The sequence below is a fragment of the Schistocerca serialis genome, chromosome 6, assembly GCF_023864345.2.
Source record: "Schistocerca serialis cubense isolate TAMUIC-IGC-003099 chromosome 6, iqSchSeri2.2, whole genome shotgun sequence".
Taxonomy (NCBI): Eukaryota; Metazoa; Arthropoda; class Insecta; order Orthoptera; family Acrididae; genus Schistocerca; species Schistocerca serialis.
In genome coordinates, this window is record NC_064643.1 from 139,314,343 (window position 1) to 139,386,431 (window position 72,089).

The following is a 72,089-nucleotide window of genomic DNA, read 5'->3' on the forward strand; positions in this document are numbered from 1 at the left end:
ATTTTTCCCTCGTTCAGTTATCATTACTTGATCATTTGATATGTTTTGCACAAAGTGTAATGACAAAATCCCTCGGTAAGTAGACGATAGTGATAGTGACCTACAATTGTGGGCATCAATTTGGTGACAGATCTAGAAAAATGGAACGCCTACTTAACAGAGTTTTGGTCCATCTTTTTTAGCACCAAAGACAGTGTCGCAGTTATGCGTTTCATGGACCCGATGAACACCTGATAGGCTGGAATGGGCTGGAATACATAATTTTTGCTGGCCTTTGTGGCCGAGCGGTTCAAGGCGCTACAGTCCGGAACCGCGCTGCTGCTACGGTCGCAGGTTCGAATCCTGTCTAGGGCATTGATGTGTGTGATATTCTTAGGTTAGTTAGGTTTAAGTAGTTGTAAGTCGATGGGACTGACGACCTCAGATGTTAAGTCCCGTAGTACTCAGAGCCATTTGTGTGGTGTCACCGCCAGACACCACACTTGCTAGGTGGCAGCCTTTAAATCGGCCGCGGTCCGGTAGTATAAGCCGGGCCCGCATGTCGCCACTATCAGTGATTGCAGACCGAGCGCCGCCACACGGCAGGTCTAGAGATACTTCCTAGCACTCGCCCCAGTTGTACAACTGACTTTGCTAGCGGTGGTTCACTGACAAAATACTATCTCATTTGCCGGGACGATAGTTTAGCATAGCCTTCAGCTACGTCGTTTGCTACGACCTAGCAAGGCGCCATATTCAGTTACTATTGATATTGCGAATCATGTACCGTCAAGAGCGACGTTCATCATTAATGGATTAAAGTTAAGTATTCCACCAGCTGCGTCCGTTTTTCTAAATTCTAATTTCCTTGTCCTGTTCCAGACCTCACGCCAGCCTGCGTGAGCTAAAACGCGTGCCTTTCGGCCTCCTCTAGTAACACGGTGTTGGCTCTCCTGCCAACCACAACAATTTGAACAATTTCTGAACATAATTTGGCACCGTTAATCCATTCTTCGTCATTCTTCATTGAAACAGGTTCAGATGAAGACGTCTCCTACTCAGTACGACGGATGAACCCTAGGTCAGAGTGCAAACACACAATGTGAAGGTGTTGATGACGATTTAAGGCCATCCACCAGTCCTTTAGCACCATAGCCTACCGTAATATCTTCAATCAATGGCCATGATAAAATAATATCAACAGAGCAGTGTAGCAATGGTCTGCAAGGAACACATAGGAGCTACGTGACAGGGCATGCACATTGTAGAATGATCGCACTAGGCGATATAAACGTTCTGGATGTTGTGGCTACAATACTTTATCACCAATGAAAAGCGTGCAGCATGTTGCAAAATAGATAGTTCTTTCTAGATACGACTGTGAAGTGTCAATTCATACAACGAGAACGTTTGTTTGGTAAGTCTCTTGCTGACCACTGCTACGAACGCTCATGATAGCGAAGGTCATTTGTTATTACTTACACTAAACTCCACATGCAAGCTTATGATTGCTGGCATATTGCGTATCCAGACGAACCATTCCTACAGCTGTTTTCAAATAAAATCAGCCGAGCACCAGTGCTAAGGTCTGGATGACACGCACATTTAAGCGCTGTATAACCACTTGAGATTTTCTTTACAAACCAGACAGAGCTACAAAACAGGGAATACAAAATGTAGTTCCTTATAAGAAAGCTTGTGTTCAGCAGTATGAGGGTTCTGAATAGTATGGTCACATTAATTTACCACCAATGTCAAGTTAGCTACATATTTTGCTAGGTACCACTGTGAAGTGTCATCATAAGAAAGAATACCTGTAAGAGTTACAATCACTCTCAATCAAAATGCTTTAATTTGTAAGAAAGAAATCCCACTCCTAGTTTTAAACTACTGTTGTTACAAATTACACAGCACTTTGCATGGATGTTAAGGATTGTCAGTTGATCAAACATGTTAGAACAGGTTCTTAAAAGTCTCTAGTTGTTTTGGTATTAAATGTTTATACTTTCCTTGTACACTGAGGATGCAGAGCTGACATACAGTAATATTCCAGATGCATTCAGATTAGACGGATTTGACGGCTTAGAGATGAGCATTAACAGCGTTTGAGAGCTGATCTCAACAATATGCTGCTGATACTGCTCAAACGTCAGAAACACAACAAAACACTAGCCCACTCCTATCTCTTTCTCGCAATGCCAGACACATAGAGAAATAAGTGCATTAAACTCTCAAAGCAACATAGCACAAGTGGGATTGAACACAGAACAGAATTGCTATACTGGACTGTGAATGACCCACATATCAATATATATAACCGACATACATAGATATCAAACGTTTCGGCCGGCCGGAGTGTCCGATCGGTTCTAGGCGCTACAGTCTGGAACCGCGCGACCGCTACGGTTGCAGGTTCGAATCCTTCCTCGGGCATGAATGTGTGTCATGTCCTTAGGTTAGTTAGGTTTAAGTAGTTCTGAGTTCTAGAGCATTGATCACCTCAGCTGTTAAGTCCCATAGTGCTCTGAGCCATTGGATTTTTTTTGTTTGTTTGTCAGACCCATTAGCTGAAGCAATCCTTGTCTCTCAGGTAACTAATTCATAATTGGTGTTAGTTTGATCTTTCTCTTTCCATTACGTAAAAAATGTCGCAGCTGGTTTAAATGTCTGTAATTTTTGTAATGCGACAATTTCGCAATTATTGGAGTCTTCATATAAAGTATAGTCTTCTAGCCAATCAACAGAGATTACATTCTCAAAAATGGCTTCATTTAGCATAAAACTGACATCTTTCGTTCCTAGTACAGTTTAAAATATTTTGTCGTGTTAGCATTGCACCTTTCGTGACTCGTAACCGCAGATGGTTTCTGACAAGCAATCCCATTTCTGCCTAGCGTAATATATGTGCCATGGAACAGCCTGTCATAGTTTTCTCTAGTTGGCAACAATGCCTGCGTTTGGGGTGGTTATTGTTGTATGACTTTCAGATAAGGAGGCTTTGTTGTTCATTTTTAGGTAGGTTTCAGTAAGTTGCAAGCATTATGTGGTCAGTGACTGGTGCTTCAAGTACGGAAGACTTTTCTGAGTGAGATTATGTCTTGGAATAAGAAGTATCATTTTTTATCGCAAATTACAATACAATTTGTTTAAATTATGGTAGATTATAATGTTAAAAGTACTGAAATTTATGTTAATGGTTATCTACAAAATGCAATTATTATTCTTGCGTCTCGAAATACAGTTTTAATTTTGTGTTGCATGTATGTCAAGCTCGGCAAAACACTGAAAATAACGATTCGTTCTCTTTAGAGGTCTATCTCTCCATGAGATCCTGGCTATTCTTGAAGGGGTGGAAGAAGATGCAACAGATATATTTATTGAACCTCCTGAAGCTAATGTGGATTCGGATGAAGATTTTGGGGAAGAAGATGGGGGAGGAAACGTCGATAATCTTGGACCAAGGCAACTCCAGGCTGGTGCAGAAGTGGTTTTAGCAACTAAAAACTGGTTAGGTAGTGAACCTGAGATTAATTTCTTTCTTGAAGATAAACCAGATGAAGAGGAAAAGTCACAGATCTTAAAAACTGTAATCAGAGATTGGAAAAAAGATGATGTGCGTAGTATCAGTTGTGTATTTCCTGAGAGTGATTCGTAAATGCAGAAACTTGTCTCCAGTTCAGTGCTTCGAATTATTTTGGAACGACGAAGTAATTGAATTTCTTCTCACTGAATCGACAAATTATGCTTTGTTCAAGAACTGCTCGGATCCAAAAATAACATATGAAGAGATAAAAGGTTTTCTAGGAATTCTAATTCTTTCTGGCTATAATCCTTTACCTTGGTAGAAGATACTACTGGGATTCTGGATTGGACATGAAAAATGAAATGATCCACAGCACGATGAGGAGGAACAGGTTTGAAACAATTATGAGATTCATTCACTCGTGAGACAACACAAAAATAGATGCTAATGGTAGAATGTGGAAACTTCGTCCATTAATAAATATGCTAAGAAAAAAGTTTGCTCTCCACTTTCAGCCTGAGCAAGAGCATGATAAAGCATTTTGGGAGACATGGATGTAAACAGTTTCTGAAAGGTAAGCTAATTAGGTTTGGGTACAAAGCATGGTGTCTAAACACAACCATCGGTTATCTAGTGGACTTTCAAATATACCAAGGAGCTGATCCACAGAGGAATGAAAAATATGAGAAAGCATTTGGAAAATGTGCTGCTCCCTTGATTCAAATGATCGATTCTCTTCCTGAAATTAACAAACATCTTCCCAACAGGTTTTATATTGACAACCTGTTTACATCACAAACATTGTTGATTTACCTGAAGCAACGAGGTTTTGGTGCAGCTGGGACTATTCGTGAAAATCGTCTACCTAAAGAGTGTCATCTCATACTCTCTAACACTATGTCCAAAAGGAATAAGAGAGGAGATTTTGATTACAAGAGCGGCAAGGAAAGTGGAATAATCGTTGCCAGATGGCTAGATAATTCTACAGTAACAATTGCTTCCACAGGTCATGGTATCAGTCCAGTCAGCACCGTTGCCCGATACTCTGGACAAGAGAAGAAAAAAATACTTCTACCTCGACCTAATGTAATTGGGGAATACAACAAAAATATGGGAGAAACTGACCGAATGGATGAAAATGTAGCGTTGTATAGAGTAAGTGTCAGAGGAAAGAAATGGTGGTGGCCCATTTTTACTTGGCTTCTAGATATCTTTATACATAGAAAGAATGGTATAAATATGCCTCAGCTGCACTTCCGGCGCTACATTGTGAAATGTTACCTGACGTCCAATGCTGCAGTACCAAGAGGTCCTGGACGCTCTGCAAGTAATTCAAGCAAAGGCAGAGTGCTGCATGATATTAGATATGATGAAACAAATCATCTGGTAGTCATGGTGCCACAGAAAATAAGACACTGTGCGGCGGAAAACTGCAAAGGAACCCCAAGAACAATGTGCTGCAAATGTGATGTTGGTTTCTGCATAGAATGTTTTGTGCCATGTCACAGAAAGTGAGTACTGTCACCTGGACTTGATGTAAATCACAAACAGTGCATTATTTTACTTGCTGTCATACGTTCTGCCTAAAATGTATGTTCTGCCTAGCGTGACATATGTTACGCCCTTTTTTGTTTCAATTATTGATAAGTTTTTGTTTTGATTGTTGTATTGCTTTTCTTTGATGACAATAAAAACTTAATATCTAATTTGTAGAAATCAGAGGAAAAAAATAATGCAGGCAGAAATGGGTTATGAAGATAAAAACTTGTTTGTAAACGTATGTTACTGGTTCAATTGATGGAGAAGATTTTTGGAGGAATTTTTTCAAGGTAATAAATGCATGAGCAAGAATGAAATGTTTGTTTGTCAGCCGGCCGGGGTGGCCGAGCGATTCTAGGCGCTTCAGTCTGGAACCGCGTGACCGCCACGGACGCAGGTTCCAATCCTGCCTCGAGCATGGATGTGTGTGATGTCCTCAGGTTAGTTAGGTTTAAGTAGTTCTAGAGGATTGATGACCTCAGCTGTTAAGTCCCATAATGCTCGGAACCATCTGATTTTTGTTTGTTTGTCAGACCTATTAGCTGAAGGAATCTTTGTCTCTGGGATAACTAATAACATTCATGATTGGTGTTAGTTTTATCTTTCTCTTTCCATTTCGTAACAAATGTCGCAGCTGGCTGAAATGTCTGTAATTTTTGTAATGAGACAATTTCGCAATTATTAGAGACTTCATATATAGTACAGTCTTTTAGCCAATCAACAGAGATTAATTTCTCAAAAATGGCTTCATTTGACATAGAACTGACATATTTCATTCTTAGTACAGTTTAAAATGTTTTGTCGTGTCGGCATTGCACCTTTCGTGACTCGTAACCACAGATGGCTTCTGACAAGCATACACGAATTTTGCAGTCAGTGGTTTATTTTTCTTTATCTGCCGCATCTGCTGATTTATGTTTGCTTCCGAGGACGTCACTGTGCCAGACACCAGACACAAAACAACGTGCTGAGTGTAACGTAAGCTACTTTTATTTCAGAGCAGATTTCACCTTGCATTCTTGTGAGCAGGCGGTGCTTAGTCAGAATTATCAGCTGCTTTGGTAAACAAGCTGACTAACCTACAGCGAATAGCGTAAGTAATCTCAAATAGTTATTTTCTCCTGAGTAGAGCAGTATTTTGTTTCTGTTGATATTTCAAGTCCGAGATTGCACTTCATGCAAGGCAGATTTCATAATGGACTTCAGTACTGAGTTTCAAGTAAAAGTTTTCACTTAGCATACAATAAGGTTCATTTGGCACTTAATTAGCTTCATTTTCATTATTTCAAATTCGGCTTTCATTAAGATAAAAGTTTTGTTTCACCACACTGTTTGCAAGAGCAATACACGGTCAGCCAACAGTCACTATTGCTCAGCAGTTTAATACGATATCTAAAGCACACGTTAGACGAGGAGGAAGCTGCTTTATAGAAAGCTTACACGTGGATCATTTTGTTACAGCTTTACTGTAAGAAATGGTATCTTTTGCATCACCTGTTAAGTGTGTCTATTATTCCCAGACATTGCAACAAATGAACTAATAAGTTTCATCTCATGTAAAAATGTGCTATGTTCTTTGATATAGCAGTAAGTGGACTGTGAAGTTGTGGCCCCTCGTGTCAACAACTGTTCTTCTAAATACATATGTATCCTTAATTTTGAGCTACAGTTCTTCTACATGCTTCTGCTCAAAGGTAAATGTTTCTGGTTCCTCCTTAAGGACCGACTACGTCTTCATATAGATGACTGAATATGTAAATCGTTCTAGCTGTCATTTGTACTTTAAAAACCGCAAGTGAATAATTTATTCAATATATTTGAAGTTATGATGAAACAAAACATCTTTAATGAACATTGCAGTTATCAGTGTTGAATTCTGACGTAACATGAGACCATTACACCCTGAAAACACTACTTTCAAGTCGGTAAGTCACGGGTTTTCAAACATTACCACTACGTTGATCTGCTGACTTGAGGATATGCCTACAATGACGCATTTTCTGTGTCACTTGTATTCAGCCTGTACGTTGGAAAGGAAACCACCACTTAGCTGCCCTGTACGATGTTAGTGGCTCAAAGCGTGATGAAGACGTTAGTAATAATGGTAAAATAAAGTCTGTAAACACTTCTTTAAGCTGCTCTATTGCTGCTCCAGTAGGTCAGATACAATGTGCAATGCTGATGGTGTGATACTAAGTGCATATGTTGGGCATATTGGAAACTCTGCCTGGGAACAGTTCTGTGTGCTGCTACAATATATCAGGCGCTCCATCATGGGGACTGTCTGCTCGCTGACTTGAATTTTGCAGCTGCTCGGACACACCAGGCATTGCATCAGCTACGTCAGAGAGCTGTTGGACTGAAGCAGAAATAAATGAAAATCGTGAAAACATATACACACAATGAAAAACATGGTAGTGGCAATAATAAACACACACACACAGAGAGAGAGAGAGAGAGAGAGAGAGAGAGAGAGAGAGAGAGAGAGAGAGCCATAGTTCAGTCCTTCAATCGACTATATAAGTTACTTTTTTCTGTCTGATAAAGTTTCACGACGGTGAACCTTTCACTATTGTATACTGATCATACAGGGTGTTTCAAAAATGACCGGTATATTTGAAACGGCAATACAAACTTTCGAAATTACAGTAGTTACAATTTTCAACAACAGATGGCGCTGCAAGTGATGTGAAAGATATAGACGACAACGCAGTCTGTGGGTGCGCCATTCTGTACGTCGTCTTTCTGCTGTAAGCGTGTGCTGTTCACAACGTGCAAGTGTGCTGTGGACAACATGGTTTATTCCTTAGAACAGAGGATTTTCCTGGTGTTGGAATTCCACCGCCTAGAACACAGTGTTGTTGCAACAAGACGAAGTTTTCAACGGAGGTTTAATGTAACCAAAGGACCGAAAAGCGATACAATAAAGCATCTGTTTGAAAAATTTCAACGGACTGGGAACGTGACGGATGAACGTGCTGGAAAGGTAGGGCGACCGTGTATGGCAACCGCAGAGGGCAACGCGCAGCTAGTGCAGCAGGTGATCCAACAGCGGCCTCGGGTTTCCGTTCGCCGTGTTGCAGCTGCGGTCCAAATGACGCCAACGTCCACGTATCGTCTCATGCGCCAGAGTTTACACCTCTATCCATACAAAATTCAAACGTGGCAACCCCTCAGCGTCACTACCACTGATGCACGAGAGACATTCGCTAATGATATAGTGCGCAGGATTGATGACGGCGATATGCATGTGGGCAGCATTTGGTTTACTGACGAAGCTTATTTTTACCTGGACGGCTTCGTCAATAAACAGAACTGGCGCATATGGGGAACTGAAAAGCCCCATGTTGCAGTCCCATCGTCCCTGCATCCTCAAAAAGTATTGGTCTGGGCCGCCATTTCTTCCAAAGGAATCATTGGCCCATTTTTCAGATCCGAAACGATTACTGCATCACGCTATCTGGACATTCTTCGTGAATTTGTGGCGGTACAAACTGCCTTAGACGACACTGCGAACCCCTCGTGGTTTATGCAAGATGGTGCCCGGCCACATCGCTCGGCCGACGTCTTTAATTTCCTGAATGAATGTTTCGATGATCGTGTGATTGCTTTGGGCTATCCGAAACATACAGGAGGCGGCGTGGATTGGCCTCCCTATTCGCCAGACATGAACCCCTGTGACTTCTTTCTGTGGGGACACTTGAAAGACCAGGTGTACCGTCAGAATACAGAAACAATTGAACAGCTGAAGCAGTACATCTCATCTGCATGTGAAGCCATTCCGCCAGACACGTTGTCAAAGGTTTCGGGTAATTTCATTCAGAGACTACGCCATATTATTGCTACGCATGGTGGATATGTGGAAAATATCGTACTATAGAGTTTCCCAGACCACAGCGCCATCTGTTGTTGACAATTGTAACTACTGTAATTTCGAAAGTTTGTCTGCCTGAAAATGTACTGTTGTACCAAGCATATTGCAACAAACGGTGTATTTCTATCGCTGCTCGTTTAGTTTGTATTGCCGTTTCAAATATGCCGGTCATTTTTGAAACACCCTGTATCTGTTGAGTTCACGTGATGGCAGATGATGATTGATTTGGGGAGGGAGGGATGGTAGACAACCATTTCATATGGGATACTCAAAGTCGAAATTTCGTTCGAAATATTTCAAAGTGGCCATCATAAAATCAGACTACTCACAATATTGAATAACTCGAAGTTGGACGATTTTCAGTATTATTTCACTAAAATTGACCATATTTCACGGGGCTACAGCCTAGTATGCTAATGGAAATTCTCCAAAACCAAATACATAGTGGTTTCAATTCATATCCCCTGTCAACTGGTATAATGACCTGCAGAAAGACCTCCTGCACAAGGGCCCACGTTCTATGGATCATATATGCAGTAGTCGAAAAATGATTTAGGAATCTTATGGACACTTGTGGAAGCTTGCTAATAGATCTCCCACTGCCCCGTCAGTTGATTACGAACATGTTTCACATACTTCTCACATGTTCAGATTCCTGGTTTCCATTTAGAAATTCGCTGGAAATGTTAGATGTGTTACTTACAACTCACGTGATGAATCATCCACAAATCATTAAAAAATACAATGATGTCCTGGACATCAAATCTCTTTCTGTTTATAGGAATGATGATTTTAGTCTGAACATTTTGTCTACATTGATACCAAATTTCCGTCACACTGAGGCATACCTAAAGAGTTGGTGTTAGTTAAAGTATAATACTTTCACCCATCGAAGGAGTCTGTGGTCGCTGTGGTACAGCTAGTTGAGAATCTTCTGATATTACTGCTGCTACTACAGCTATTTGGAAACCTGTTGCAATCTATAGTATGAATGCACTGCTACTACCTTACTGAATTCGCCATGGGTCCTATTGTAGAGTATGCAGAGTGAATGTATTACTAAAACAGCCATTGCTAATCTTCCGTGTTAACCACATAAACCACATATCTTTAAGTATTATGGTAGCTCATTTTCCCACACAATTTTCCCGGTAACTGATTGTGGTATAAGTCTCAACCATGCTATAGTGGTTTGAGGACCACTCGTATTTATCTACTGGCCATAAAATTCATGCATCTAGAACGCTACTGGATGTAGTCCTATACCTCTAATTTATGGGAGCTGCACGTAAACATACTATGCCAAATACCTCGGGCGGAAACTGCTGTAGTACTGATTCGTCCGCATGCTCGATATGCCAGCAATCGTAAACTACCATGTGGAACATAGTGTAAATTGTAACAGCAGACCGCTCTATCGCGGCCATCCGCAATTTTGGCCAGCAAAAGGAATCACACTTACTGTCATCAGAAATGATCTGAAATTAATGTGAAAATGTCGTTCATGTGTTTTGCCAAGTGGGACATTCAAAGTCTATTATAACAATCAATGTCCCTGTCTTCCAGCATAACGTACATCTGTGGTACAAGGCCGATCGTCCTACTTTTGCTAGCGAGTGTAATGCACACATTTCTGTAACCATGTGCTTGACGCTTATTGTGAAAGAGAGATTGGGGTAAGCTAATGTTATGTTCTACTGATGTCTTAGCCATAAAATTCCTCTGACCTGAATGTATCTGTGACATCATCTATGCATCCTCAGTTTACGAGAAGTGTATAAACATGTAATGTCACATTTCTCTGGAAATCTGGAAGAACCCCGTTGAGGCATGTTTGAGCTATAGACAATGCTAAACATCCATGTAGAATGCAGTATAAGTTGCGATTACAACATATATTGCTGTCGGCATTCACTTCAAGACAATGAGTTTTTTCCATACAATTTGAATGTGAATGTTAAGCCTACAGGTAATCTTTTTTACGATGACGCCTCGCAGTTTTATCTACAAAGAACATTAAACAAACTTGGCATTGGTAGTAAATTATTGTAGCCATAACATTCAGAACCATAACTCAGATGATTTCATTTTATAACCGCTGTGGAAATGATTTGCGTGCGTGCTCGATCTGCAGACGATCAAAAGCCTGCAGGTACAAATCGTAACAGCAGACACTTGCTTGATAAGTAGCATTGAGCAAAAAAAGCCTTACCGCACAAAACGATCTTTCTGAATAAAATTTCGCGTCAAAAAGTTATCTAGAAAGAACTGTGTATTTTCTAACATGAAGCAAGCTTGACATTGTAACCAGATCACCCAGAGCTTTTATACCGGCAAGTGAGAGCATTCTCGTATGGAATTTCGTTGAGCTTTCTTTGTCACTGGCTTCCACTATATTGTACGAAAAACGTCTGGTGGGTATACAGCGCTTAATGGTGCGTATTCAACAGACCAGTACGGTAGTGCGTCTTTTATGTTACTCTAACGTATGGACCTAAGCACTGTTGGATTGCGTCAAATCATCATCAACAAGTTCGCCTTGTTTGTTTGCTGCTCTTACCTTGTGTGTATACGTCGGATTGAGCAAGAAACATTTTCATCTGAATATATTTCACTCAAGAAAGGCGAAGAATAATTGGCTGAGGGGGGAAAACGAATGTATGCTCCCTTACGATTTCTGATTTCTCATGTCTTTGACGTCCTTACATGCGTCGGGGGCACAGACTAATCGATGGTGGAAGCATCTGCATGTATCATCTCCTCCCAAACACAGTCCATCAACAAGCAACTCTACATCTACATCTACATCCATACCTCGCAAGCCACCTGACGGTGTGTGGCGGAGGGTACCTTGAGTACCTCTATCGGTTCTCCCTTCTATTCCAGTCCAGTATTGCTCGTGGAAAGAAGGATTGTCGGTATGCCTCTTTGTGGGCTCTAATCTCTCTGATTTTATCCTCATGGTCACTTCGCGAGATATACGTGGGAGGGAGCAATATACTGCTTGACTCCTCAGTGAAGGTATGTTCTCGAAGCTTCAACAAATGCCCGTACCGAGCTACTGAGAGTCTCTCCTGCAGAGTCTTCCACTGGAGTTTATCTATCATCTCCGTAACGCTTTCGCGATTACTAAATGATCCTGTAACGAAGCGCGCTGCTCTCCGTTGGATCTTTTCTATCTCTTCTATCAACCCTATCTGGTACGGATCCCACACTGCTGAGCAGTATTCAGGCAGTGGGAGAACAAGCGTACTGTAACCTACTTCCTTTGTTTTCGGATTCCATTTCTTAGGATTCTTCCAATGAATCTCAGTCTGGCATCTGCTTTACCGACGATCAACTTTATATGATCATTCCATTTTAAATCACTCCTAATGCGTACTCCCAGATAATTTATGGAATTAACTGCTTCCAGTTGCTGACCTGCTATATTGTAGGTAAATGATAAAGGATCTTTCCTTCTATGTATTCGCAGCACATTACACTTGTCTACATTGAGATTCAGTTGCCATTCCCTGCACCATGCGTCAATTCGCTGCAGATCCTCCTGCATTTCAGTACAATTTTCCATTGTTACAACCTCTCGATATACCACAGCATCATCCGCAAAAAGCCTCAGTTAGCTTCCGATGTCATCCACAAGGTCATTTATGTATATTGTGAATAGCAACGGTCGGCCAGATTGGCCGAGCGGTTCTAGGCGCTACAGTTTGAAACCGCGCGACCGCTCCGGTCGCAGGTTCGAATCCTGCCTCGGGCATGGATGTGTGTGATGTTCTTAGGTTAGTTAGGTTTAAGTAGTTCTAAGTTCTAGGGGACTGGTGACCTCAGATGTTAAGTCCCATAGTGCTCAGAGCCAATAGCAACGGTCCTACGACGCTCCCCTGCGGCACATCTGAAATCACTCTTACTTCGGAAGACTTCTCTCCATTGAGAATGACATGCTGCGTTCTGTTATCTAGGAACTCTTCAATCCAATCACACAATTGGTCTGATAGTCCACGACTGTGGGGAACTGTATCGAACGCCTTGCGGAAGTCAAGAAACACGGCATCTACCTCTGAACCCGTCTCTTGTGGCACCCCGAAAACAGTTGGCCTTTTTTCGGAGGTTGACTTTAGAGAAAAAGCAACAGTGGCTCCTCCCAGTTTGCCAACTATGTTGGTGTTGGAGGCACGCTCTTCCCACGGGAACGACGAAAGAATTTGACTCTGTAAAGTTTCCTGGTAAGATAGACCATACGTGAGGCTTGTGAACGAAAATACTCCTGTCTTCTCCCCCAAGTCTGAACCAAATGGTGTTGTATGACCCAGTAGGGACCGTTGAACAACATTCCCCAACACGAAAGTCTGAGACTTGTGTAGGTAATATGTGCCTGAATGTTCTTCTGCCATCTCCTTCACTCATGTCATTAACAGTTTTAATAAAGTACTCTATAAATTACCCAGTACCACATGTCCAGCTTTGCTGTGACTAATCAATATATTCGTATCATCACAAGTTGCTCTTAATAATCGTAGGTATTTGAGTTTTGTGCAGTATTGGAAAAGGGACGCCACATCGCATTTGACGAGACTTCTATTATTAAATGGATAAATGGTTTGTGGGGCAGCGTTAAAAAGAAGCAATCCAGGTATAATATTTCTTGAAAACAGTGTAGAGAAGGACGGCAGTGTGCACCTTAGCATGGGTTCAAACCCAGCTATCGGAAGGTTGATCGGGAGCGGTGGGCACGCAACAAGAGATTTACCTTCTATGGAGCTGGACTGAGCATCAGTGACATCACAGGAGACAGCGAACATATAATGGGTACAGCAGCAGGTCCCAAAAGGGAGTCACCACTTGACAATCGCCCAGGAGCACTTGAACGAAAGCTCTTAGTTGTTTAACCGTTTGGCGCAGTTGGCGGATCGAGATAATTTTATCAGTATATTTCGCAATGAAACCATCCTTTCCTACAAATCGTGTATTAGTTGGTGCAATGAATGTACTGTCGAAGAAAAAAAAGACTGTCCATGAAGGAATCATACGAATGGGGTGGAAATCTGTAGATATAACGTACGTGTACAGACAAGCAAAGCTGATCGCAATTTCAGAAAAAGTGGATGGTATATTCAAGAGAAAGCGCTTCACAAACTGAGTAAGTCAGTAACGCTTCGGTCCACCTCTGGCCTTCATACAAGCAGTTGCTCGGCTTGGCGTTGATTCATACCGTTACTGGATATCGTCTTGAAGGATATCGTGTCAAATTCTGACCAATTGGCTCGTTAGATCGTCAAAATCTCCAGCTGGTTGGTGGGCTATGCCAATAATTCTTCAAATATTCACAATTGGGGAGAGATCCGGTGACCTTGCTGGCCAACGTAGGGTTTGGCAGGACGAAGACAAGCAGCACAAATTCTAGCTTTTACGGGTGGGTATTATCTTTCTGGAATAAATCCAAAATGGCTTGCCACGAAAGGCAACAAAATGGGGCGCAGAATATCGCCGACATACCTGTGTGTTATGAGGGTGCCGCGGATGAAAATCAAGGAGGTCCCGCTATGAGAAGAAATGGCACTCAAGACCACTACTACAGCCTATCGGGCGGTATGGAGGGCGACAATTAGGTTGTCGTCCCACCGCTGTTTGCTGCATATCCAAGCATGTGTCCTCTCATCATCGGTGCTCAGTTCGAAGCGGGCTGAAGACATTCTACTCGATGAAATTCGAGGCCAAAGAGTCGCCGGACAGTGTTGCAATCCGCCGAATGGTCCGATAACCAGGAGTGGTGGTCTGGTGTGCCATTTCTGTTCATAGGAGGACGTCTTTGGACGTCATTCCCGACACCCTTACATCATAGCGGTACGTCGTCGATATTCTGGGACCCGTTTTGTTGCCCTTCATGGCAAGCCAACGTACGCTTACATTTCAGCAAGATAATGCCCGTCCACACACGGGGAAACTTTTTACTGCTTGTCTTCGTGATTGCCAAACTCTACCTTGGCCAGGAAGTTAGCCGGATCTCTCTCCAATCGTGAACGTTTTAAGCATGATGGGAATCGCCCTCCGAGCAGCTGGGGATTGTGACAATAAAACGCACCAGTTGGACGGAATTTGGCACGATTTCCCTCAAGATCACATCCAACAACCTTATCAATTAATGCCGTGCCCGCATCTCGTGGTCGTGCGGTAGCGTTCTCGCTTCCCACGCCCGGGTTCCCGGGTTAGATTCCCGGCGGGGTCAGGGATTTTCTCTGCCTCGTGATGGCTGGGTGTTGTGTGCTGTCCTTAGGTTAGTTAGGTTTAAGTAGTTCTAAGTTCTAGGGGACTTATGACCACAGCAGTTGAGTCCCATAGTGCTCAGAGCCATTTGAACCATTTTTTTTTGAATTAATGCCGTGCCTAGTAACTGCTTGCATAAGGAACAGGGATGGACTAACGGGTTATTGACTTGCTCAATTTGATCATTTTTTGTGATCATTTTTTATCTGTACATGTACGTCACACGTACCGCCCCATTCGGATAATTCCTTCGTCTTGCGTCCCTTTCTATTATTATTATTTTTTTTTTTAGTGTGTATCTACTTATGTACTATCGGTCACTATTCATCAGCAAATCATTTGCTCCCTTTCTTTCGTTCGGTCACGTATAAGTAAACAGTAACCGAAATGTTCTCATTTCTTACAGAGGACGAAGAGACAAAGCATCCTTGGAAAAACAGAATTTGTTTCCGATTATATTTCAAACAAAGGCAATCTTTCATCCTCATTTGCAAAGTCATTGTGTATGCAACTTACAGACTGCTACGTGATACGTGGAAATGAGGAAACGATGGCATCTAATTACAGAGCACTACCAGCGGATGGGACCGTTACTGCTCGTTTAGAGGGATGTTTTATCTTTCACATTACGAGCAGGCTGAGCAAATAAAATCAAATACTTCAACCGTACTTCCTGGACGAAAACTATTAAATGGTTCTCACACCTCCTTATGAATCAGAAATTAGGTTTTGTTGACTGCACCTCTCTCTTAATTAAAGTTTTAAACCACTGTTTAATAATGATAATTTGATTAAGGATAGTGCCTAAAAATAATTCTACGTTATTTCTTATTCAAAGACTGTGCGCTCACATCATTGTTTTTCTTTAAGTTACAGTTATTTATCTCCAAACTGTATGCATACGTTGGGGAAACGAATATGGTTATCCGGATGTACCAATCCTGTTTTTATGTCATAGTTGACAATTTGACTGGTTTGGTATCTTCTTCTGATTTTTACTGAAATTTTGAACGTAGGAAAAGCATATGTTCCACCAGAGCCAAAGGAATTTAATCATAGGGAAAAAAGTATTGAAGAGCAGTGCACTGTATACGTATATTAGTAGACGGCTATCTCACTTCACGGTTCATGGTTCATGAACCACGGTCCCTTTCAGATCGCCTACCCAACATACGCCTGGGGCGAAAAAAAATTGAATTCAATATTTCATATAACTATTTACTGAATTTAAAAATTGGAAATACTTTTATGATATACTTATTACAAAGCGTAACGTTATGTTAATCGTTTATACAGTAAGACATGTATTGCAGTTACATGCCGTGTGTATGTCTCAAAAACGTAAAAATTATTAGACTCATCGAGGGCTTTGCAGGCTCGGGATATTTTCAGTATTTTGAAACTTCGGCTGGTGGTAAGGGTCTGAAAGGTTGACGTATATTGTGGTTTGTAAGGACACAGATCGGTTATTATATATTTATTGATACATACACAGAGTATTTGTTAGTCGTAGCTGTACTCCTATATACTTGAAGAAAACTGGTAAAGAGTTGTGGAGTGTTTAGTTGCCGAATAAATTATGGAAAAGGGCAACATCTTTCACAAATACGTTAACGTGTTTGGATGTTTCATGTTATGGACCTTCAGTGACAGCACTTAACATTTTCGGCAGGGATATATCACTAATTTTATATTCCATTTTTAGCGATAGCTACTATGTTTGACAGTACTGGAGGATATGAGGGTGCAAAATAAATACATACCAGTTCAAAAATGTGGAGCACGAAAAGACGACATTCTATAATTCCGCTCAAGTTTTCGCAATAAGCTGCATTTGATTGTGAACAAACAGTTATGGCACATTTCTTGTAGTACGTAAAACACAACTCGCTAAACAGTGACTGGTTGCCGTTTATTAATAAATTAACTACTGTCTTGAAGTTACATGCTCAAATGAGACATTCTGTTTATGACATTACGCAAAGGAAGATGTGTTATAACCAAAGGCTCGTAGGTTTACCACCACAGTGGTTACCTCTCAAACTGTCCGCAGTTCACAGCAGACCACTTACGGAATTGTGGGGCCTTCGTACGTCTTGAGACAGTGTAATCGACCATGTGAAAATACGCAAATTACATTCGTCCCGTATTTGAAAATAAGAGCACTTATTGGTTTGCAGTTTCGACCCATTTCCGAGCTTCTGCCTAATACGCTTAACTTCGAATATTAAACACATTAATAAGTATTCAGAAATTTAAACTTCTTTTATACATGGGAGCCCTATTCTTTAAAGAATCTGGGATTTGCTGGTAATTTACTAAAAAAGTAAGATCCCAGTAGAGTAAGGCACTGATGGTTGGTTGGTTGGTTTAGGGAAGGAGACCAGACAGCGTGGTCATCGGTCTCATCGGATTAGGGAAGGAGGGGGAAGGAAGTCGGCCGTGCCCTTTCAGAGGAACCATCCCGGCATTTGCCTGGAGTGATTTAGGGAAATCACGGAAAACCTAAATCAGGATGGCCGGACGCGGGATTGAACCGTCATCCTTCCGAATGCGAGTCCAGTGTCTGACCACTGCGCCACCTCGTTCGGTGTGGCACTGATGGGAGGAAATTCAATATGTATGAAACGATAGTCCAAAGTCTTTGTAGAGTGACGTACGAATGGTCACGTGGAGGTTTGGAAGAGGAAAGTACGTATAGAAAATGAAAGATCGTGATATAATATCCTTAAATATCTCCACTAAACAGATAAACGGAAACGTTTATTTCTAGAACAATCGCTGTCTCTTTTGATTTGTTTAATCCTTCCTGGAGTACTTTTGAAAATCAAGTACTGTTAGCTCTATGTACACCATCCACGAAAAACATGTAATTTTATAATGTATTAGTAATTACGTGAATGATAAGTTTGTATGTTGTATGAAACTGAAGACGTACTTGTAAAGATGTTAATCAGCCGCGCCAAAAGAAATTTCTTACATTTAATATCTTAGATGAATCTCAAAACGACACGGAGACAATTAAAGTCAGAGAGATCAACGAGACGGTTTGGAAGAGGAAAGTGTGTATAGAAAATGAAAGAGCTAGGTAATATAATGTCCTTAAATAGTGTGTTAAAAAGGATACAGTAGACGCACTGGCGTCTTTTTTATATTTTTTGGTGGAGTTTGTGAAGGTAGAACAGTGACTGCTAATCAAGTACCGTATGAGAGCAGTACCAATCAAAATGTTCTCAATACTGCAAATGTTTGCCCCTGGTAGCTGAGTGATCAGCGCGACGGAATGTCATACCTAGCGGCCCAGGTTCGATTCCCGCCTGGGTAGGAGATTTACTCCTCTCAGGGACTGGGTGTTGTGTTGTCCTTATCATCATCATTTTATCCCCATCGACACGTAAGTCGCCGAAGTGGCGCCAACTCGAAACACTTGTACCAGGCGAACGGTCTACCCCACGGGAGGCCCTAGCCACTTCATTTTATACTGCAAATCACTACTGCGTTAAAGATACAAGTATTGTGCAACGAATGAAACCTAGTAACTTTCTTTCTGCGGGGAAGAAGATATGTGAGTAGACACTAATTATTACAAAAATGTAGTGAATACTTGCCGACACAATTTAGATTGACTTTGATGGAATTAATGCACAAATACAAGTAATAAAAAATTTTCATTGTGCACGTACGAGAAACTTCAACACCTGAGTCTTTCTATTCAGCAAACAAAAATTTCTGCCAACATGACGAACCTTGATTCTCCAGTTTTCAGGCCACTGAGCACTATGGGACTTAACTGCTAAGGTCATCAGTCCCCCTAGAGCTTAGAACTACTTAAACCTAACTAACCTAAGGACATACCACACCACACATCCATGCAGGATGCAGGATTCGAACCTGCAACCGTAGCGGTCGCGCGGTTCCAGACTGTAGCGCCTAGAACCGCTCGGCCACCCCGACCGACTGCGCACTGCAGCTAAATTGAAGTAACAACTAGCACTTTTCCGCCTAATGGTATTAAATGTGTCGACAAATATACCTGAACGTCGAATACGTCGACAAAGATCATTATAGGGATGTAGCAGCTTATCGAAGAAGGTAAGATCGCCAATCTTGCTGTCTAAATAAGACTGCCACACCCAGTGTATATGAAAAACAAAGAACAGAGACGTAAACGGACAAAACAGAGCTCTCATTATGACACAAAAGCTTAGCGGAGGCTTGCAAACACTTTATTATAGCTTACAAGAACTATTACCCCACAAATAAATATAAAAGAGTGAACTCAGGAACATATTTTGTCGCTGCTCTGCTCTAGTGTAACAGTAACACTCGTAGTTGCGATTTTGTGGATAATTTATTTGACTATTTGATGGCTACTAGACAGAAGACGTAAATTTGAGAAAGAATTCAAGTTTATTTTTCTGCATTAAACTGCAAATTTCTCTTATTGTGTTTATTGAAGAAAAATTTAAATCAGAAATAAAAAAGCTTTGAATTTCAGATGAAGTCTATACGGAGAAATGAACACATGCCACGTTGTCAAATATGCATGATTGTTTTATTCTGCAATATGTAAGGCTACGTATATGTATTCTGTTTTTATGTGGTTTATTGAAGTCCGATAGTAACGGCGTTGTAATAGACATTGGCATTCTAGCGACTGTGTATGAGGTCAATGTACTTTAATTCACTCAACCAGTTGGAAGAATGCCTCTGTCCTTGGAGCGTAAAGGTAGTGGTTGATGGATTAAGAATGAACAGACTGTTACAATTTCGAGAGAATGCGTGTATGAGACATAACAAATCTGTATGTTGCAAGTGCTTCATAAGGTACAAATGAACTGAACAGCTGCACCACGAAGCAGAGTTTTTGGTCGTTTAAGGACTACATAACCTAAAATTATTTTTTCGGCAAATAATGTACTGCTCATGGAAAAAAAAGCGTATACAGTATGTCTCGGTTGAAAACGTGGATTAAACACAAAAGTGTGCTTAGTTGACACTGAAGAAATTATGCGACAATTTGAAGCTTTTGGGTAACTTGTATAATCCGACAACCAAGAAACAAAACTATACATTTTTCTCATCCTAACGTAATGACTTTCGTGGCGGAAACGACTGGACATAAGAGGACTTTCGTGTCAGTTGGTAACAAGTTAACACCGAACTTTTTAATAACAAAACATAGCCTCAAAATGTAATAAGAAAAGAGAGGAAAACGGTGGACGTGACGATGCTGCTAAAGATTTTGAGTTCCCACATTAGTTTGTGAAACATTTCTGTATGTATTTTCAAGTATCTACTATCACCAACGCGTTCGTTACGTGATATGAATATCTGTCACTGCCCTGCTTCTCTTTGGCAATGATCCTACATATCGACTAACGTCTTGTAAGATCCTGTCTTATTGATTGGTATTTCTTCATTCCATTTCCAGTGTTGCACGTTTTCAACTGACTGTTGCTCTTGTGGTACTCAACGTCGACAGCATGCAAAATACGATGATGTAGCAGTTATGTTGCTAAGGTACGGAATGTGGGAATGCCGATGGCTGCAGAAAGTAAGTGAAGCCACAGAAGATCAGAAAATATTTGCGAACCTTTTATCAAATTTGTAGATAGAGGTTGTATCCAACGATCACTGGTAAACTAAGGGATTGTTGTTCCGATGGTTAAACATTTATGATTAACATCAAACATCATTCTTGATATGACTATTTCGTCCTCAAAGCTCTCAAAATTGTCCTTTCTGTCAGTTTTTTTTCATCCTCTACTATTTTTGTCTACGGGTCTGTAACTATACGTTAGTCTTCGATACCTATTATCATCAATGTTTCAACATTAATTTAACAGTTTTATATGCTTTAATTTCTTCCAGTTACGCATCACAGCTGACTTGAGTCGTATATAACCGTTTCTGATGTGGTCAGCTCTTGTGTATCCAGGATTAATTTCACTAGACACAGGCTTCGTCAACTAAGGTTCTTTCAGTTGTATCGTGTAAACTAAAGAACGATGTAATTCTATAGTCTGCCTGTACATTTTTATAAAACTAAACTATAAGCAAGACACTTAACCTACAAGTCTGTTACAGCTACTAGGCTCCTATTAAGATTTTTGTTCCTGTCAACTGTTTCCCGTATAGCTTTATGACTAGATATTTCAAATTTAAGTGGTTGTATTATTAAGCACATTTCGTGGGCTTTGTTTTGTATATTACTTTCCGATTCAGGTATAATTTTTATGTCATCTGTTCATCATTATGTATCGGAGCTAAGCATTTACAGTGTTCCAATTACGAAACTTGCCATTTACGTAAAAATAAAATATTGCAGCTGATGAAAGATATCCTTGTCTCACATCTTGGATTGCAGTTATTTGCTTAAATTTTTCGTCCATTGTTTGCAATTTCTATGTTTGTTTTGTGTTAAAGGCTTTGAACAGCTGTCTGGCAGAAGGAATTGGATTCCTTTCTCTTTAATAACTTCCTGCAGGTGAAATTTTAAACTAAGTGCAAATGGGCTTGTTGCCAGAAATCAGTAGAAAGAAAATTGGATGAGAACCAAGTTTCTTAATTTTCATACCGTTTCCAGTGCGATGTTTACACCGCATAACAGTCGCACAAGTTATCACACCCGGATTCCATTTGAAAGAAATATAAGTCAATAACTTGTTATTTATTCCAAAGTAGCACTGGGTCTATAGGAAGACTAACACTATCAATTTTGACTTCAAATTTAAGAACTAAACTCGTAAGTCTCTATAAGAGCAGCACCTTACACAGTGGTGCATTTTTCGACTTTCTTCACAGTTATAGGATTTGGAAGTCAGTGCCCGGACATTTACTTAAGCAGTTCAACACCATTTTCTTTCTGCAAAAAAGTTATGTTGCCTTTGAAGATCAGAAGCTATCCAACAGTTGTTAAAATGGGAAACGTATCCAGTCCCCAGCAGCTAAAAATGTGGCGTATAAGCCATGTAGCAATTTTTTTACTTTCATTTAATTACTATATTTATTATCAAATGGAAATTATAATTAAGAAAAACTGAACAATACATTTTGATAAAAAGTAACATTTTCTATTAATTAATAACCACATGAAAATGTAATAATTCAAAATAAATTAAAAATGGTACAAAATTGCAGAACATCAAATAATAAATATAACCCTTTTTTAAATTACGAGAGGTGAATATAATTCTTTTATTTCTCAATAAGCCAATTGATATTTCCGTGAAATTTTAACTTTTTCATTTGATTTGTAGCTAAAAGTAGAAAGTGTTCTTTTAACTAAAAATTATGATTCAATATTTTTGTTCACTGACACTTCCATTTGGTTACAAATACGGAATTAACATAAAACTGGAAATCCGCAGCTACTAGGGAGAAACCTCTCGGCGTTATGGCTTCCTGCTACTTACTTCTTTCTGAGATATCGGCGAATTTTGTGAAATGGAAATGTTTTGTACTCAATTGCTTTTAATTTTTAATTTTATTAATCTGCGAGAAGTGCGCCGCACTGCTTTAGGAAAGTGGTATTCGAGCATTGTCACCAAAATGATGAGAGCTCGAAGGACATCTGAGAGGGACAGTTTGTAGAGCCTCTTCTAAGATAGTGACTGCTTCTAAAATGTAGTTTGAGAACTTTGAGGTTGCTGAGCCTCTAGCCTGGTGGCAGTTTGATACTTCGAAATGCAGAAAAAGAATTCCCTACAGGTAGCGAATTTCTGACGCCAGGTAGTTTTTGAGCAGATGGTAAAGTGAACACTAGCGCTATAATCAGCGCAACCGTGCTTATCATGCAACACCCACTTTACTCGACAACGGGTTGCAGTAGCATTTTGGGCAGGTGTGAAATCCGCCTATGAAGAGCGAATGTTCTGCATGACGATTTCCTGGCCGCGTTTCAAAGTTTGTGGAAGTGTTGAGTGGGTTGAAAAGTATGTTACTTTCGCGATTTCCTCCCTCAGCAAGAAACAAGAACACCTTAACCTTTTACTGCTAGGTTTCCATTTTCACTGCAATGCTTGTAAGATTTTTCACACTGAAAGTTCCTATAGAAGCAACTGTTGGAAGCAGGATGTCGTCCATTTAAGATGCCTACCTTCTCTATTCTTTATTTAGTGGTTCGGTAGAAATGTTTATAATGTAAATATCCGTAAGCGCAGAAATATGCTTTCCCGGTTGCGGCCTAGTGAAGCGACATTAGGTAACCGTGTAGGTTTCTAGTCCGTAAAACACTTCACAGGTTGTAATGCCTCTTACGCTTTCTGTTACCGTGATTGTGTTGATATTTAATCGTTATTTTACCTAAAGACAAGGCTAAATCATTGCTGTAGACAAGTACAGAGGTTGACATCACTAATCAAGAGTAAGCAACTCATAAACTCGCGGATTAGTTTTATCCTATCTCTATGTGAAACCACCGGTCGTCAGTACAAAGTAACGGACAGTTAATTTCCATAACTACTATGAAATTACTATGATATGTTTTATTGTAAGCAAAGAATATTCTAAAGTCAACTCTGGTGTACGTAAATTCACGTTAACCAACTATCATATTGCGTTACTGACAAAAAAAAAAAAAAAAATTTCTTAGACAAACAAAATGTTCTTTCATCAATCCTGGCCACGTACGTCACTTTATAATTACAACGTGATCATTAAACTGAAGATATCATAGTAAGCTATTGTTATATCCTAGCCAGTAATGCCACCCGAGCCCGCTGCCAAAAGGTTGGCAGCATCAAAGTCCGGACGCCGTCCGCATAAGCAGCGCCAGCGAGACAGGAAATCGCCGCAAGTCTGCGCGCGCCACCGCTGGCTTCTGGTTTCTTAAGCGCTGGAGTCGCGAGCGCTAGGACAGTTCTGTATTCGCCGCTCAGTTGGATACTCGCCACCGAATTGTGTACTTGCTAGTCAGTTGTGTGTTCATCGCAGCAGAGTTGTTGTTTGTCGTCAGCCGACGCTGACGTAGCCGCTCCGACTCGAACTAGACAGATCTCTGTAGACACGGAGTTCACTACTGTGTTTCTGTATCTTCGTTAATAAAGATAAGTACCGACTTTTATTTAATCAGAGTGTTTGGGTTTTCATCTTTCTGTTCACTGTTCCAGCGGACCGGTCGGCCTGCTATTAAAAGTGTGGCGGTGACTTCGTAAGCCGTTTCTACAGCGAATTGTTTGTCGCTACGAACGCCGCCACAAAAGCTATACCATTTCGTGTAAGCTACATTGGGCAATAACTATTTTCATTTGGTGCTAATGACATCAAGAAGGAACAACGCCATTACAATGCTATTTCACTTCAGGCCACAAAAAACGACAAACATACATTTACAAGCAGTGCATAAGCTGTAGCAGTATCTGAAAGCATCAGTTTGTTAGAAAGTCTCTGTTTCACTTACTATAAGACTGAGTTCCACAACGTAGGCTATTACTCTTAGTGCATTATCTGAAATATCATCCGAAAAATTAATGTGATAGATTCTGAGTATATTTAGGTACCATGAAAGGAATCTGACACAGGTAATACGATTACAATTACAAACTGACTTGCAGATTTTCAGTTTATTAATACCTTAACACTAAATAATAGTCACTACTCCTGTTTTTCTGCAAAACTAGTGAATTCACTATGCAGTTGGCTACCATGGTGCACTGCAGTCAGTCATGAGTTTTCTGCTACGCCGAGGAGGATTTGTGGGACCTGCCACTCGCTCAAACACAAATACAGCTGGTGAGGTTTTATTGTGGCAACCGCGAACTATTGACCATTATTTCATCATAAAAACTTCGGCGCTCCCGGGAGCGCAATACACATCCTTTCAGCTCAGGTGCTGACGTCTTATTTCCTCCCCGCTCCCTGCCTGCTATCCGTGTCTTGCCAACTCCTGCTGACGTACGCGATTCTTCTGTCTGCCTATTCCGTCTCCCAGAGATTAACTACATCATGCAAGTTTGTTATGTATAACATGGGGAAGGTAGCAGTAGCAATAATACATTCATAATTAGAGTTTTCAAAGTAAACTGTTCTACAATATTAAATATTTTATACTAATATTTACAATTAATTACACTCGTTTACTTACAAACTAGAAAAAATGAAACGATTATTTTATACACTGTTGGGGTGCCTGTGTTAAAAGGTTATCCTATAGACCAGTGGTTGCTAAACCTATGAAGCTTTTGAGCTATCGCACCGATTTTATATTCTATAGTGAGCTACAACAAGAAACTAGGGCAGGAATAAGAACTTAAAAGAATCTTTTGTTTGTATATTGCCTATAGTGAATATAAAATCAATTTCCACTAATCCTTACTTTTGATACTATCAAATAATGAATCCGAAACTTCTAAAAATGCAATTTTGATTCGTTCACTATCTTCGTATGGTTTCTTATTTTGTGCAATAATTTTTGAAACTCGGAATGACGCCAAAGGTGATGCTTTATTCTTATCTAATGGTTTTATAAAGGTTGATTACTGAGCATTAAGTTTGGGGTTTTGGCACCTCACCTCTTTCTTCTTTGGAGCAGAATTCCTTGGGAAATGTTCCCCGTCCCTGAGCGAACAGTTTTGAAGCGGCTTTCGACGTCCCTTTCTTGTCAACTGACACACTTGCATAGCAGAATAAATACACACAATTTTCCTTTACTTAGGTAAAGAAGTAACCAGTTTCCCTATTCCGAATGAAAGTGATAAACTTTTTGAAACTACAATGTAATGAATACCCCTAGCTGCATACAAGCGTTGATATAAGCCAATGGGGACAGTTGAAAATGTGTGCCCCGACCGGGACTCGAACCCGGGATCTCCTGCTCACATGGGAGACGCTCTATCCATCTGAGGCATCGAGAACACAGAGGTGAGTGTGACTGCAGGTACTTATCTCTGGCACGCCTCCCGTGAGATCCACATTCCCAACTTATTGTTCCACACTATATTCATAGTGCCCCTGCCCATTATTGTCATTACTCGCGGCTTGTTGCCGATTCCCGTAAGAGTTCGGCTACTGTTTGTACGTCTGCACAGAAGAAGATGGTCAAATGGCCGGTGAGCCTTATATATATATGAAGATTTTACGTTTTGCTTGAACATGTCATCGTTAGAACAAACCTTGATAGTATCAATGGACAAATCAAACATGATCATTAGAAAATGTGTGAAACATATATGAAAAAACCAATGTGCACAATCTTGGCTGACAATGGCAACAGTGCGGGAGAAACAAGAATTTGTTGCTGTGGACATGGTTCGAGCGCATGAGAAGAGCACGGCAAGTGGCATCACCCGATTTCCTGGGAATTTTGTTCAGTAGGAGCCAAAATAGAACACAGGTCTCGGCTTATCCGTAGATACTCGACCGTTTCTGATAATAGGACGGTCGATGTTTCGAAGTATTTTCGAGGTACGTTACCTGCTTTTTACCCCACAGTGTTACCAGACGCAATGGTGGCTCAGTCGGCAGCCTGCCTTAGGCAGTGGCGCAGTGCTGACCTGTTGTCCGGGCCGCGAGCGCGCGTGGAAGAGGATGTGTTTCCGCTCGTGATACTCGTGGGTGTAGTGGTCTGAAAAGGTAGACATGGCCCAAAATTCCACAAAGACTACGATCGAATTTACATTTGACAAGGCGTATGCCAGGCTCAAGCCTTTCGAAATAGAGAGTTTTTTGAGGGATAAAGTTCGTTTACGTTCTACAGACCGCATTGTGGTGCACCTATCCATTGTAAGCAGCACGATGTACGCCAGGGCGGCCGATGAAGCTGTGTGTGAAAGAGGTATCGCCGATGCTCAAAGGGGATTTCAGTTTCTTTTGTATCCAACCTGGTTAGGCGGCGTGTGGATCTGCTCCTGCGAACTCCTTCTGCAAAATAGGACGAGAGTGAAGGACGCGAGTAGGAGCAGGAAAAGGTGAAGTACTTAGGTACTGCAAGTAAAATTAAAACACCTTTATTGGTGTATGAACTTATATAAACACATTACTTAGGTTTTGGTACAGATGAGCACGTAGTTGTGAAGCCGTTCATGCATCGAAGCTAACAGTTACTAGAAGTTACAAAGGCAAAGTCTATCATGGCTAGCCCCCCTACCAATAGAAGCTAAGTTACTAGGTCGTCTGCTCTTGATCAAACGGGCTGAATCTGGAGCGGCGCTCGTCGAGCTCCACAGCGCCGGCTAGAGGGCACTGTGGTCGGTGTTGTTCGTACACGTAGTGCCAACCTACGAGAGCGCACCTACGTTGTGGCATCGTAGCTATCGATACCACAATTTCGACACTCTGATGGTCACATTAGCGATGTAACAGTGGCTTCTTCAGGTTTGGGTGTGAGGGTCATTCGGATCTTTGAACTGCCTCTTGAGGTACCAGAATCGATGCTTACTGAATCGTTGCGACCATATGGGTCGGTACTTAGCCATACACCTGAACGCTTGGCGAATTTTTTTACCTATCCCGTGCTAAATTGCGTCCGACAGACGCGGATCGTTCTTAACAAATACACTCCTGGAAATTGAAATAAGAACACCGTGAATTCATCGTCCCAGGAAGGGGAAACTTTATTGACACATTCCTGGGGTCAGATACATCACATGATCACACTGACAGAACCACAGGCACATAGACACAGGCAACAGAGCATGCACAATGTCAGCACTAGTACAGTGTATATCCACCTTTCGCAGCAATGCAGGCTGCTATTCTCCCATGGAGACGATCGTAGAGATGCTGGATGTAGTCCTGTGGAACGGCTTGCCATGCCATTTCCACCTGGCGCCTCAGTTGGACCAGCGTTCGTGCTGGACGTGGAGACCGCGTGAGACGACGCTTCATCCAGTCCCAAACATGCTCAATGGGGGACAGATCCGGAGATCTTGCTGGCCAGGGTAGTTGACTTACACCTTCTAGAGCACGTTGGGTGGCACGGGATACATGCGGACGTGCATTGTCCTGTTGGAACAGCAAGTTCCCTTGCCGGTCCAGGAATGGTAGAACGATGGGTTCGATGACGGTTTGGATGTACCGTGCACTATTCAGTGTCCCCTCGACGATCACCATTGGTGTACGGCCAGTGTAGGAGATCGCTCCCCACACCATGATGCCGGGTGTTGGCCCTGTGTGCCTCGGTCGTATGCAGTCCTGATTGTGGCGCTCACCTGCACGGCGCCAAACACGCATACGACCATCATTGGCACCAAGGCAGAAGCGACTCTCATCACTGAAGACGACACGTCTCCATTCGTCCCTCCATTCACGCCTGTCGCGACACCACTGGAGGCGGGCTGCACGATGTTGGGGCGTGAGCGGAAGACGGCCTAACGGTGTGCGGGACCGTAGCCCAGCTTCATGGAGACGGTTGCGAATGGTCCTCGCCGATACCCCAGGAGCAACAGTGTCCCTAATTTGCTGGGAAGTGGCGTTGCGGTCCCCTACGGCACTGCGTAGGATCCTACGGTCTTGGCGTGCATCCGTGCGTCGCTGCGGTCCGGTCCCAGGTCGACGGGCACGTGCACCTTCCGCCGACCACTGGCGACAACATCGATGTACTGTGGAGACCTCACGCCCCACGTGTTGAGCAATTCGGCGGTACGTCCACACGGCCTCCCGCATGCCCACTATACGCCCTCGCTCAAAGTCCGCCAACTGCACATACGGTTCACGTCCACGCTGTCGCGGCATGCTACCAGTGTTAAAGACTGCGATGGAGCTGCGTATGCCACGGCAAACTGGCTGACACTGACGGCGGCGGTGCACAAATGCTGCGCAGCTAGCGCCATTCGACGGCCAACACCGCGGTTCCTGGTGTGTCCGCTGTGCCGTGCGTGTGATCATTGCTTGTACAGCCCTCTCGCAGTGTCCGGAGCAAGTATGGTGGGTCTGACACACCGGTGTCAATGTGTTTTTTTTCCATTTCCAGGGGTGTATATCGCTTCATACTTACGTATTAGATGATGTCGAACTACTGTGATTTACGATGGACAGCCGCAGACCTTTTCTGGTTGTGGTAGAGAGGAACATGTGCGCACTGACTGCTTACACAGCAGCATCATAGAACTGCCACATGGAGAAGCGTCACAGCGAGAATTTCCCACGCAACTACCGATGACGTACGTGTCGGTGGCCCGCCAGGAAATGTTGCCGAATTCGTAGCGCGACACGGACGTATTGATACAAGAGCAGACCGGGCTAGAGGAGCAGGGAAGTGTTGGGGAAGAAGCTCCTACACCCCTTTCACAGTAGATGAGTGACGAACGTTACGCAGCCGCACAAGTGGCGCATGTCATGGAAGTGGAGGTCGGGAAGGTGGCGCCAGCAGTGCATCAACGAGCGCCCGATGAACAACATTATACATCACCTACGGCAGATACCCGTGGTCTAGGGGTAGCGTCTTTGATTCATAATCAAAAACGTCTTCGGTCCCGGGTTCGATCCCCGCCACTGCCTAAATTGTGATAAATAATCAGCATTGGCGGCCGAAGACTTCCGGCATAAGAAGTCAGCCTCATTCTGCCAACGGCCTTGTCAAATAGGGCGGAGGAGCGGATAGAGGTTCAGGGCACTCTCTTGTCCTAGGGGTGGGAAATTGCCCCTAAAGGCGGAAGAATCAGCAATGATCAACGACATGAGTATGCAGAAGGCAATGGAAACCACTGCATTAAAAACACGTAACGTGTATCTGCAGGACATGTGGCCTGTAATTGAAGAAGTGTCATGATGATCTCTCCATTGGCAAAAGATTCCGGAATAGTCCCCCATTCGGATCTCCGGGCGGGGGCTGCCAAGGAGGAGGTTACCATGAGAAAAAGATTGAATAATCAACAAAAGGATAACGTTCTACGAGTGGGGGATTCGGAATGTCAGAAGCTTGAACGTGGTAGGCAATCTAGAAAATCTAAAAAGGGAAATGCAAAGGCTCAATCTAGATATAGTAGAGGTCAGTGAAGTGTAATGGAAGCAAGACAAGGATTTCTGATCAGATGAGTATCGGGTAATTCAACAACAGCAGAAAATGGTATAACAGGTGTAGGATTCGTTATGAATAGGAAGGTAGGGCAGAGGGTGTGTTACTGCGAACAGTTCAGTGACCGGGTTGTTCTAATCAGAATCGACAGCAGACCAACACCGACAACGATAGTTCAGGTATACATGCCGACGTCGCAAGCTGAAGATGAACGGATAGAGAAAGTGTATGAGGATATTGAAGGGGTAATGCAGTATGTAAAGGGGGACGAAAATCTAATAGTCATGGGCGACTGGAATGCAGTTGTAGGGGAAGGAGTAGAAGAAAAGGTTACAGGAGAATATGGGCTTGGGACAAGGAATGAAAGAGGAGAAAGACTAATTGAGTTCTGTAACAAGTTTCAGCTAGTAATAGCGAATACCCTGTTCAAGAATCACAAGAGGAGGAGGTATACTTGGAAAATGCCGGGAGATACGGGAAGATTTCAATTAGATTACATCATGGTCAGACAGAGATTCCGAAATCAGATACTGGATTGTAAGGCGTACCCAGGATAAGATATAGACTCAGATCACAATATAGTAGTGATGAAGAGTAGGCTGAAGTTCAAGGCATTAGTCAGGAAGAATCAATACGCAAAGAAGTGGGATACGGAAGTACTAAGGAATGACGAGATACGTTTGAAGTTCTCTAACGCTATAGATACAGCAATAAGGAATAGCGCAGTAGGCAGTACAGTTGAAGAGGAATGGACATCTCTAAAAAGGGCCGTCACAGAAGTTGGGAAGGAAAACATAGGTACAAAGAAGGTAGCTGCGAAAAAACCATGGGTAACAGAAGAAATACTTCAGTTGATTGATGAAAGGAGGAAGTACAAACATGTTCTGGGAAAATCAGGAATACAGAAATACGAGTCGCTGAGGAATGAAATAAATAGGAAGTGCAGGGAAGCTAAGACGAAATGGCTGCAGGAAAAATGTGAAGACATCGAAAAAGATATGATTGTCGGAAGGACAGAATCAGCATACAGGAAAGTCTAAACAACCTTTGGTGACATTAAAAGCAACGGTGGTAACATTAAGAGTGCAACGGGAATTCCACTCTTAAATGCAGAGGCGAGAGCAGATAGATGGAAAGAATACATTGAAAGCCTCTATGAGGGTGAAGATTTGTCTGATGTGATAGAAGAAGAAACAGGAGATGATTTAGAAGAGATAGGGGATCCAGTATTAGAATCGTAATTTAAAAGAGCTTTGGAGGACTTACGATGAAATAAGGCAGAAGGGATAGATAACATTCCATCAGAATTTCTAAAATCATTGGGGGAAGTGGCAACAAAACGTCTATTCACGTTGGGGTGTAGAATATATGAGTCTGGCGATATACCATCTGACTTTCGGAAAAGCATCATTCACACAATTCCGAAGACGGCAAGAGCTGACAAGTGCGAGAATTATCGCACAATCAGCTTAACAGCTCATGCATCGAAGCTGCTTACAAGAATAATATACAGAAGAACGGAAAAGAAAACTGAGAATGCGCTAGGTGATGATCAGTTTGGCTTTAGGACGAGAGAGGCAATTCTGACGTTACGGACAATAATGGAAGCAAGGCTAAAGAAAAATCAAGACACTTTCATAGGATTTGTCGACCTGGAAAAAGCGTTCGACAATATAAAATGGTGCAAGCTGTTCGAGATTCTGAAAAAAGTCGGGGTAACCTATAGGGAGAGACGGGTCATATACAATACGTACAACAACCAAGAGGGAATAATACGAGTGGACGATCAAGAAGGAAGTGCTCGTATTAAGAAGGGTGTAAGACAAGGCTGTAGCCTTTCGCCCCTACTCTTCAATCCGTACATCGAGGAAGCAATGATGGAAATAAAAGAAAGGTTCAGGAGTGGAATTAAAATACAAGGTGAAAGGATATCAATGATACGATTCGCCGATGACATTGCTATCCTGAGTGAAAGTGAAAAAGAATTAAATGATCTGCTGAACGGAATGAACAGTCTAATGAGTACACAGTATGGTTTGAGAGTAAATCGGAGAAAGACGAAGGTAATGAGAAGTAGTAGAAATGAGAACAGCGAGAAACTTAACATCAGGATTGATGGTCAAGAAGTCAATGAAGTTAACGAATTCTGCTACCTAGGCAGTAAAATAACCAATGACGGACGGAGCAAGGAGGACATCAAATGCAGACTCGCTATGGCAAATGATGCATTTCTGGCCAAGAGAAGTCTACTAATATCAAATACCGGCCTTAATTTGAGGAAGAAATTTCTGAGGATGTGCGTCTGGAGTACAGCATTGTATGGTAGTGAAACATGGACCGTGGGAAAACCAGAACATAAGAGAATCGACGCATTTGAGATGTGGTGGTATAGACGAATGTTGAAAATTAAGTGGACTGATAAGGTATGGAATGAGGAGGCTCTACGCAGAATCGGAGAGGAAAGGAATATGTGGAAAACACTGATAAGGAGAAGGGACAGGATGATAGGAAATCTGCTAAGACGTGAGGGAATGACTTCCATGGTACTAGAGGGAGCTGTAGAGGGCAAAAACTGTAGAGGAAGGCAGAGATTGGAATACGTCAAGCAAATAAAAAAAAAAAAAAAAACGGCAGCAGAGGGCAGGGCGCGAGAACAATACTCGCCGTAGTATCACAAGAAATGCCGCCATAATTCGGGTGACAAGTTCTTCCCTAACCTAGGGGACACGAAAGACTTCGAGTAGGAAAGACATTTGACATGAGGTGAGATTACTCGCAGAAACAGGTCACCATAGATGACCAGCTTGCCACTAGTGGGATACATCTTCAGAAGAGTGTAATTTAAATTGTTTTAGTATCACATCATGTTGGTTCAGATGGCTCTAAGCACTATGGGGCTTAACATCTGAGGTCATCAGTCCCATAGACTTAGATGTACTTAAACGTAACTAACCTAAGGACATCACACACATCCATGCCCGAGCCAGGCTTCGAACCTGCGACAGTAGCAGCCGCGTGGTTCCGGACTAAAGCGCCTGGAACCGCTCGGCCACAGCGGCCGGCCATCACATATGATAATTTGCTAAGATGAGGAAACCAGTTATGATATCATTTGTGTGATCTGAGGCATGTAAGCTACCCGGCAAGTATAATACTCATAACAGTCATGTAGCTTTAAACCTGATTTCCTTAGGTGACAGGAAAGTTAGTTTACGACCTTGGTCCGTGTCTCGAACTTCAGCACTAGCTGCTCATTCCTCTGCGGCATTGTCGCCGTAGAGGTGATGAAATGTTTCAATACAATATTCTATTGGCTTCTGTGTCGGATTCTGCGACCGACGTTTGTTTTATGATATTTCTGAGGTTTATCCAATGCGAGTGGCTGGCATTGTCAAAGCTTTACCCTCCAATGTTAGTGGTGGACTGGAGTAAAGTTCGCGACAGCAGATTACATGTAATGGAGCGCCAACATCCAAGGGCCTTTTTGTGATCATTTCCGAGCGGTTGTTGTCTTGCTACCTGCAACGGTCGTTCGCTGTAACATGGGAATCCAGGACCCGTTCACCTTGAGGCTTTCTTCTTTTTTGTTGACGCTGTTCGCATGTCTGTGTATTTCTGTAGCTTACCTAAAAAAGCGAGTGTGATAACTCTTCTCTACAGCCGGAACTTCCGTGTCGATGATTAGTGTTTTAGGGCGCACAACAGCGTGGTTATCAGCGCCCGTTCCCAAAATAAATGTTGACGTGTGCAGCCAAGATCTGTTAAACAAGGATCGATTGAGAGCCGATCTTTGCGAGAATTGTAAATGCTCAAATTTCAAGATTGGACACAGCACATCAAAACAGGTAGATAAAACTAAGAATAAAATACTAGTACAACACAAGTAAAAATAATTAACTATGGCTGGGTGACTACTTACAAATAATGGGTGACCAAACCATTTTACAGCACATTAAGATCTCAATCCCAATATTTTGGGAAGAAGTCCAGACATCACACAAAAACGTAAAACTCTAGCCACACTCGCCTCATTATTAGTTAAAATAGAGGGCAGGTCTGGTGGGAAACTGAAATCTTCCCCCAAACCCGCGTATAAAACACACTCAGTTAAAATATGTCGTATCGACAGCTGTGTCCCACATGTCTGTCTGACACGTTGGTGGCTCCTCGCGACGTAACAGAAAACCATGTGTCAACGGACACTGCCCTATTCTAAGCCGTGTAAGGGCTACTTCCTCAGCTCGTCGTTGTCGGAAGGAAGGAAGCCACGGTCGGACAGAATCCTTCACCGCTCGCAACTTATTATCCCTCACTTCCAGCCACTGAGCCTCCCACCAACGCATGACCTTCTGAGTCACGAATGATGTTATTGCCTGCAGGGGGCGGAACAGCGAGCAGGAGGTGGGATGGAGCAAGCCTCCTTGGAAGCCGTGTCTGCAAGTTCATTTCCAGGAATTCCTATGTGCCCTGGAACCCTGAAGAAAATTACATCTATACCCTGCTTTTGCAAGAGCAGGAGTGCGTCCTGCACTGCTTGCACCATCCGATCTGCTGGGTACATCTGTTCAAGAGTGTGTAGAGCACTTTGCGAATCTGAGCAGATGATGTATTTCTTGCCACGATGTCGTCGCATATGCTCTAATGCTTTCAGAATGGCAAACAGTTCTGCATAGTAAACTGAAAACTGCTCTGGGGGCCTTATCCTACGGACAGTATCGGGAAACACAGCACAGCTGCCCATAAAATCCCCCTGTTTAGAGTCATCCGTGTAAACAGTAATAAAATCTGAATGGCGCTCTAAAATTTCAGTAAATTTAATTTTAAAAAGGTGGTCCGGGGTACAATACTTCTTGTAAGCAGCCAGATCAAGAAGTAATCTCGGCCTTTGTAGTAGCCAGGGAGATCCCCTACTCCATCCCTGGCTGGGGACCTTAATGCCCTCCAGGTGTACTGTCTCCTTTGCACGGATACCAAACGGCTTTGTTGCCTTCGGACGGTGGCGGAAGAGACGTTCCAGTGCCGGCTGTGAAAAGGTGTTGGACGCCAACGAAAGAGCTTGCCGTACCACGAGGAGAAGACGCCGAATGGACAGCGGAGACTTTCCAGCCTCGGCACATAGACTAGCAACTGTACTCGTGCGATAAGCCCTCGTTGAAAGCCTAAGACCCTCATGGTGAATCACATCCATCATTTTGAGGTACGAAGGTCTTGCAGATGCACAAGCTTGACATCCGTATTCGAGTTGAGGTCGCTTAAAGGCCTTATAAAGTTGGAGTAGACGTGCCCTGTCAGCGCCTCAGGACCTATGACTGATGCAGTTAAGGACGTTTAAAGCCCTGAAACAGCGGACTTTTAGATCCTTTAGGTGTGGCAACCATGTGAGCTTCTCATCAAAAATAAGCCCGAGATATTTCACTTTTTCCTTAAAGGTGAGAACAGTGTCTCCTAGTTTTAAAACAGGGAGATCAAAAAGAGAACGGGAACGGTTAAAATCTACGCAAACAGTTTTCTCCAAAGAGAATTTAAAGCTTGTGGTCTTAGACCATTCCTCCAATCGCAGGATCGTCAGCTGTAATTGGCGTGTAGCAGTTGTAAGGGAGGAAGACGAACAGAAAACGGAGAAATCGTCCACAAACAAGGAGCACTGTACGGGCCGTCGTACTGTGGACGCAATACTATTGATTGCAATTGCGAATGTTGTAACACTGAGGACACTTCCTTGAGGGACACCGTTCTCCTGATTAAAACGGTAAGACAGGACATTCCCAACCTTATACCTAAAATACCTGTCTGACAGAAAGGATCTTATGAGTGTGGGTAAACGCCCACGGAAACCCTACTCATAAAGCTGCCGCAAAATGTTATACCTCCACGTAGTATCGTACGCTTTTCCAGGTCGAGGGAAACCCCGATAAGGTGTTGCTTACGTAGGAAAGCATCTTGTATCGCTGTTTAGAGTAGGATCAGGTTATCTAGGGTGGAATGGTACCTCCTGAACCCACACTGGCAGCGAGTAAGTAAGTATCTGGGTTCGAAAACCCACACCAGGCGCCTATTGACCATACGCTCAAATGTCTTTCCTACGCAGCTCGTGAGACTACCGCTACGATGACTACTGGGATCGGTCCGATCCTTCCCTGGATTTGAAAGTGAAATTAAAATCGATTCTTTCCACGAACTAAGAAAGTCACCTGTCTTCCAAATTTCATTAAAAATTTGAAGGAGGAATTCCTTTGATCGCAGATCCAACTGCTGCAGCATGCTATACGATATCAGGTCGTGACCAGGAGCAGTATCACGAGATACTGACAGTGCAGAGTCCAACTCCCACAAAGAGAAAGGCTGGTTGTATTCCTCAGTGTTGTTTGAACGGAAATCAAAACTAGCCGTGCACCCCGATAGGGATGAAATTCTGGGTCCTGGCTAGAATCGGCCATAATAGTTTGAAATTATTCTGCCATTGCCCGGGCGATTTCTCTTGGAGATGTTAGGAGACACCCCCGCTCACGTATAGCTGCTATTGGCGGTCGAGAGTATCGCCTTGAGATCCTCCTAACGGCTTCCCATACTCTGCTTGAAGATGTGGACCTATTGTAAGGAACTCTCGCCAAGACCTCCGTTTACTCTAACGATTCTTCTCGCCCGCGCCCGTGCTATTCGGAAAGTTTCCAGATTCGCATCAGTAGGGCACCGATGGAATCTTCTCAAAGCTGCCCTTCTGTCTCTGATTGCGGTACGACAGTCGTCATTCCACCAACAAACAGGCTGCCTCACAGGTGTTCCCTTTGACTTTGGTATGGATACATCAGCGGCATGGTGCATCACTGCCGTAATGTGATCCACCCAATCCTGGGCGCCTTCACACTGTTCAAAAACAGCAAAGCTGCCATTGAATACCCATGTTCATGATCTTGTTCAAAAACTAAATGCTGCTTTATTTGCCATTGGAACAGTATCTCAAATAAGTGAAAGTTCAACACGAAAAGTAATATACTTTGCTTATTTTCATTCGCTTATGAGATTATTATTTTTTCGGGTAGCTCTTCTGATTATTTTTGGCCACGAAATATGTGATGTTAAGTTCGCGAACCTCTTCTCGACCACTGTTCAGTAGTCTGGTAATTGTGACGTTGGCCTCTCAGTAAATATTTTCTTTAATGGCATTTGTTGTTAACAGTATCAGGTTATTTCGAAGAGTTAGCAGCTTTCACTCAGTTAATAATAGGCAGAAATCCAGTCTGCATTGGGAACGCATCTCCTTGACTCCTGTGCAGAAAGGCGTGCAGAAAGTTGCCACAAGAATTAAAAATATCTTAGCAATAATCGACGCATTTTCAAGAGTTTCCTCTTGGCTCACTCCGTCTATTCTGTCAGGGTACTACTGGAAAAGTTATACAGAGTGGTCCATTGTCGTGAACGGGCCACATATTTGACGAAATAAGCGTCAAAAGAAAAAAACTACAAAGAACGAAACTCGTCTAGTTTGAAGGGGGACTATTACGGCGCCATCTATCACAAAGCGAAAAAAGTGGTCCAACTAAACATTCATATTTCTTTACGTACTACACGAATATGTAATAAAAAATGGGGGTTCCTGTTTAAAAAAATGCAGTTGATGTCCGTTTGACCTATGGCAGCGCCATCTAGCGGGCCAACCATAGTGCCATCTGGTTTCCCTCTTCAAGCTAGACGAGTTTCGTTCTTTGTAGGTTTTTCGTTTGATGCTTATTTGGTGACATATTTCACCCGGTCATTATCAATGGACCACCGTATATATATATATATATATATATATATATATATATATATATATATATATATATATATATAGTCACACGTACCGAAAGCCTTATCGTGTGTACAGGCAGTGAAACGTGTCATTGCACTGAATAATAATACTTACAATGGACACGAAGTAATCAGCTGAATTGTAAAATTATTTGAGCTTATGTGTTGTGTGTTCGTATGTGGTGGGATGGTGGGTGGAGAGCGTTACCCAGTCGTCAAATTCATTTGATGCTACCGGCCACGCAGTCCTCCCATAATATAGCTGCACTCTACCAATTGTTGATTATAGTCCCAGCTCTTTTTTCCTTACAGTTTTTGCCCTCTACGCCTTCCTCTATCATGTAATTCCTTTTCTAGTCATTGTTTTCAACATACGAAGACCACGGCTGTAGCCAGTGGTACAGGGTATTCGATGAGAAACAGAGTTACTGCATGTAAGACATGGTACGTGGTGTGCTTCAATCATATCAGTTTCAGCTCCAAGGCAAACCGAGAAATGGCAGCTCTACCTCTAATTTCAAATTTTTACTAATGGCAGCTTTGTCAGGATGTGTGCTAGGCTGCTAGTAGTAATAACTTCTGCGGTTTTTGTGGCAGGAAAACGCATATCACGGACGATTTGGTCAAAGCTGTTGATTTTGAGAATAATTACGACTCAGTTAAAGATCCTGAGTATGTTCCTAAATGCAAATGTGTTTCCAAAGCTGTTGCTAATCAATAAATGTTAATAATTCTTAAGTAAATGAAGAGTGTTAAATTGTGTGTCTTACCGTTGTTTACTCGAATTAACATGGCTGTGTGGTGACAGAAAAGTCAAGAAACATCCTTAGTATCGTAGACTAGTTTTTGGGTTTCTTATGTTTACTTGTTTCAAATCAAGGTAATGCAGATCTTAGTATCAAAAACGGAAACTATCCCGACCTTCAAAATTTGTATTATTGAAAGGTTTCGCAGTAACGAGACCCTGCAGGTAACCAGTGGTAAGTCAATGGTAACACATGTTAAATGCACACAGTTCGCAAGTAAACTACAGTTAATACCCTTTTCGTATTTTTAGGAATCAAACATCGGATAGAACTTACGATTTTAAACATATGTCGTCACTTTACAAATATTTGGAAACAACGGCTTATATAATAAAAAATCCAGAATGGATGTATTTAAAAAAATCTTATTTAGGGTTGCTCAAGTCGTGCCCCTTAACAAAGTATTACTGTGTTTGACACAGTGATTTAAATAACATAATTTGTTTTGCGGACACTGTACCATTATTTTTAAGCTATCATCCAGCTCCCACACAAATACAAACATCTTTTCTCAAAATGAGTTTTCAGTGTTTTTCAAATATGTATCTGCGGTATGATTAAAGCATCTGGTATCTAATACATACCCCTTATAGCCTAAATCGTACTTATGATAAGAAGTAATCGTCGACATAATAAACCCACGGAATTATGTAAGAAAACGTCACAACATCGTACTAAAAACCACAAATATAACGTTAATTCTGTAGTTACGCTAATGAAATTACATATAGCAAGCAAAATACTACTTCCTAACGAATTAAAGTGCTTAAATGGGCATACTGAAATACAATTAGTTTGAACACAGGTATTCTAGAAATATTTCTTAATTTTACTCTCCACGCCAGTGCATAGATCATGTACTCAAACTTTACATTTAATTTGATGAATAATATCTTCTTCTCGATCTTTCATTAAATTGTTGACATAACCAATTCACTTTGTCCTTTATTTTGTTATTCTTGTTAAAGTTTTCATCAATCTCATTCTTTTTATAGGTTTATGCACAGGTTTCTCCTTTTTATTCCCTTTTTCTTTCGTTTCTGTTTCCTTTCTGCAAGTTCTCGATCTTTATTCCATTGTTAATTAGGTCGATTCGTATTTTTTTTTTGTTTTTTTGTTTTTTTTTTTTTGCTCACATGAAATAGGAGTTTGTTAACTGCTTCGACTGTTGCTGTATTATTTTCGGGTCCACATTGTTGAGACAGTGTAGAAGGTTGAAACTGATCACTTTATGGTGTTGCAACCTTAGGTGGCCTTGTAGGATTTCGCATTGTTGCTTCAGTTTTACCAGCCAATTCTTGGTGTGACTGTTCGATAATATGTACAGTAGTAGCTAGAACGTCCACTTCTTTGACGATACTTCTATCACAGGGTCACAAAACTGTTACCCTAAAGATGTTTGGTGCTTTGTGCATATCAAATGATCTAGAATATACATTACCCAGAAGTTTTGTCATGTTAGCTTGTTTTGTGACACTGGCAAGAAGGTGGAGTTCCATTGTAGCTGTTTCTTCAGTATTTTAATGAAACATATGTCCAATGTCTGTAGACGACGAATCATGTGAGTAGGAAATGATAGCATGGTTATACCATAATTACGAGCAATCTAAATTGCGTCTAAATTTTTAGTGTGTGTGCTGTGTCCATCCAGTAAACGAGAAATTTGTTTCTGGTTGCATTATTCTATCTTTGTACATATTATGAACTATTACATCCATCGAAAGCCACGGGACAAACAGTTCTGATGTTATCCATCCATTTTACGCGCATTCAGGTGCTGTGTTTGGCGGAGCTCCCATTTTTAAGACACTGCTTTTTTCGATGTACCTAAATATTAACACCGGAGGTATGAAATAGCCTGCTACGTCCGTTCCATCTATATATGTCATTTAAGATCCATATCTCCGCTTGTAATTACGTACACTTGGTGTTTGCCTTTTCGGGCAATTACTTTAGAAGGTTTGTCAAATGTGGATAATGCAGTTTCATCTACGTTGTATATTTAGCCAGCAGGAAAGTTACGTTCATCTACTATTTCCTCATATTTACCGAAAAACTCATTAATACTCTCTTTATTAAAACCGCTCATTCCATCAATATCGCTTCGGGAACTCGCAAGGGCAAAGTGGGGTGATCTTTAATAAGCCAGTAATAGCATTTTACCGACTATTTTGCATCTTCATTGAAGCGACGCGATGGGTAATAGTACCCAGCAAGTTGGTAGGTAAGTAACCTTCATTCACTAATAGTTATTCCGAAGAAACTGCACTCTAAATAAATTATAGGCTGTGCTTATTCACCTTCCGCCTCTACTGTCGTATCATCAGGTCTACCATATCCTGACGTTTTAGTTAAACTTTTCAAATGACGATGCCCTGTAGGCTTTGGTATGTTATACGTATCTTCTACATGCTTCATTAAATCCAGTTTCATCATTCCGATGTTTCAGTAAGGCTTCGTCCACATCCGCTTGCTTCCATCTACTGTAAGCTCTCTTCGTCATATTGAGCAGCTGAAACAAACTATTTTTAGTTCCTAAGTAATTTCCATACTGGTCGTACTGGTACGATTAACGAATTATACATCAGTACGGCTTAGGCAGTGCAACATCTGCCGTTTGAAACTAGATTTACAGAGTTTTCTATAGTTTGATTATACTTGAATAACAGAGTACCACGAGAACAGGCATTATACAGAACAGTTATTTATCTTCGTTCTCTTCTCAAAAAATTTCTTACAGATGGGCGAGCGAATTTAATCAAAACACCCAAACATACCTGCATGTTAATTATGGTTCAAATGGCTATGAGCACAATGGGACTTAACTTCTGAGGTCATCAGTCCCCTAGAACTTAGAACTACTTAAACCTAACTAACCTATGGACATCACACACATCCATGCCCGAGGCAGGATTCGAACCAGTGACCGTAGCGGTCGCGCGGTTCCAGACAGTAGCGTCTAGAACCGCTCAGCCACTTCGGCCGGCCATGTTGATTATTTTTCTGTCACTATAGCCAGGTTCCCCTGACATGTTTACTCTTATTAGTTCAATTTTGTATCACTTTGTGTAGCAGTTTATAAACGTGGGATCAGATGTTACTGGTTACGACCTAGACTGTGGTATACCTAACGCATCTTTACTGTAGGAGATGTTGTTAAAACTCTGCTATGAAATTCTCAAAGCAAACAACGTCTCCCTTGCTTTTGTTTACAGTCGAGATCTCCATATTCCTTTCTTCCTCCATCCTTCTGGGAAGTTCATTTCATATCATTCCATCTAATCCTCAACATAAATCGGTAACAGCACATCTCAAACACTTCGTGCTTCGATTCTCATCTTATCGCGCAGTCAAAACAGTGTTTCGTCCCGAATGTATATCCTAAGAAATACGTCTGATACTAGCAGACTTGTCTTGTTCGGGAATGGCCTTTCTGCCTGTGCTAATCTGTTTAAATGTCCTCCTAGTTTTGTCCGTCATGTGTTAATTTGTTTCCAAGGTATCATAAATGATTGATTACGCTTACTTCGTAGCGATCAGTTTTGATGGCAAGTATATCGTAAATCAAGTTTCTGCTACTCCAAAATACTTTTGTCGTTCTTCAGATTATTCTTAACCTATACTCTGTAATCATTAGATCCTTCACTCTATTCGACAGGTCCTCTATTTCATCTCCCCACTTTCACTGAATATAGCAATGTCATCAGCGAATTTTGTTATTTATATTCTTTCACCCTGAATTTGAATCCCACACTCGAACCTCACTCTTATTTTCGTCATTGCTTCCTAGACGTATAAACTGAACAGAAGAACGTAAAGACTGCATTCCTGTCTTACAGCATTTTAAATCAGAGCACTTCGTTCCTGGTCTTCCTTTCTCATTCCTTCTAGATCTGCGCCTACATCTGCATCCATACTCTGTGAAGTACGTGAGAGAGGATATATACAATTGTACCGTTTATTAGGGTTTCTTTCCGTCCCATTTAAGTATTAAGCGGAGGAAGAATGATTGTTTAAACTCCTCTGTGTGTGACGTAATTAATGTAATTTTGCCCTTACAGTAATATTTCTAAGGATGCCACGCATAATTTTACGTTGTCGCATGTTTATGGAAGACTGACTAACCCTATGAATTGTCATAAAGCGCAACGTTAGAATGCCGCCCCGGTGCGTTTAGCTTTCCTAAAGCCAAACTGATTATCATCTGCCAGAACTGAAATTGAAAGAAAGATTCATCATCATTTAAACGCTGCATACGAAATGTCACACAGAAAGACGTTGCAAGCTGTGTTAAAAATAGTATACAGAAGAGACAAAGGAAGAAAGTTAAGTGTTGAATATGTTATCGACATCAAGATCGTTATAAAATTACATTGAGATATGTTGAAGGTGGAATACATCGCAGTTTTATTAATCGTGATTTGAGGACTGTGCCTCCCAAACAGGACCCTGATGTATGAAGGCTCTTGCGGCATTTCCAGAATGTGTCCAGCTTGCGTATACGCCTGCAACCATCTACTGTCCACTCTCTATGTTGTTTGGGTTACTAAAGACGCACAGCTTTATGTGCCATTCCGAGAAACGGTTTTTTAAGAGGCATCAGATATCAAAAGTTTTCCGCTAATTGGACTTCCCCTTGTAATCTTCTCTCGGAAACTGATCGAGACGGACGTGCATTCTCTGACAGCAGCAATTAAAGTTGTGTTTGAAACTGGTCGTCATTTACGTGGCGTGACACACATCTTTGTTTTTACGCAACGCTACATGGTTAAAAATGGTACACCATCCTCGTCAGAAGAGTTGGGCTGCCCCTTCGATACACCAACAAATCGAGCTCATTCATTTACAGTGCAGTCCCACTCACTCTACATTACTACTATCTTCGTTTCGAAATGTTGTACCTTACGTTCTGCAGCTTCTCTTTTGAGTCAGTACTCATGAATTGTGTAGATACGCATGGTGAGCGTTTATTTTGCACCAAATGCCTGATTTCTATTCGGGAAACGGAAATCAACAGGTAATTTAAATAAGGGAAGAAACACGATTAGCAGTATCTACGTAAATCACCTCACGTTGTACTGCACTGCTACATGGGAAACTGACTTTTAGTCACCCTGTGCGGCTGCTATGGCGTTCCCCGGGAAAGGCCACTTCCGCTGCTACAAGCATTGCTCAGTCTTCAGTTTACTGACAGAGAGAACTGTGTTAATTCCACTCACCCGACTAGCTCATAGAAATCACTTACTGCCATTACTTACGTCGACGGTTTAGGGGTCACGTTCTGGTAATTCGAGGGAATAATTAATTCACTGGCGCAAAAAAAATCTCAACGCCAAGGAGGAGGTGTACGACATAACCGAAAATTGGTAGGCGTGTTTCTACAGGGCTCTCGATGCATTACAGAGACATCGATACCTCTCCCATAGAAACATCGATATATGATGGCGATACTTTCTTAACCGACATATTGAAATGTCGGTATCGAAATGGCAACATCGAGTGCCGATACTTTTATTTACTGTTATATTTTTTCGCAGATTTAGGCAAATACTTGGAATTGTTCTTTTTAAATTGTCGGAGAACATAGTTGTACTTTCACTGTGTGAATGGGTCTTACTATGACACAAAGAAGATGTCCGATTGCAATGAAGGGATTGGGGGGGGGGGGGGGGGTTGGCGTTGTGAATGGAATAACGAGTTGTCCAATCTGAAGAAATAGCACACCAGTTGCTTTAAAAAACAATTTTTAATGCAACTAATGTACTATTTCTTCACATCAGCATTCTACAAAAACATTTGCGGAAACTAATGAACAAAAACCTATATGACAAGATTAGTCTCTGCGTGGGTGGACACGTGTGAGGAGAAATGCTGACGTTACAGGCGCTAGGCGCTGTCAACGGAAACTGCAAAGTTTAACTTCACCACTCAACCTAGACACTACAACTGCTAGGTCTCTGCCGTTTGCAGAAATTAAAAAAACAGGGAAGTCGACATGAACTGTTCCAGACAGATACGATATGTGACACCAAGCCTGAATGTGCATCGTTTCCCTTTCAGATTTTACTGAGGGGGATAAGCAAGCTGCTAGCTTGTTGATGTATAGAATGTCTAATAAAATATCGATGTTTAAACATACAGCTCTAAATCTGGCAGTATATATACAATGTGCAGCTGATATTTTTTTGGCTGGAACGTAGATATTTTTTCAATCGATACACTATGTGATCAAAAGTGTCTGGACATCTTGTAATGTTGATGCATTAATTTGTTCTGAAAGCAGTGCTGATATTCAAGACAATAAAAGCGGGTTAAAAGCTGTGAGCTATGTGGGGAAGTTAACCTTGCATTACTGAGCAACTGTTTCACCAGGTATCCGGGTCTACCTTACCAAATTCCCAACCAGACTAACATTAATTACAATCTTTTAGTAGTCATCTTACGATAACAGGTGATATATATATATATATATATATATATATATATATATATATATATATATATATAAGACAATTTAAATAAAAATAAATAAATCAGTTTATATTTGAACATTTATTTTATTATTGATCATTGTTACGTTAAAATTTCAGCATATTAAACCTGATTCGTAATTAAACTGGTGCCTTATTTAGGATTGTGAAAATGTGAGTTTGTAATCTTACGGAACGCATCAAATATGGAGCCAAGATTGGGAGACTGCATACAGCACTGCATTCATAAAATAACACACGAAGAAAGTTGAAACATATGCAAGAGAAAATTAACCACAACCAACCGATTCAATTTTCACCCAAAGAAGTTACGTTCGTAGCGCAATCCTGTCCGTCATGGACTTACCACACACTGGTATTCTAAATTCATACTAACTCTCTGTGAAATCTTCCCGAAAAGAATAGCTGAGGGCTACTTTGATGATTACACTACATGCTTCACGTGGTCAACTTGGTTTACACAAAGAGTGTAAATCCACAATAATTTTGATAATTAAAATATATTACATCGAAACACAAATTACAAAAGAAAAACCTCGAACTGGTTACTATCGTCTTACTATTAACCTGATGGGTCAAACAATTGTATAAGCACATGGTACTGGTCTCACAAAGTACACCCCACATGGGTTGAACATAAAGAAAAGTTGCTATATTGAAAAATATTGTCAAGACGAGACGTTATAATCTGACGCACATTCGCATTTAAGATTGATGATCTTAGTTAGAGTTGCCGATCATCCACACGTGGTTCCACTTTACTCACAAATTAGTGACAAAGCAACTACTGGAAGATATTCTGAACGTCACACTCGAAATACACTGCGTTGCAATTTAAGATAACATTAGATATTTTAGATCTAAACCTGAAATAAAGGTGATTAAATTTTCAGTTATGCTGAACTTAAGAAATCCATTGTCCTACAGACTTAGCAGAGACGCACTTAGCCGGAGATCTTACCACTTCAGAGGCTCGCCGCAGACAGACTGCCTGGGCCCCTACCGAGGGTGCTTAACAGATACAAACGGAAGTGACCAGAGAGGCAGCTTCCTATACCAACATGACAAGGGACGGACAGGACCATACTAAGAATAGAAACCTCTCTGCTTTTAGAAAGCGTAGCTACCTGTTCCGACATACGTTCTACTGTTCTCTAGCAGACAGGCTTGTCTGCTACCATCAAGTATGCAACTACAAATACATTTGCTCATTCATCCTCTCACACAGACGGGAAGGGGGATGACAGTATCTTATCGTATACAGTATATAAGAGAAAGCGGATGTAGGTTCCGTATGAGACTGTGTGACATGGTGGTGGTGGTTAGTGTTTAACGTCCCGTCGACAACGAGGTCATTAGAGACGGAGCGCAAGCTCGGGTTAGGGAAGGATTGGGAAGGAAATCGGCCGTGCCCTTTCAAAGGAACCATCCCGGCATTTGCCTGAAACGATTTAGGGAAATCACGGAAAACCTAAATCAGGATGACCGGAGACGGGATTGAACCGTCGTCCTCCCGAATGCAAGTCCAGTGTGCTAACCACTGCGCCACCTCGCTCGGTGTGTGACATGAATTACATATGAACTGTGTTTTAAAGTGTAGTAGAGTTACAGATCGTTGTTGTTTATGTGTACAAGTAACACGTCCCACTGCTCAGACTCCTCCCAGATAGTCAGAAACACCACTGTAAATTTAGAAGGGGAATTTATGCCGTAAATGACAACAGATTTAAGAAATTAACATGAAAGGAATCCAACAGAGACCTTTCAATCTGGCTGAAAATGACTTACAAGTTCGTGGCGCCCCCCATCAGTAATGCTGGAATTCAGTATGGTGTTGGCCCACCCGTAGCCTTTATGACAGCTTCCACTCTAGCAGGTGCTGAAAGATTTCTCGGGGAATGGCAGCCCATCCTTCACGAAGTACTGCACTGAGGAGATGTATCGATGTCGGTCGGAGAGGCCTGGCACGAAGTCGGCAATCCAAAACATCCCAAAAGTATTCAATAGGATACAGGTCAGGACTATGCGCAGGATAGTCCATTACAGGGATGTTATTGTCGTGTAAGCACTCCGCCACAGGCCGTGCAGTATGAACAGATGTTCGATTACGTTGAGAGATGCAATCGCCATCCCCAACTGCTCTTCAACAGCGGGAAGCAAGAAGGTGCTTAAAACATTAGTGTAGGCCTGTGCTGTGATAGTGCCACGCAAAACAACAAGGGTTTCAAGCCCCCTCCATGATATGTACTACCACACCATAATCCCACCGTCTCCGAATTTTGCTGTTAGCACTATACAAGCTGGCAGATGACGTTCACTGGGCATTCGCCATACCCTCACCCTGCCATCGGATCGCCACATCGTGTAACATGATTCGTCCCTCCACACAACGTCTATCCACGGTTAAATCGTCCAACATTTACGGTACTTACGCAAAGCGAGGCGTCGTTTGGCATTTACCGGTGTGATGTGTGGCATATGAGCAGCCACTCGACCATGAAATCCAAGTTTTGTTACCTTCCGCCTAAATGTCGTAGTACCTGCAGTGGATGCTGATGCAGTTTGTAATTCTTCAACTGTCGGCGGTCTCTGTTAGTTAACAGACGAGGTCGGCCTATACGCTTTTGTGCTGTACGTGTCCCTTCATGTTTCCGCTTCACTATCACATCGGAAACAGTGGACCTAGGGATGTTTAGGAGTGTGGAAATCTCGCGTACAGACGTTTGACACAAGTGACACCCAATCACCTGACCACGTTCGGTGAGATCTACGGATCGTTCCATTCTGCTCTCTCAGGACGTCTATTGATTACTGAGGTCGCTAGTATAGAGCACCTGGCAGTAGGTGGCAGCACAATGCACCTAATATGAAAAACGTATGTTTCTGGGGGTGTCCGGGTATTTTTTATCACTTAGTGTATATCGATGTATCGTTAATTTTACTCGATATATCGAGAACAGATATTCTTTTAAATATCGGTGTATAGGATCTGATATATTTTTAAAAATACCAGCTCTCGTAGTTTCTACATCTGGAAGTCGATACACATTGAAATTTCGCTCCTGTCGCGTAAGAGAGCGCTAGTAGCACCACTATGAGGATGAAAATCAGGTTTGCTTTAAACACATGCTGTAACGGTCGTGAACGTCCAAATTGGACGTGGTGACTTGAGGTTAGTCAAGAACGCCTTTAAAGCGTCAAAGGCGCCATTATCACCACCTCGTTCAGTTTTGACTAAGTCGTGTAGTTCCGGATTGGGAAGGAGCGCGGATCCACCCGGCGTACTTGTGTCGACGTCCGGTGAGCTGGGCTGTCTGTGGATGGTTTTAAGCGGTTTTCCATCTACCTCGGCGAATGCGGGCTGGTTCCCCTTCTTCCGCCTCAGCTACACTATATCAGCGACTGCTGTGCAAACAAGTGCACGCGTACACCAGCATTACTCTACCATGCAAAAATAGGGGCTACACTCGTCTGGTGTGAGACGTTCGCTGGGGGGGGGGGGGGGGAGGGGGAGGGTCAGGGAGGGGGGGGGGGCACCGGTGACCGAACAGCACAATAACCCTGAAAGAGTAGTTCGGTGTGGGCTGGCGGAGGAGTGAACTAAGGTAGTCGTCGTGGGGTTGTGGACCACTGCGGCTGCGGCGGGGACGGAGCCTCTCCGTCGTTTCTACGTCCCCGGTTAACACGTAATACAATACATACAAGTCGCGAAATAGTGATGCGAGAAGCTGGATGTTCCTTTCGCGATACTGCAGAAAGACTTGGCAGCAGTATAGCTACTGCATATGACTGCTGGCAGCGGTGGTCCCGGGAATGCACGGTCGCTAAAAGACCGGGCTCCGGACGACTGTGACACTACCCAGAGGTAAGACTATCGAGTTCGCTGTATGTCTATGTCGCATCATACTGCATCTGCAGCAGCAATTTGAGTACCAACTGGCACCACAGTGACACAATGAACTATTACAAATCGGTCGCTCCAAGAACAGCTCCGCGCCAACTTCCCTGTAGCGTACATTCCACTAACCTCAAAGCACCGCCATTTACTTCTTGGTGCTGTCAAGCGAAGGCAGGATGGAGACCTGTTGTGTTTTCTGATGGAAGCTGGTTCCTTCCAAGTGCCAGTGAAGGCACTGTGTCTATTAGAAAGAGGCCAGTCGAGGGTGTGTGTTAGGCACACTAGATCTAGACTTGGAGTTGTGGTCTGGGTGCGATTTCCTATGACAACAGGAGCGCTCTCGTGGTTATCCCACGCATTCTGACTGGAAATCTGTACATAAATCTGACGATTCACCGTCTTGTGCTGCTATTCATGAACAACATTCCAGGGGGTGTTTTCCAACAGGATAACGCTCGCCCACATACGGCTGTTGTGTCGACGTGTTGCCTTGGCCTGCTCGATCACCAAATCTGCCTCCAATCAAGCACCTATCATCGACGACAACTTCAGCATTATCCACAGAGAGCATTAACTGTCCCTGTATTGACTGACCAAGTGCAACAGGCATTGGAACTCCGCCCCACAAACTGACATATGGCACCTGTATAACACAGCGCATGCAGATTTGCATGATTACTTTCAACATTCTGGCACTTATGTCGGTTATTTCACATTTGCGATGGATTATATAGCGCTTACATTAACCTGTGATCATGTAATGTTAATCACTTAAGTAAGTTGCGTAGACTGTAGGTAGGCTGATTAGGTTTTTATGTTGGTAACGCCACGTAGGGCTCTAATTAAATTATGTTGGTAACGCCACGTAGCGCTCTATATGAAAATCACCGACTGTGCTGTGTGAAGTCTGTGGCTGGTTTGCATTGTTGGAATATTTGCTATTGTAGTGTTGGGCAGTTGGATGTGAACTGCGTGTAGCGTTGCGCAGTTGGAGGTGAGCCGCCAGCAGTGGTGGATATGGGGAGAGAGATGGCAGAATTTTAAGAGCGGACGGTCTGGACGTGAGACCGCCAGAAAGAGTAAATTTGTAATACTGGATATATATTGTGACTTTTCAACACTATTAAGGTAATTACATTGTTTGTTCTCTATCAAAATCTTTCATTTGCTAACTATGCCTATCAGTAGTTAGCGCCTTCCGTAGTTAGAATCTTTTATTCAGCTGGCAGTATTGGCGCACGCTGTATTGCAGTAGTTCGAGTAAAAGAAGATTTTTGTGGGGTAAATGATTCATGAAAGGTATAGGTTATTGTTAGTCAGGGCCATTCTTTTGTAGGGATTATTGATATTCAGATTGCGTTGCGCAAAAAATATTGTGTGTCAGTTTAGTGTTGATCAGAATAAGTAATGTCTGAGTACGTTCAGTTTTGCCCAGCTGTTTGAAAATCAATAGCGTAAGAAGTTTTACAGCACTGTCATTTTTAAATTTTTCTAAGGGGACGTTTCAAGACAAATATGTTTCCAAAATTTTGTTACTCTAGTTTACTCTTTGGTGTTGTGATTTTTTCCGTCAGTGTATTTTGTGAAGCGATCTTATTCCTAAAGGAAGCATAGGAGCAGAAAACAACTTAATTGGGTGCATGATTGTGCACTTTAAAAGCTCACGTCTGCTCGATTTTCCGGACAGCATTGCCAAACGAGCTCGCAGAATTCGTGGCGACGAACATACGCCTACGAAGCGGAGCACGCGGAAACACTTTCACACGGCCGAATCCTCGCAGCACGCCGCGCCAGAGCCGAGCCCCACCACTGCGTGACGCCACGCCCGAGAGGGTCTCTGAAAATGAGAAGGCGGTGTGTCGCTGCCCCGCGGCCGCTGGCTTTGCATCGCCGTCTGCAATAGCGTGTAGGGCGTCCAGGCGGCGGCTTCGGACACAGTGTTGACGGGGGTGGGGGGTGGGGAGTCCCGGAGAAAGCGAGCCGGACACAGAGTGACCAGCCGGCGCGTGGGCCGCCCGTGGTGCCTTTCACTGCGGATGAGGGCCGCTCCCGCCATAATTACTTACACCTCTCACAGGGCCCGGAGAACGCGGCCCGTGGCGTCACACCCTGTGGCCGAGGTGGCGGCCGGCCTCTGTCTGGCAGCACCTCCTCTCCTACACGAGCGGACAGCACGAACAAAAGGCGCGCCTGCACTTCCTCACTTCCTTTCACTCCTACACGCCTTCTTCCTCTCACTTCCGCTCGCTTATTTCACTTGCTGATGATACTACTAGGACAGATGTTGCACAATGTTGTCATAATCCGGGAGAAATTTGTAGAAAGTCATTATGAGCACAGCAGCCGTATGAACTACACATTTGATTTTAAATCGATCTGATTCTGTACCCTCTCGTAATATTTTGTGGTTCCTGGCTGGATGAGAAGAGGGTGGTATGGTAGGTGGGTGGCCGGTTTCCTCTCACTACTGTTGTGTTGGCAGAAGAGCCAACACCGTGTTACGAGAGGAGGTCCGAAATGCACGCGTTTTAGCTCACGCAGGCTGGCGTGAGGAGGGAAGAACTATACTGACGTGAGGTCTGGAACATGACAAGGAATTAGAATTCAGAAAGCGGACGTAATTAGTTTGATACTTTAATCCATTAATAATGAACGTCGCTCTTGACGGTACATGAGCCCGATGTTATCTGTTCAGAAGACATAGTAACTGAATATGGCGCCTTGCTAAGTCGTAGCAAATGACGTAGCTCTAGGCCATGCTAAACTGTCGTCTCTGCAAGTGAGAGCGTATGTAGACAGTGGACCATCGCTAGCAAAGTCGGCTGTACCACTGGGGCTAGTGCTAGGGAGTCTCTCTAGACTAGACCTGCCGTGTGGCCGCGCTCGGTCTGCAATCACTGGTAGTGGAGACACGCGGGTGCGACGTATACTAACGGACCGCGGCCGATTTAAAGGCTACCACCTAGAAAGTGTGGTGTCTGGCGGTGACACCACAACTACAACACAAAATACACATGTAGTTGAAATACATTTTATTACAGGAACCGATCGAGTACTTAACTTCAATGACGTCCAATCTACAGTTAGCCGGCCGGAGTGGCCGCGCGGTTAAAGGCGCTTCAGTCTGGAACCGCACGACCGCTACGGTCGCAGGTTCGAATCCTGCCTCGGGCATGGATGTGTGTGATGTCCTTAGGTTAGTTAGGTTTACGTAGTTCTAAGTTCTAGGGGACTTATGACCACAGCCGTTGAGTCCCATAGTGCTCAGAGCCATTTGAATCTACAGTTCTGTGGTTAACAGCAATCAAATAACGTGTACTAATTCTTGAATCTTGTCCGTGCCCATATCACAACTACATACAATAACTAACCTCCCCTTACAGTTAGCTAAGGTGCGAGGTGACAACTATCATTGTGGAAGACTAGAGCACCGTGCGATGTATTGCGGTGCAATGCGAACAGTCCCAATGCGCCGTACTGAGGTACTCAAAAAATGTTCAGATGTGTGTGAAATCTTATGGGACTTAACTGCTAAGGTCATCAGTCCCTAAGCTTACACACAACTTAACCTAAATTATCCTAAGGACAAACACACACACCCATGCTCGAGGGAGGACTCGAACCTTCGCCGGGACCAGCCGCACAGTCCAGGACTGCAGCGCCTTAGACCGCTCGGCGTACTGAGATACTGAGATTGAGAAGTTGAGACAGATAGGTCGGCGGCGGCGGCCTATATGCACGCTCCACAGGGGGCGTTACGGTGCATACCCCGGGGGGTGGGGGGGGGGGGAGGCGGGGTTGTCTTTGTCTTCTTTCGTCATAGGCCATTGGCGCGCCTAGTTCAGTGTCTGATATACATGTTTCCTAGCGCCGATGTAGAGATGATCGGGGAGTCGTAAGCCGCAGCTGTGGAGGACGGCGTACTCCCGGCCGTACCCCGCCATCTGGCTTGCGAAAGCAGAAGAACGTGCTCCCGAAAACACTGTCGAGCGTACACGTCCAGTTCTGAGGTTGTCCCCTGGGGTGATGACGGCGGTGGCGACGGCAACGGCAATGGTGAATCCAGGTCCGTCGGGTCGGAGACCGGCGAGGGCGCGACGTCCATTGTTTCGTCTTGGGTTACTGTGGCGTCACCAGCGGGCGGCGGCGAAGGCCGCGTGGTCCCTTGAGGCAATGAATACGGGAGAAGAAAAGCAGCAGAATCACAAGGCAAATGACAAATGCGAATTTGATTCTCGTGACGATGCTGCAAACCATCGGGAACTGCAATTCGATACATACATGTGCCAATGCTTTTCTGGATTTCGCCTCGCTCTCAGTGGTGTCGTCAGCCAAAAATCTTGTAAAGAACAAGATCACGCGGTGCAAAGCGATAATTACGGGCTACTGGCGGCGTCTGATTTTCCGGCGGCTGGAGCAATTGAGGCAGCGTCCGATGACGGTGGCCATGCAGAAGTTCCGCCGGTGATGGTCCTTCGCTTGTGTGGGAGCGACAGGAGGCGAGAAAGAGTTGCAGCGCCTGTTCCCGTCTATGGGAGGTGCGAACAAAGTGTTTCGCTTCTCTGTTGGACTGCGGGTGAAACGGAATGCTTGTTACATGACGAATGCCATTTTGTTCACAAAATTGTTCAAAGTCGTGTGAAGCGAACTTAGGTCCGCAGCAATAACTTCAGGCAATCCTACGCTGCGGAAAATTGAGGACAAGACTTGAATAGTGCTACGTGCCATGGTAGAGTTCATAGGCACCGCAAATGGAAGCTTACTAAAAAGAGTCGACCACAATAAACGAGCGAGTGTTCCAGAATGGTCCTCCAAAGTCAATGTGCACTCGTTGCCATGGAGATTGACTCTTGGGCCAAGCTGTGAACATCTGTGGTTGAGCTGATTGGTTGTCCACACATGCGCGACACTGTGACGTCAGTGTGGGCGTCCAAACCCTGCCAAGTACAGTGCCGGCGAGCTAACTGTTTAGTGCGAACAATTCCCCAATATCCTTGGTGAAGCAGTTGTAACACATCCATTTGCAACACTGTGGGAGTGCGCAAACTCGATTGTCCACTGTCAGATACTTTTAAGATCACGCCTTGTTGTACTGAAAAGTTATGCCGACGAGCAAAGTATCGGCCCACTATCGAGTTGTGAATATTGTCCTACGAAAGAGGCCAAGAAGTGGGATTGTAATGCAACAAAATATTCAGATCAGGGTCCGTTTCCTTGACCTGTGCAATTTTTCTGTACTTCCGTGGGAAATCTTGCAGCAATTCAGAGTCCTGCACATCGATCTGGCAGCAAGATGCGTCAGAGGAATCAAAATCAGAGTCCAGGCTGATCAGAGGGCCAGAAAGGGCGTCATCATTGCCATGTTTTGGCGTAGGTCTGTACAACTTTGAGGCAAAAGCAATAGGTCTACTGTGCACCAATTCTGTGCGGAAGCACAGCACCGACTCCGTTAAGAGGAAGCGTGTACTTGCAAAATCACTGGTGTGGCAGGTTCAAAATGTACTAAACATCTGTCACTTACCAAGACATTTTTGAGTTTCTGATAAGCGTCGTGACACTCTTTGGTCCACCCGAAAGTCACATTTTTCCGACGCAAGCGATGCAACGGAACCGCGATCTGTGTAGCGTTCGGAATGTAACGAATGTACAGTCATGCTCATAAATTAAGGATAATTGCAGAATGCGGTGCCACACAACGTGGCACTACACAAAACTGGCACTAATAGCACAGGAACATAGGGAACACACACGACAGAGATCTGTGAGTCCACGGTACTGGCGATCAGTTGAGAAAACCGTCCCGACACACATGTGCTACAAAACGCCACTGTTTCCTACGCGTGTACCCCGACATCAATATTGGATATGATCACCATGCACACGTACACAGGCCGCACAACGGGTTGGCATACTCTGGATCAGGTGGTCGAGCAGCTGTAGGGGTATAGCCTCCCATTCTTGCACCAGTGACTGTCTGAGCTCCTGAAGTTTCCTAGAGATCTGAAGACGTGCAGCGATACGTCGACCGAGAGCATCCTAGACGTGCTCGATGGGGTTTAGGTCTGGAGACAGGCAGGCTACTCCATTCACCTGGTATCTTCTGTTTCAAGGTACTCCTCCATGATGGCAGCTCGGCGGGCCGTGCGTTATCATCCATCGGGAGGAAGGTGGGACCCACTGCACCCCTGAAAAGGCGGGCATACTGGTCCAAAATGACGTCCCGATACAACTGACTTGTTACAGTTCCTCTGTCAAAGATATGCAGGGGTGTACGTGCACCAATCATAATCCCACTCCCCAACATCAAACCACGACCTCCATACAGGTCCCTTTCAAGGACATTAAGGGGTTGGTATCTGGTTCCTGGTTCACGCCAGATGAAAATCCGGTGAGAATCACTGTTCAGACTATACCTGGACTCGTCCTTGAACATACACTGGGACCACTATTCCAATGACCATGTACTGTGTTCTTGGCACCAGGCTTTACAGACTCTCCTGTCAGTGGAACGCACTTTGCAGGGTGAATATACCATGTTTGTTCAGTCGTCTGTAGACTGTGTGTCTGCAGACAACTGTTCCAGTGGCTGCAGTAAGGTCACGAGAAAGGCTACCTCCAGTATTCCGTGGCCGTCTGCGGGCACTGAAGGTAAGATATCGGTCTTCTTGTGGTGTTATACATTGTGGACATCCCGTAATATAGCGCCTGGATAAGTTTCCTGTCTGCTGGAATCGTTGCCATAATCTTGGGCACATTTTGTGGCACACGGAGGGCCCGTGCTATGACCTGCTGTGTTTGACCAGCCTCCAGTCGCCCTAGTATTCTACCCCTCCTAACGTCATCAATATGTGTTCTTTGAGCCATTTTCAACACACAGTTACCATTATCACGCCTGAAACGTCTGCACACTTACTGGCTGCACTGTATACTGACATGCACCAACACACCTCTGCGTATGTGGACTGCTGCCAGCGCCACCGTGCGACGACCGCCGGTCAAATGCACCTCATGGACATACCGCGAGGTTATTTAAACTCACAAACCACCCACCAGAGCGTTGCCTCACCATGTATCAGCATTATCCTAAATTTATGAGCATGAGTGTAGTACGTCACGTTGCCTAGTTCTGACTGCAGTTCAGATACATTGTGGGGAACCGGAAGGTCACGGATTACAAGTAAATGAGATTGGAAGGGGTGCACATCCTGACTGTTTATTACATGACCTAAGTACTGTAGCTCTGTCTGAAGAAAGTCACACTTCTCTAGACGACACCTGAGTCCTGCTTCCGATAACACTCGATAAGGAGTACGTAAATTGGCTGTGTTCTTCTGGTGTACGACCTGAGACGAAAATATCGTCAAGATAGTTAGAGCAAAACGATACTTCTGCAGTCAGCTGTTCCAAGTAACGTTGAAAAATGGCGGGTGCGGAGGCCGAAAGGCAACCGCAAATACTTGAACAGGCCTAGGTTTGCATTAACATTAAACACTTTCTGTGATTCTTCATCTGCTGATATTTGCAAATAAGCATCATGTAAATCTACCTTAGAAAAGTAACGGACTGTCCCAAGCTTGTACATAAGTACCTCAGGGCGAGGTAATGGGTGTCAATTATTATCTGTGGACGACTGTAGTTTTGAAGTCAGTACTAATGTGAATGTGACCAAAAGGCTTGGGCACCAAAATCAATGGACTTGCCTACTGGCTAGCTTGTACTGGAGGAATCACACCATTGTCTTGCAATTATTTTAATTCACTTGCTACATTCTCTCGTAAAGACAGGAGAACGAGCCGAACCCGGAGAATCTTAAGCTTTGCATTGTCTTGCAGGCTAAAGTGTGCTACAAAATTATTAGGTGTCCCAAGTCCATTAGAAAAGAGATCGGGAAATTCTTTAAGCAAACTAGCTGCGCTGTCTTTTGGATTAAAAGCAGTACATTGTCTTGGATGCTAAGGCGAAACAAGTCAAACTAATTAAAGCCAAAAATATTTTCACTGTCTCTTGACTGCAACACAGTAAATTTCACTGTCCTGGAGTGAGATTTGTAGGTGGCAGGCAAACTACACTGTTCAGGTGCTGGGATTTCCAGTCCACTGTACGCAGTGAGGTGCGTGCTAGATTTTGGCAGGCGTGATACTGTCCGTAAGTGGCACGATTAAGCATAGTTAGTGAAAGTCAACACGACGGCCAGCAATTTGTAGTGTTACAAATAGTTTGTTGGAATGGTGTCGCACTGCAGTGGGGCGAGATGAGGGCACAACCTTATTTGAATTACTGCTAGAACATGTAGTCGGTTTTGCAAACAAAGCATTCACAGAATCTGCATGCGACTGTTATTGTGAGAGTGGCGCTCTTTTGCCGTTACCAGCAGACTGACTAGACATGGTCATTCTTTCCATACGAGTGACATGTTACGTTGCGCGACGGTCAACGTTGCCGCTTAGGGTGAGCAAAACCGCGAGGGCAAGATTTCACTAGATTTTCAAGTCTGGCTGTTTTTTTACTAGGGTGTCAGCGCATCTGTGTGCGCGCTCGTTGTGGCGGCTGAGTGGGGTGGTTGTGAGCAAGAGGCGACTCGACACGAGAAATCGGGACCCGATCAAATTTATCGGCGGCTATGATACCGGAATCAAATTGTTCTAATATTTGCTACTCTTGATGGAGCGAATGATCTGAGCAATTGAGAATCTGTTCTCTGGTTCTGCTATCAGGGATATTGTATGTAATAGCATCACGGATCATCATGTCACTACAAAATTTGACACAACTACTCTTGAATTTGCCGCGCGGTGTGGCCACGCGGTTTGAGGCGCCATGTCACGGACTGTGCGGCCCGTCCCGCCGGAGGTTCGAGTCCTCCATCGGGCATGTGTGTGTGTGTGTGTGTGTGTGTGTGTGTGTGTGTGTGTGTGTTGACCTTAGCGTACATTAGTTTCAGTTAGTTTAAGTAATGTGTAAGTCTAGGGACCTATGACATCAGTAGTTTGGTCCTTTAGGAATTCACACACATTTGAAAATTTTCAATAGAAATTACACTTCCTAGTGAGACTCTGTAAGTCGGTATATCACTGACGGTACGTCTGTTCCAGTTTTGTCTTCTGGCAAGAAATCTGCCACGTCCTGAATATTCTGTTGATAATATTGACTTACTGCATCTACTACGACGTAGGGAGGAGTTTTTGAATTAAGCGAAACACAGGTGTCGCCACGACGGACAGGAAATAATGACGTTTAACAGTGGGCCTGGAATTGAATGAGATATTCGAGGCATTCCTCTCCTTTTTCATCGTAGTGTCGAATCTGTGGAAAGTTATTGGGTGTCACTTGTTGGGTCGGTTGAGCAGCTGACGCAGCTTGTGCGGCAAGCAATTGTTGTACTGTAGACAGCAACGGGGCGATTTGCTGGTTCTGAAACTGAAAAATCTGACGTGGTTCCGCAGCAGGGGCAGTCTGAGTCTGAGGCGCAGGGGGAGGGGATGGGGGTTGGGGGCATGGTATCCATTCCCTCACAGCTAGTTACGGTGCGAGGCGACGACTATCACTGTGGAGGACTAGAGCACAGTGCGACGTATTGAGGTGCAATGCGAACTGAGTCCCGATGTGACGTACGGAGGTACTGAGATTGAAAAATTGAGACAGCTCGGTCGGCAGCGGCGACCTATATGCACGCTGGTCAGGGGGCGTTATCGGTGCGAAGCCTGGGGGCGTGTCTTGGTCTTCTCTTGTCCTAGGAGCACCTAGTTCAGCACCTGCTACACAGTGTTTCCTTGTGCCGACCGGTGTGCTGGCGAAGGCGTACGCCAACACAGTTTCCAGGTATTGCGTGGTAGGTGAGACCCAGTTGGAAGTCTTAACACGTATCAAGGTGTCATGCTAGAGCACCTCTGTTACTACTTCCCACAGACTTTTCCATTCATCTAAAAGATTAAAATCTTTGTCATCCATGTCAGCAGCATCACTGAGAGTTGGGTGGCGTGATTCAAAAGTGGCAGCTCAGTATGCACTGTTAGACTAGGGTTCTTGGAGATCTTGTGGAAACCCCTCGCAAGGGCAGTAGATCTACGTAGATCAGAAGGCAATATATTAGTTAGCAGTGGAAGCCAATAAACTGGAATTGATCTGATTTGGCCAGATAGTATGCGCATTGTAGAATTCAGCTGAGTGTAAATAAGCTCTGTATGATGACTGTTCATCAAAACATCCGCACAACACTCAGCACTTGAGTACACCAACTCAAGACGGAAGATCGTAGGGTGGTGGTTGAAGGTCCCCAGGTAGTTTTGCATAGCTTATGGACTTATGATCCGACGACAAGATATTTTGAAACATTTTACTTCCAGGAAAAAGTAAGAAAATGGTAATGTGGTACCAGCTTCATATCAGAAAGTCAGTGTAATGAATCGGTGCGTACATTGTAGCACCACCCCACATTCCAATCATTCGGTCGGTCACCAAAAACCGTTTGATCGTGCGTCTTAAACAGGCGTGGGCAACATCTGGTGACTCGAGTGTCAAATTTACGTTCTTACGTCTTACTAGTCACTTTACGCTGCGCGAAATCAGAGTTCCTAAAGCATAGAGTCAGAGGTGTAGCATCCGTGACGTTATGGTGCATAGTGTAACTCACCGACACCTGACGCTCTATACCGACAAATTATGCCTCAGAACACGCGTTTTTAAGAGTGCATTAATTGTTTGTTCACCTGGAATTTCTTCCGCCGGCCGGATCCGGTGTTGTCGCTTGAGTGGCCGGTTGCCCCTCCCCCCCCCCCCCCCCCCCCCTTCCGATCCCCCTCTCCCTAGATGTGAAACATGAAACATTAGGAAACAAGTCCACCACATTGTCATAGTGGGAGGCTATAAGCTTTCTACCAGTGAGGACAGGTTTTCTCCAGTAGACCTCATTTCGATGAAAAGCTTTTTTAATTTAGGTGGCAATGTCAGTCACTGCTGTACCAAAGCGGCCAAGAATCTTGACAAAAGTATTTTACCGGTGAGAAAGTGATAAGGATAAACAAATCAAACGACCCTCAGCCTTCAGTGAACAACAATGAACCAATTTGTTATGCCAGCAATACTTTACTTAAGCTGAAACCATACGTGTACTACGATTTGCTACTTATACCACGTGTATAATGTTTGGAAATCTGCCTGTTGTAACGAAATTTATTACGATTTGAAAGAAACATTCTGCTAAATAATTCGAAAAAATTAGCACTGAAGTAAAGTTCCATAATCAATGAAAAGCCAGCCGATAAGCGCACAACAGTGGAAAGGTGTCCTCACAAAGTACAGCTCATCTGCTCAATTTTTTATTGGTAGCACGCGCCGCAGTTAGGTTAATAACACTTAAGCAGTGAAGATTGTGGAACAACGCTGGAAAACTGCATTTGAAGTCAATACAGTAAATAACAATCACAGGTAAAATAATAAAATCAAAATACGGAAACATTTGACAGAACTACTTTTTGAACTTGTCATTAACCAGATTCGTTGTGTTGTCTAAAATTACAAATGTCCTTAACGATAATTTTCATTCAAATATCTGAATTATTGACAATCATCAGTCATCATATGTTTTTCTTTTTCCTTTTAGTTTAACTGCTAGTTGTTCGAATTTGATTCTAATTTCACTGCATTCATTTACCAAAGAAATATATTAACGGCCCTGAGTACTGAATACGGAAAATGTGCACTATACTTGCCCAGGTAAAGCCAGACGAAGACGGTAATTAGAATGACACAAATGAAACAATAAAGACGCAGTTATACTCACAAGTAAAGCATTCAGAATCTCATTGTGATTGCTGTGTAGATGCTACGCTGTAACTAAACGATTCTCTTATGCTCAGCGGATGTTGTTCATGGTGATAATGATGATAATGATGATGATGATGATGATGATGATGATGACAAGTATGGCTACATTTAGGGTGGAGTCGAACAGCGGGGCGACGAGTACGTGTTAATTCGGATTCCAGCAACTACGTCTAGTTTCTGCCTGGGTGAAATACCTTACGCTAAACTTCTTGAGACTACTTTTCCACTTTTCTACATCGTTCAACTCGCTGGCACCCAAGCAGTCTTCTTATATGTGAATACTGACTTATTCGCAAATACCAGTACAGTAATTTGTAGTTTCAGTTGTCATCCATGGCAATCACCACCAAGTTTAACATAAAATTGTTGCATTTACAGTTAATTCACAATGACATTTGTATATACTAGTCTTCAGTTAAAGAATACCACTCTCTCCCTAATTTTTCGCGTAATTCAACAACCGGCATGGCAGGGTGCGTAAGGTGATTTGTTGTTTTTCCGAAAAAGTTCCAGAAGACAGCCTACTCCTCACGTATTAACTTACGCTATGTCTGCGAAGTATCCAAGAGATACATACTATAACATGTACACATATACAGGGTGGTCCATTGATCGTGACCGGGCCAAATATCTCACGAAATAAGCGTCAAACGAAAAAACTACAAAGAAGGAAACTCGTCTAACTTGAAGGGGGAAACCAGATGGTGCTATGGTTGGGCCGCTAGATGGCGTTGCCATAGGTCAAACGGGTATCAAATGCGTTTTTTTTTTTTAATAGGAGCCCCCATTTTTTATTATATATTCGTGTAGTACGTAAAGAAGTATGAATGATTCAGTTGGACCACTTTTTTCGCTTTGTGATAGATGGCACTGTAATAGTCATAAACATATAGCTCACAATTTTAGACGAACAGTTGGTAACAGGTGGGTTTTTAAATTAAAATGCAGAGCGTAGGTACGTTTGACCATCTTATATCGGTTGTTCCAATGTGATACATGTACCTTTGTAAACTTATCATTTTTGAAAATGCATGCTGTTACAGCGTGATTACCTGTAAATACCACATTAATGCAATAAATGCTCAAAATGACGTCCGTCAACCTCAATGCATTTGGCAATACGTGTAACGACATTCCTCTCAACAGCGACTAGTTCGTCTTCCGTAATGTTCGCACATGGATTGACAATGAGCTGACGCATGTTGTCAGGCGTTGTTGGTGGATCACAATAGCAAATATCCTTCAACTTTCCCACAGAAGGAAATCCGGGGACGTCAGATCCGGTGAACGTGCTTCGACGACCAATCCACCTGTCATGAAATATACTATTCAGTACCGCTTCAACCGCACGCGAGCTATGTACCGGACATCCATCATGTTGGAAGTACATCGCCATTCTGTCATGCAGTCAAACATCTTGTAGTAACATCGGTAGAACATTACGTAGGAAATCAGCATACATTGCACCATTTAAATTGCCATCAATAAAATGGGGTCCAGATATCATTCCTCCCATAATGCCGCGCCAAACATTAACCTGCCAAGGTCGCTGATGTTCCACTTGTCGCAGCCATCGTGGATTTTCCGTTGCCCAATAGTGCATATTATGCCGGTTTACGTTACCGCTGTTGGTGAATGACGCTTCGTTGCTAAATAGAACGCGTGCAAAAAATCTGTCATCGTCCCGCAATTTCTCCTGTGCCCAGTGGCAGAACTGTACACGACGTTCAAAGTCGTCGCCATCCAATTCCTGGTGCATAGAAATATGGTACGGTTGCAATCGATGCTGATGTAGCATTCTCAACACCGACGTTTTTGAGATTCCCGATTCTCGCGCAGTTTGGCTGCTGCTGATGTGCGGATTAGCCGCGACAGCAGCTAAAACACCTACTTGGGCATCATCATTTGTTGCAGGTCGTGGTTGACGTTTCACATGTGGCTGAACACTTCCTGTTTCCTTAAATAACATAACTATACGGCGAACGGTCTGGGCACTTGGATGATGTCGTCCAGGATACCGAGCAGCATACATGGCACACGCCAGTTGGGAATTTTGATCACTTTAGCCATACATCAACACGATATCGACCTTTTCCGTAGTTGGTAAGCGATCCATTTTAACACGGGTAATGTATCACGAAGCAAATACCGTCCGCACTGGCGGAATGTTACGTGATACCACGTACTTATAAGTTTGTGACTATTACAGAGCCATCTATTACAAAGTGAAAAAAGTGGTCCAACTAAAACATTAATATTTCTTTACGTACTACACGAATATGTAATAAAAATTAGGGTTCCTATTTAACGAAACGCAGCTGATATCCGTTTGACCTATGGCAGCGCCATCTAGCAGGCAAACCATAGCGCCATCTGGTTTCCGCCTTCAAGCTAGACGAGTTTCGTTCTTTGTAGTTTTCTCGTTTGACGCTTATTTCGTGAGATATTTGCCCCGGTCACTATCAATGGACCACCCTGTATAAGCATTAGCTTTTGACGTTACAGTGTAGTACTGTTGGTCAATGGGAACGTGGAAGTCACAAAATGTTGTGAGGAATTGAGATACAACAACGCCAGACTGAGAAAGTTCCGTTCCGTTTATGTAAGAGAAATGAAAACATGGCAGTGATGAAGACGTTTCAGGTGTGTTCCATTGAGATCCATTCGCTCTGTTTCCCTGATGATTTATTGGAGACCAACTGAGAATAGCTTTGCTGATTTGTATCTCTTTGCCTGATTCCTCAGACAGTTGTGAATTACTGATCATCCTTCTGATGTCTAATGTAAGCCGTTACATTAACGTACATTTTGTTCAATATGCGAAAACAATTTCAGTTGATGACATGCGTTTTAGTGGCTGTTTGTAGATAATTTGTTGAGACTGGATCGGAGGCCTCCTTAAAATTCTATGTATTACTTTTTCTTGCTCTCTATAATTTCTTCATCGATTCAGAAATCGGGAATCATGGGACAGCCAGTTCAAAATCACCCTTGATTCTTTCCCTGGTATAAATCTTGTTTTCTCTATAGGGATGGCGATAAATGTAACGGATGTCACCATTTTTTGTGATACGAATGAGAAACTTCAAGTACGCTTTATTTGAAATTTACTGAGTGCGCGCATCAAGTTTCTGTTTCGTCCGAGAGACAGTGTAGTTTCACTGTTTCAAAATAATGTCGGTAAATAATGTGCGTTACAAACAACGTGTCGTCATTGAACTTCTCACGCCCGAGGAAGAAACTGTTGGTAACATTCACAAACGTTTGTCTGCAGTTCATGGAGCAGTCAGTCGCTGGGCAAACAAGCCATTACGAGAAGACTGCTCGGCAGACCTCCAAAATTCGCAGCGTTCGGCGAGGCCGTACACGGCTGTCATACCTGCCATGTAGCAGCGCGCTGGTGTTCTCATTCGCAATCATCGACGCATTACGATTCGGCAGTTGGCAGTGTTGCTGTCAACGCAGGGAATGTTTTGATTCAACATGATAACGCTCGGCCTCACACAAGGTTGAAGACTTATGAAAACTTCACGAAACAGGATCGGATTTACTTCGCTATCCACCCTTGAGCCCTGATCTAGCGCTCTGGGACTCCAACGTGTTTGGGCCATAAAGATATAGGAGTCATGGGAGATATTTTGAGTATGACGAGGAGGTGATTCGCGCTTTATGACCAGAACGAGGACGTACCTACAAGGCATAAACGCCCTTGTGTCTCCCTGGAGGAAGGGCATAGAACGAAAAGGAGTCATTCTTCCTTGTGTGCACGTTTCATTGTGCTCAATAAAAAATTGTTGAAGAAAAAAAAGTGCGGTACTTTCTGGGCGGCCCTCGCTCATTAGGGTAGAGGAGGTTGAAGACGCCGCTGAAAGTTATATTCCATTTCTTTTAAATTTTTGTCATGCCTGTCTCCTTTCTATCGAAATAAAGAGTTGCAGCATTGTTCGAATTTGTGTGAAACATCTTCCTTATGAGGTGGCATTGTGGCTGCATTGGCTCCTACGAGCATTGCAGGATGGTCACTTCTGCCATTAAATGGTGTATGCGGGAGGCTGTGGGGATGGGATCTTCCTATATTGGGGAGGCCACAGAGTCAAGAACGCTGGCTCAATAAAACGTTCCTTACTACTCGACTGTTGTCATACTGTAGATAGACTGCTGCGGCCCAGGTGCTGACGGAGGGTATCGGCGGCAAATAGGTCCACTGAGGCAGCGGAATTCGGAGAGAGAGTAACAGCGTCTGGCGTCGAATACGGCCGCGTTGAAGCGGGATGCGTGCCCACTCCGCAGCACAGCTTGCCTGCTGCTGTGATGGCGTATTCTGGTCGTGGCCGAGGAGCCTGGCAGAGACGCACATACGCTCTGTGTCGGACCCAGGAGTACTGAAATCCGGTTGTAGTGCCAGGCAATTGCACTAATTAGAGTGCCGTGGTATCACTTTGAAACCCGGAACCGTCAGGCGTAGCTGTTGCCTTCTAGACCACCAGCTTCTCCTAGTTGACGATGCTGCTCGACGAAGTTGAAGCTGCTTGGCTGCACATCCCATCGCTGACTGGCGCAGAGACGGCGTCCGGCGAGAGAGACGAGGCTTCCTGCACGGCGCCGATGGAATGAAGCCACTGGCTGAACTGTGGGCATACGAGGGTGGAGCAGGGGTAAAGCATGTTTCTTAAACCGCTAGTACTCAGCGACGATGGGGGTACTGAGCGACCGTTGGCTGACAGCTCAGACAATGCAGTTTCAGTAGCTACGGAGTGTAGAGCATCATGTCATCAAGGTAGAGCAGTTGAGACTATGGTCACGGTTCACTGTCTTCTCCGTCGGAAGTTAAATGTCGGACATCGATTTGCAGTCTCAGAGCGAAACACTATACTACGATGGGTTGCAGCGTTTAGGAGTACTGCATCTGTGGTGAAAAAAAAAAAAACCACCTGGTCTCCCCCCATTCGAACTCTGGAGAACGTAGACAGAGTGGGGACAGCAGTTCTTGCTAGTCTGGTGACAGCTTGTGTCGCTGTGTGTGTCACGTCGTTTCCTCCGTCGCATCTTACATGATACCTCAAATTTCACCCTTACGCAAAACTGTTGTCAAATGGCTAAGTGGGTCGGATTTGTGCAGCACAGAGAATTTTATGGCGTAGTGGACATTCTTAGGGAAGATGCAGATATCACAGTATTCATGGATGATAAAGCCCGTGTTCATCTGGACGGTTATGTTACTGTAGAGAACTGTCGGTACTGGGCGTCGGAGAACCTGGAAGTTTCAAGTGAAATCTCCCGGCTTCCTCCACTTCTTCATAGCTTGATTGGTTTTAAAAGTTACATTATTGCCTCCTTATTTATTTCACTTATTTCTCTCAACTCTGTCTTGTGACATCGCCGGCCGCGGTGGCCGTGCGGTTCTAGGCGCTTCAGTCCGGAGCCGCGCGACTGCTACAGTCGCAGGTTCGAATCCTGCCTCGGGCATGGATATGTGTGATGTCCTTAGGTTAGTTAGGTTTAAGTAGTTCTAAGTTCTAGGGGACTGATGACCTCAGATGTTAAGTCCCATAGTGCTCAGAGCCATTCGAACCATTTTGTCTTGTGACATCTATTTGAAGATATTTTGAAATGTTTTTATTTCATTTAGCACTTTTTAAGAGTTTCTTACTGCCGCTGGCTTGAAATTCTAAATTGCCTGCTTCATGCATTTGTTTCTTTTGAAATTTATCTAGTATACTGGTACCTTGATGGTAAAAATAAGACTGGGTGGATCCTGTCTCATCATGGGTCAAGATATCTGTCATTATGTCCAAGATTCTGATCGTAAATTTATCTATCAGCTTCATCGCGGAGTGCAGCTACCTCTGCTTTTACCGAGGTAGTAATTTAAAGTAATCACTGCCCGCAGACAATGCTTCGGATAATGTGTGGTTATTGTTGATGGGCGAGAGCGCTTAGCGTGGAAGTCGAGTGGAGAAAGTAGACCCTGAAAACCCGCGATCGGATCGAGTGGAGCTCAGGCGATATGCTTTGTTCGTCATTGTTCGGATGAAACTGCTGATTCGCATCTGATATAATAATCTGCTCCGTGATTTTTCACTTTAGAGTTTCAGTATGAACCGATCAATGTCCTGTGGTGGTAGTAGAATATCACTAAAGTGAGTGTGTGTGTTAGAAAGTGCTCGGAATGAGTAATGTTTTAAATAATAAATCGTAATGATGGTCATCCGATAATGATAACTGTTCTTTTTCGGACCCGTCATGTTCCTCTCCCTGAAATTATCAGTACTTGAAGTAGATGTTAATATATACACTACTGGCCATTAAAATTGCTACACCACGAAGTTGACGTGCTACAGACGCGAAATTTAACCGACAGGAAGAAGATGCTGTGATATACAAATGATTACCTTTTCAGAGCATTCACACAAGGTTGGCGCCGGTGGCGACACCTACAATGTGTTGACATGAGGAAAGTTTCCAACCGATTTCTCACACACAAGCAGCAGTTGACCGGTATTGACTGGTGAAACGTTGTTGTGACGCCTCGTGTAAGGAGGAGGAATGCGTACCATCACGTTTCCGACTTTGATAAAGTTCGGATTGTAGCCTATCGCGATTGCGGGTTATCGTATCGCGACATTGCTGCTCGCATTGGTCGAGATCCAATGACTGTTAGCAGAATATAGAATCGGTGGGTTCAGGAGGATAATACGGAACGCCGTGCTGAATCCCAACGGCCTCGTATCACTAGCAGTCGAGGTGACAGGCATCTTATCCGCATGGCTGTAACGGATCGTGCAGCTACGTCTCGATCTCTGAGTCAACAGATGCGGACGTTTGCAAGACAACAGCCATCTGCACCAACAGTTCGACGACGTTTGCAGCAAGGTGGACTATCAGCTCGGAGACCGTGGCTGCGGTTACCCCTGACGCTGCCTCACAGACAGGAGCGCCTGCGATGGTGTACTCAACGACGAACCTGAGGGCACGAATGGCAAAACGTCATTTTTTCGGATGAATCCAGGTTCTATTTACAGCATCATGATGGTCGCAATACTGGCGTATCACCCGGCTTGATGGTATTGGGTGCCACTGGTTACACGTCTCGGTCACCTCTTGTTCGCATTGACGGCACTTTGAACAGTGGACATTACATTTCAGATGTGCTACGACCCGTGGCTCTACCCCCCATTCGATCCCTGCGAAACCCTACATTTCAGCAGGAAAATGCACGACCGCATGTTGCACGTCCTGTACGGGCCTTTCTGGATGCAGAAAATGTTCGACTGCTGCCCTGGCCAGCACATTCTCCAGATCTCTCACCAATAGAAAATGTCTGGTCAATGGTGGCCGAGCAACTGGCTCGTCACAATACGCCAGTGACTACTCTTGATGAACTGTGGTATCGTGTTGAAGCTGCATGGGCAGCTGTACCTGTACACGCCATCCAAGCTCTGTTTGACTCAATGCCCAGGCTTATCAAGGCCGTTATTACGGCCAGAGGTGGTTGTTCTGGGTGCTGATTTCTCAGGGTCTGTGACATTTCGTCAGAAAAGAACACAAGGAAATTTCGCAGAGAGAGAAAGAAGTGTCAGATGAAATATTAATGCTACTCCAAGATGAGTCAGTGGCATGTGTAGTGTAGCATACGCTCGACTGTGAGGACACTATACATGAGGAGTACAATGATGACAATACTTGCTCATCAAGTGAAAGTAAGACTGAAAGGTGTCTAGCCATGTAGTGTCCTTTCCGACAAGGAGCCACCAGTCCCGTCTCCAGTGAAACGTAGTAGAGTACAATCGTTGTTCAAAGAGCGGGTACTAAACATAATTACGTACGTGGAAGATCACCCACAGCATAGTAAAAAAATAAAACTATAGGAAGATGATCAGATTTCGAATAAGTTAGTAGCAATATGGCCGTGTACCGCATAAGAAAAACTAATTGTATTCAAAGAAGGACAAGTAATTCTTAAAACAACTTGTGTTTGCGCATTTCATGGATACTCGCTTCAATTTGCAGGATGTGCACGATAATTACTTATTACGTTTGCTGCGCGTGACCTAGATTACAGTCATTTCAAGGGAAGCAGTAGACGGCTGCATAACTTCAGACAGTGATACAGAACCGGAAGATTTATGATAACGAAATTTCAAACAAAGCGTCAAGTTGACGACGCACAGCAAACTGCAGAATCGTAGATGAGATAAGCAAACTCATCCCATCGTTCACTAAGGAATTTGTATTCTGCACCGACCAATTGGGATCTCAAGAGGAAATGCATATGAAAGGAACCCTGGAAGAAGTACCAAGAGTTGTATCAAGTTCAATAACATCAGTCTTTTGAGTCATTCGTACACAGTTATGGCGACTGTAAATCTGGATCGTAAATTAGCTACTGAGCTGCATGTGTGTGCTGCGAGGAGTTGGAGGTTCTCTGCCCCCTGCTACTCTTTCTCGTGTGCGTGATCTTCCAAGGACAGTAGGGATTGTTTATGTCACAGGAAGCAAGAATTGGAAAATGGGTTTAAGAGAACTGACTCTATGGTATGAGCACTGCTTTTGGCCAATAGATGGTCAAAATAACTTGCTTTTGTTTGACTCCCGGTCTGCGTAAAAATCATACTCCTTCATAACTAAAACTGTTTCGCATTCCTTTGGATGCCATCACATTTAATCTGTTTTCATCCTCCAGTTACACCGATATGATTCTAGCTGATAGCCTTCAATGGTTTGTTAACTCCCAAGCAGTTCGCCTTCGATCTTGATGGTTCAAACCCTTATAATCACTGTGGCGTGCCATTTTTCATTCCGTGTTCATAGTTCAAGTTAATGGTTTGTTTTGAACATTTCTTGAATGTCGACGATGTCTATTTTGTGAAGTGTAATACATACATCTCTGCACCTCCAGATAGTAAATCGTTATCAGCTAATATTTTTCCTGTTACAATTTTTAACAAAACACTTTCAAATGAGCCTTCCTAAGATTGTACTAGCGACATTGCACTCTAGGGGTTCTTTGTGAGACTGCAGTATTTCCAAAACCAAAGGCATCTAACATTCACAGTAACAAAAAAACCTACTCATAGTCCTATATGTTAACGAACTTAATAGATATAGCCCAATATCTACAAGGAATAAAACAAGGTAGAGAAGTATCTCAGGTTGTCGCAGAAGACTGCCTTACCAAAGAAAGTTTTAAAAATTTATGTATCCCACTCCACACGAGTCGACTGGAAGCCACATATATTCGTCATAAATGTCTGTTTCAGTATCAGCAATAGTCTTTTCATACAGCTGTTTCAAATAAGTTTTTTGCAGTGTCGACTCATTTGATACACTGCGGCCACTGATACACTCCAGGAAATAATTAAAAGTAGGGTTCTTTAGTGAGTCCATCGCACATTATCCGACACTAAAGCCTCACACAAGTCTAGATTAAAGCTGTCTACTGCACTACGTGTTACAGAGAAAATTAATGATAGGTTGGTTCAAATGGCTCTGAGCACTATGGGACTCAACTGCTGAGGTCATTAGTCCCCTAGAACTTAGAACTAGTTAAACCTAACTAACCTAAGGACATCACAAACATCCATGCCCGAGGCATGATACGAACCTGCGACCGTAGCGGTCTTGCGGTTCCAGACTGCAGCGCCTTTAACCGCACGGCCACTTCGGCCGGCCAATTAATGATAGAATTCATCGTTTGTTCTTCAAGCTAATGAGGCTCGCAGACTGAGGTGCGGGATCTTTCTGTTGAATGAAATGTGACTTTTTATCTTGGCGTACCTAAAATTGATACAAACGAACATTGAGAAGATTACAGTGACTAAAAAATTTCAACGTCATCATCTAAAATGTCAGCTTCGGCTGAATATCGTAAGCATGTCAGTAACATAATTTTAAATTTGTTTTTGAAAGTCCGAGGGAATAAGACTGGCAAAAAGTCTGGTAGATAAAATCAATTATAAAAGTAACCTGTGTTTACTTGCTTGTTTTTGACAGGTCCGACAAAAATTACTCTACTATCATTGTGAAATTGGAGTCTCAACCAATCCACTACCTGAAAATACTATTCTTTGAGAACTTCTGTGTAGCCGTGAGAAAATTACGTTAACAGCGCAGTACTCATTGCAAGCCAACATACCACGAAACTTTACTTCATAACTACAAAGATAGAGTAAATACTGCCTGTAAGTAAAGGCTGGCTGTGTTTATCTCAAGGCAGCAGCGTGTGGACATATTCTCTCGGCTACAGTGCGGTGACAATGTGTCAGACACAGTGTTGATTTTAGTGTGGTATATACACTCCTGGAAATGGAAAAAAGAACACATTGACACCGGTGTGTCAGACCCACCATACTTGCTCCGGACACTGCGAGAGGGCTGTACAAGCAATGATCACACGCACGGCACAGCGGACACACCAGGAACCGCGGTGTTGGTCGTCGAATGGCGCTAGCTGCGCAGCATTTGTGCACCGCCGCCGTCAGTGTCAGCCAGTTTGCCGTGGCATACGGAGCTCCATCGCAGTCTTTAACACTGGTAGCATGCCGCGACAGCGTGGACGTGAACCGTATGTGCAGTTGACGGACTTTGAGCGAGGGCGTATAGTGGGCATGCGGGAGGCCGGGTGGACGTACCGCCGAATTGCTCAACACGTGGGGCGTGAGGTCTCCACAGTACATCGATGTTGTCGCCAGTGGTCGGCGGAAGGTGCACGTGCCCGTCGTCCTGGGACCGGACCGCAGCGACGCACGGATGCACGCCAAGACCGTAGGATCCTACGCAGTGCCGTAGGGGACCGCACCGCCACTTCCCAGCAAATTAGGGACACTGTTGCTCCTGGGGTATCGGCGAGGACCATTCGCAACCGTCTCCATGAAGCTGGGCTACGGTCCCGCACACCGTTAGACCGTCTTCCGCTCATGCCCCAACATCATGCAGCCCGCCTCCAGTGGTGTCGCGACAGGCGTGAATGGAGGGACGAATGGAGACGTGTCGTCTTCAGCGATGAGAGTCGCTTCTGCCTTGGTGCCCATGATGGTCGTATGCGTGTTTGGCGCCGTGCAGGTGAGCGCCACAATCAGGACTGCATACGACCGAGGCACACAGGGCCAACACCCGGCATCATGGTGTGGGGAGCGATCTCCTACACTG